Source organism: Accipiter gentilis, chromosome 6 (genome assembly GCF_929443795.1).
Source record: "Accipiter gentilis chromosome 6, bAccGen1.1, whole genome shotgun sequence".
Lineage (NCBI taxonomy): Eukaryota > Metazoa > Chordata > Aves > Accipitriformes > Accipitridae > Astur > Astur gentilis.
Genome location: NC_064885.1, coordinates 588,278 through 659,383, shown reverse-complemented (window position 1 = coordinate 659,383; position 71,106 = coordinate 588,278). Strand labels below are relative to the sequence as shown.

Here is a 71,106-nt window from a genome sequence, read left to right as displayed (position 1 = left end):
TTTTACAGAAACTAGGATTAAAACCAATACTTTTGGGGTTGTTTTGTTGGTTTTTTTTTTTAGCTGCATTGCCATTTAAAGAGGGATCTCAGGCCTATTAGATAGAGATCAATGATTGGCCTGATCAGCACCTGGCTGTTATAAAAACCAGCAGGAGCCAACCTCTGCTGATTTCCGGAGCTGTGAAAAGCTTGGGAGCTGGAGTGGGGTCTGGTCTGGCAGCTTCCCTTTCAAGGCTAGAATCGGCTTGGTAGGTCACCTCTGTTTTCATGCTTTCAGTGATTACAGTTACGTACTCTTGAAGGTCTTCTGGCTCAGATATCATCCTGCTTTTTATTTACCGTGGATTTGTAGTGTCTGAAACAGGAGGCAAAGCTGCTAGCAAGGGTGTGCTCTGTGTGAGTGGGTGCTGACCCAGTAGGTCCAGATAAACAGTAATAAGTGCTGTTTGTATTACGCTGTGGCTTCTCACCAGCCTGTAGGTGGTTTCCCAGTCTCTTACCGGTTGCACAGAGTTGTAGAAGCTTTTGGGACCTCTGCTGTTTGCTCAGCTGGAAGGTGTACTGGGAGGAATGTGTGAGTCCTGAGGAATCCTGTTATTTTTATATGGGCTGGACTGTTGTCATGAAAGCAAATTAATGGGATGGCGAAGGTAGACCTGTGCAATAACTGTGCTGTGAAGGGCATAGACCATGTGTATGTCTTCCCATATATTAATTCAGAGTGTTTGAAACTCAGTATGGCTCTAGGCTCAGGATGGGTGACCGAACAAAAACCAGCCTATTTTATTGCACTTAAGTGCCTCTGTCTAACACATCACGCTTCAGTTGTGGTGTGATCCTTGTGTACTTTTATTCCTCCTCAGCTGATCCGAGCCCTACATCTGTGGCCTCATTAGGCAGCAGAGCAGCTTCATTAAGCCCTGCATGTGGCAGTAGCCCCCAGGAGGGCTGCAGGGTGCTGTGTTTACTGTGGCAGTGGGAGTTGGGAAAAGCCTCACTGAAGTGCAAGGCAATGCTGCAGATAGGTACTGGTTTCCAATAGCATTTAAACAGGTGGTCTTGGGCTTAATGAATATGGGCTGAAGGCCTGCCCAAGCTGACAAAGCCCCTTGAACTGCTGAGCTTCATGTGCAGAAGTTGCATTAGCCCAGGGAAGGCAGTGGTTGAATGACTCCCATGTGGTTTTGGCTCCATGGCTGGGATGGGTAAGTACCCATGGGTTATTGTGCTGACCACGAGCCCTGTGGTAGCAGCCTGGGGTCCTCCTAAATGTAACATACCACAGGGCTGTTGTGCCACCGCACCCTGGCACTCTCACAAGATTGGGATGAGATTTCAAGAGTGAAGAACGGGGTTATGGCAGGGCTCAACTTGGTTTTATTTTCTAGACACCTAAGAAGGGCCTGGTATTCCCTGTTAGCAGAGATGTTCAGGAACATGTGTATGCCCTAGTCCTTCGTTCAAATCTAGCCTGAAACCCTTGAGAGACTCCTGCTCTTTTGTCTTGATGCTTTTTGCCCTCCTTAGGGCTGTCTGAACCTGAAATACAATGCTAATGATGAATCCTGTTCACAGCACTGTCTCTATCATGCTGTCTTCACTTCTGTAGTGCTGTTAAAGTGAGCAGGTAGCTTGGGAATGAGCATGAGAGTCTCTCTTGGTATTTGTGTACCCTTATATTGGCACACAGTGCTGCTGGGGGCATCCCTTGTGATATGCTTGTGACCACGGTCCTCTGCTGATGGCACTATGACTGTCCTGGGGCGCTCATGTGGTCAGTGCCTCCTCTCCTAGCCCATAACGTGGCTAGGACGTATGCTTTGGGCTCATCCCAGTTTTGTCCAGCTGGGGTATCTGGCTCTGCCTGGCCTTGAACTGCCACTTGCCTGCTGGCAGCCGCTCCTACAGCCATGCTGTGTGTTGGCGACGCAAGAGCCCTCCAGGAGAGCTGGGGGCTTGCCTGACCTGCTGCTCTGGTGTGCTGAGGTGCAGGAGCTATGTACCACTCCATTCTCCCCAGAGAGAGAGATTTACCATCAGTGCAGAGCGTGGCTCTCCTTTTGTTGTTAATCATCCTTCCCCTTACGGAAGTGGGAGGATGTTTGAATGTGTTCTGGACATTGCCAAATTATAGGCAAAATACGCTGTTCAAACCCTGCCTTTCACAAATAAGGCCAGATCCTCAGCTGCTATAGGCACCCTTTTAAATTATACGTGTGGAAACAGTCCCACAAACTTCATCTGGTTTCTTTCACTTCTGTCTAGAAACCTAGAATTACAATCAGTACTAAATTGTAGCTGGGATTGTATTACACGATTGCTTAGATCCTTGTTGCTGCTTTTGAATTTTCATTTTCTACTTTCTTTTCACAGGATGTGATATGTAGTGCTCAAATATATTCCTATAGCTGCAGGGTGAATATCACCTTCTTTAATATAGTTTAATGGGACTTTCTTTCCTTTTCTAATCCCATGAAAATAGGAGTTGTACTGGATAAGATCACACATGAATGTTACCATAATTTTACTCTGTGTCAAAGATATGATCTCATCAGAGCTTGACAGTATCGCTAATTTGAGAAAAGGGCACAAGCATTGAAGCAGAGATATGCAACCTTTAGCAATCCTTCAGTTTCTATGGAAGGTATCTGGAATGCAAATTGTCGGGCATTATGCTCTGAAACGTTCCAATAACTCTTGAACTGCAAAATTATGTGACTGTCAGAATTGAGGTCACTTCTACCCCTCCTCCTCACCCTGTTCTTCTGTACCAGACTACAAATCTGAAACACTGCTTATAAGGGAAAGAGAATGCTATTAGTATTCAAATGGATTTCCTTTTCCATATGAAAAATGGAAGACTTCATTTCTAAAAGTAATTTTAGTGTTAAGCTACCTATTTATGGTGGGTCCCGCACTCAGCTTGTATGAAGTAGATGTATAAATATTCTTTCTAACCAGGGGCTAAATCTTGGCCCTGGCTCTAAGATGGTGCACAGGGAGTAAGTCCATGTGACTGGATGTAATTCCAGCCAGAGGAATTACTTCTGGTTTCTTGGGTCACAGGGGGCACCTAACTTCTGATGACATTGGGAACTGAGAGGTGGATCAGTACCAAGCAATCCCTGGTACACAGTCTCCCGCTGGGCACCCAAAAGCCAAGGGATCTGAAATTGCACCTCATTTTAGACAACAAAGACCACAAAATAGTTTATTTAGAAGCTTGACCCTAGTGGATAAATCCCTCTTTGGTTGTGGCAGTTGCTGTCAACACTTGGAGCTCTGTACCTCTGGCCTGTGCACTGGTCCAAGTTGTTTGTTGCACAGTGTGGTCATCCCGGTGACCTCTTAAGGCATCTCTCCTAGTTTCCATTCTGGCCAAAGGAGGCTTCAGTCTCCCTGAAAAGTTTCAACACCACCCTTAACTTCATTGGAAATGCAGGAATGCCAGGGAGAAATGCTTTTGCAAACCTTAACCCATGTTTTTATCACTCATCAGAACCTGTCATTTATTCCACCCTCCTGACATATAAATCTGGCCAGGCACAACATAAAAGCTCATACTTGCCAGCTGTTCACCACTGCACAAGCATGTTCTGTGCTGCTGCTTCCAATAGCTTGGGAAATGCTAATATTACAATTATTTTATGGTGGATTTTGATGGGATGGGCTTTGAATGCTGACAGGTTTACCAAGCATGACGGCTCCCTTCAAATCCTCGGTGGTCAAATTAAGCTTGCAAACTGGCAAACAGGGCACAGTCTGTATGTTTTCTTTAAAGAAAAAAAACAAAACAAAACCAAACACTGCAGTTGGTGTTTGCCCTTGGTTTTCAGGTCTCTGTAGTTGTCCTTGGCACCACAGAGGAGGGTGGCATAGCAGCAGGCTGTTCCCCTCCCAAATGCCAAGAGCTTTGGGGTGCTGTTCGTCATGGCCTCCAGCAAGGCTCTCCCCACTCCCACCACAGCCACCCCATCTGCATGGGTGCACGACTGGGAGGCATTTGCCCTCGAGCTCTGCAGGGTCCCACTTGTTCCCCACCTGGGCAAGTATGGTTGGTGCATCCCTCCTGGGCAATAAACCAGGACTTGCAGAAGGGCCTAAAGGACTTAGGGTCCCAAATCCTACTGAGTTATATAGGAGATTTCCAGTGCTGATGAAACTGTTGGCAGTTTTCCTGGGCTCCCGACAGCCCCTGGTCTTTGCTCCGTGGGAGGCAGGTACCCCATCATGGCCCTGGACTCTCTGCCTCCCAGTCCTGCCCAAAAGGGCGGGAAGGCTTTTTCTGTTTCTCTCTATACACAGGGAAAACAGTGCAAAAAGGCTGTATGGAAATTATTAATAGAGTTTATGGATGTGGCTAAACATGATTGAAACTATGCTTGTAAATGTGGGTAGAACTTGTCAGTGGCTCTTTAAAAGTGAGTAATACCATTTTAATTGTTATCCTTACTGCTATAGATCACAATAAGGTTATGTTGATGGAACCATCAAGCATAGTAAATGCTATAAGTACAATATGTTAGTACTAATTATAGAGTAATTTAACAACAATGTGTATGAAGTGGGCAATTTTGCATGCCAATTCACCATAGTAAATTTAATTGTATGGAAGAAGGGGAAGGCAAAATATTTTCAATAAGGAGTAAAATGATAGATACTGGGTTGTTTTTCCAGTGCTGCTAGCATTCCTGACTCCTTTTAAAAGGGTTGCTGCTACTTTACCTTATTGAGCATCCCTGTGGTATGTATATCTTTACAGGGCACACGAGATTTCAGACTGACTGCTGGACAACAGCTCTGAGTCTTCTCTGCCAAAGCAAAAATATGTTATTTTTTCATTGAGGGAGGTAAGCTGAGAGTTGTAGTGATGTGAAATGCTAATGGAGAACATGCACAGGAATTACACCTATGGAGGGCAATGTAAGAATAGGCCCTTGTTCTTTTTTTCTTCTTTTTATCAGGCTGCAAGAAGTCAGAAGTTGTTACTCATTGAAATAAATTATCTAATAGCTTTGACCTTTTTCCCACTTCCAATTATTGTAATTTACAGACCTAAGAGAGGATAGAACTTAAAAGGAGTTTCATTGTTTTGGGTAAAATAACTCCTCTTGCTCTTTACCTCAAAGATTTTGTTCTTATTTATACGGCAGTTGCCTTTGGCTGTTCTGGAAACACAATGGGATGTTTGGGAGTTTGCAAATGTCACTTCTGTCCTCTTTAAGGCCCCTTCTTGCAGTCAAGGTGATCCAGGTTGCCTCTGTAAATGAGCCATCAGGATGTGGCTCTTGGGGTGTGATGTGGAGGGCTGAGCTTGTGACCCCTGGGGACGGTGACTGGCTGAGCCCCTGCTCCTCCCCAGGCATCACTTCTGTGGGTGCTCCAGATTACAAGCAAACATGCCAAAACCCTTTGAGGGATTTTCTTGGCTATTCTGCAGACTAATGCAGAAAACCACTTATGTTCAACTCTCCACTGGCTGACTGACACATCCTGGCGAAATGGCTACCGCTCTCCATTAACTGATGGTACCTCAGAAGGTCCTGCGATGCACCGGGCAGAGCAACCTTTTCTGGCTCAGGGGGTTTTGGGGCAGACTCCACCCTTTCGTCCCACAACTCTACTGCCAGCAAAATACAAAGGTGAATTAAAGGACGAGCAACTGTGGCCCGATGAACAAATGAGGGATCCAGAAAATCCTTGCTAGTTCTGCTTCCCCAAGAGTAATTTCCTCTTCCTTGCTTCCCTCGGATTTCTTCAGTCACAGACAAGAAACCAAATTCACCAGGTGAAAATTACTCTTGCCATGTCTACAAGAAGGCTAAAGTGATTACAAGAGATCAGTGTGGCCCAATAAATGTATTCTTCTTTATTCATTGCTGTTTCTGACCTATGTATTTTTCTTCTAGTGTGCTCTTTGTGTCTATGTAAAAATTCAATTTGCATTTTACTATATATCAGTATCAAGCCATTTTTTCCTGTGAAGTGAATTTTCTCATCCTCTTGCAAAAATGAAAAGCGAAATAGACTTTTAAATAGTAAAAAATTATTTACATTGTTTGCCTTTCATCAGTTGCATCAATTATATATAGCATAAGGGTTTTGAAGAATACATTTATAATTTGTAAAAAAACTAACAATTAAATTCTTGTTAAATATGGCACGTGGAACATTTATTCATTTGTTTCTCTTTCAGGATCGGATTGAACACTGCCTACAACAACAGCATCTGTATTGTAACAGCTGGAGTGTGGGAGGCACATTGCAGAAAAAGATGTGACTCTTGGATCATGCCTCCTCCAAGACAGAGGAAGGGCTCAAAGCCCCGTGCTGGGACCTGGAGGACTTTTAGTCTGGCTCTGCAATTCTTCAGACCCTAACAGCTAAACCTGGTTTTTATTTACATATGCTTCCTAGCAATAATTTTAACTTCCGGGTCTTGTGAAAAGGAGAGGAAATAACTGCACACCACACAGGACTACTGGAGAGAAACACCAGCAGACATGTCTCCTTCTGGAGAGCCACCCTTGAGGACCACCCAGGGAAACCTTTTCCCTGCTTTCTTCTCACCTTAGGAAATGTGAGAATAGAAACCAGTCCATAAAGAAGCTAGCTTGGTGTTCCCAAAGCCCCTCCTTAAAATCATTTCACCCAAGATAGTCTTGGTTATTTGCCCCTTATCTCACCAGTCTTGTTTCCTACTAGGAGCTATTTGGAAAGAGGTTTCCCCAGGGGCTATTAACTCTGATGTGATTCCCTATTATGTTTGCTAATTCTTCTCTTGCCTTAAATTGATCCGATACAGATATTACAGACATAATGAATATAGGGTAAGCCTACTTAGCTGCATTTCCAGTGACTGCAAGTACTTGATGACCCTAATGGGGCACGTGCTCTACTGGTACATCAGCTGTTGTATGTATACTGTTTTTTCCCCTGTTAAGGGTAATCTTGTATGCTACCTATTCATTGTAAAGAATGATTACAGAATTGATTGCCTCTGAATAATGCAAGAACTCTGGAGTCTTAGAAAATGCAAAACTGTTGATAAATCTGTTGTAGCTGAAACAAAATTGAAACAAAAATATTACTCTGTTTTTTTACCCAAGGCAAGTAAATAATTTTTAGTGGAGGCCAGCTCACGTCGTAACTGTATTTCCACTGAATGTCTGAGTTGATTTATACAATGGCTACTGTACGTGACTAATGGGTCAAGGTGCTGTGGCCTGACTTTGTGCTGGAGTGGGAGAAGAGGGGGTGCAGGCTCCAATTCTGGGCTGGGAGGGGGATGCTGGTTGCTGGCAGGTGTGGGAAGATGGCTGGCTGGAGGGCAACACGGTGGCTGCTGCTGCAGCAGATGCTTGGCAGCACTGCCCAACCATCATTGTGGTTAGCTTGGTGCCAGCAGTAACTGAGGCTTCAGTTAGGATTCTCCGGCTCCTGCCCTGTGCAGCTGTGATTGCTAGTGCTTTTGTTGGATGCTATACATAATCCGTTTCAGTAAGAGATTAAGACATAACTAAATCTCATGGTTTAAGTTAGATGATGCACACTGAAAATCTGGTAACCAGAGTGTTCCTGGAAAAACTTTGAAAACAGTGTTCAAAGGAAGAGTTTTAGTTTTTTGCAATGTTGCTGAAATTTTGCAGGTTTCTAGATTCATCTGGGAATGCAGAAATAGAATAATGAAGCAATAAGCTAACAAATGAAGAAAATTTAGTCATTTGTCATGAGTTTCTTTCTCCCTTTTACATATACACACATGCACAAAACCACATGCTTGTTGATGGAGGTTGAAATGCAAGGATTGTTGCCAACTGGAAAATTATAATTTTAATTTAGTAACAATGAAAAACGTGCTCAACCCCACTTTTCAATCAGTGCAGGGTGTCTAATTAGTATGTAAGGGAGTAGGGGCTTAGACATGAGTTGGGTGTTGACTGGTGAGGAAGGTGAGTTCAGCTGTTTTCTTTCTCCAGCAATATAGCATTATGTCACTAGTAATAATTACTAGCATTCTTCAGAGTGGCAGTGCTTATGCAGAGAGATTAATATTCATTGTGTTGTTTATTACTGCAGTTAAAATGAACCAGTGATGACAACCCTGGGAATGCTGCATGGCTTGCATTTCATGGCAGAGTGGTGAGTACTCCTGTGCTGTTTACATACTTCAGGAGCATGCTGAGACTTGGGCAAACCTCCTGAAGGCACTTGTAAGGTAAAAATAAAAATTACTTTTTGTGGGACCTTGGTATTGACCTGGAAGTGTGTAACTGCTTAGAAGTTCAGAAAGTCTTAGGGGTGCCTTGGGTCATGATTATTATGTGCCTTGAAGGTGGAGACCAATGTCATGTGTTTAGTGTATGCCAAGACCTAAAATTTAAATCAGCTTTGGGTTTTAAGGGTGTGGCAAAGTGACCCTCATATCCTCCTGTGGCTCACTGGCCACAGTCCCCCTTTGACCTGGGATCAAGGATGTTTCCAGACCACACAGTCCTGAGTGGTGGCTTCATCCCTTGGGCTGCAGGCAGGATGCGCAGACATGAAAGCTGTGGCTTCCCCTCCAGCACCCAAGGCTTCATGGCCCCGTGTCAGTCTCCAGCACTTGTGTCCATCCCTCTACAAGATGCAAGGTCCACGTTCCCCACTTGCCCCCCTCCTGCTGCAGTCCATCCAAAGCAATGGCTTTGCTGCAGGAGTTGGCTGGCCGCAACCTTGTGCAGCTGCTGGCGCCAGTTCAAGCGTGTGAAAAATGCTGATGTTGAAATTGGTGTTTTAACCCGCACGTTGCACTTTGGCAAGGTATTAGGGAATCATACTTCTATATGCATGGCGCTTTTAGTTTAAGATGTGATTTTATTTTTTTTTTTTATTGGTGTATATAAAGATTGGTTCTTTAGCTACTAATGTCTCGGCAAAATCCATCTGCAGTCATTTGTGGCCTGAAGGGACCGTTTCCTGGGCAGAAATGCTGTCTTGGAGGAATGGGGAGCTGATTGCTGAGTCTCTGGCAGAAAGTCAGCTGTGCAGGAGAGGCAGAGTAGTCAAAAGCAAGCCTTAGTCTTAAGGGCAAATGTGGCTTCTCTAGCCTTCAACATTCTAATTACATGCTTGTAATAACTGTACAGGATTATATATGTGTATGTTAAAGAAAAACTGAACTGTTAAATATGAGGCAGCAGCTTGGAGCTGGCATTGATCACCTGCTGTGGGAGTTTGTGTAGCATCCAGGTGAATTCTGGAGATGTTAGTCCTCTTACCAGTGAATCACAGAAGTCACTCCTGCTATGACAGCACATGGTATTAAGTGTTTTTTACAGGATCTCAGTGTTTTAGATTTTAATTTTTTATTTTTCTCTGGGAAAACAGGATGCTCTTTTTACTTGTAACTCTAGTAGAGTTTTATAAGTCTAATAGAGTTTTAACAATATATTTGTATCTGTCTTATTGATGACAAATGCACAGGCAAAACAGCTAATACCAACATTGAAATTGTCATAATTGCATTTTGAAGTAAACATGCTCTTCTGATGAACAGAAGTGGTTTGTTTCTCTGGGAGTTATTATTTTAGGCTTTGTCAGTCTGCAGTACTGGATATAGCTGGGTTTCATTTGGAAGGTTTCTGAGAGCAGTTTAAGAAAAAAAAAGTTTGTTTTCATTTTAAAAGATGGATCTTATTTCTGGGAAGACCTCGTGGCTGGAAGAATGGGCCACAAAGTAAAATGCAAAGCTTGGATTTAAGTAACTGCACAACAATTTTCTGTACCTTTCAATTTATAGAGCTTATTTAATGCTAGCTTTTTGCTTCATAAAAATCTCTCTTCAGTGCCACCAAAGAACAAATCTGCCTTCACTTGGGGTTGTCATTCATTGCCACGATCTTCGTATTATTTCAGCGTATGTATGTATCTATATACACATCAGAGCATATTTTGAGTTGGAAAGGACCCCTAAGGATTGAGTCCCCCTTCATCCTTACCCAGAGGCTCTCAACTGTGTTAACACCGATGGCAAGTGCTGTACCATCCGACCCCCCCCCCAGCCTCGCCTGCCCTGCCTATTCTTCCTGAAAAGCCTATAACGGTCCATCACAATGTGCCAGCCGCAGGACTCGTCCCACCAGATTTTGCTTATGCCAATGATGTCATAGGTCTGGGACTGGGCCAAAGCTTCTTATTCTTCTTGTTTATGCCTCATAGAATCAGCATGGTTTGGGTTGGAAGGGACCTTTAAAGGTCATCTATTCCACCCTCCCCTGCAAAGAGCAGGGACATCTTCAACTCCATCAGGTTGCTGACCTAGTCCAACCTGATTGTGAATGTTTCTGGGGATGGGGTACCTACCATCTCTCTGGGCAGCCTGTGCCAGTGTTTCACCACGCTGCACCCATTAGTATAAAGATATTTCAAACGTGCTCCAGTGTACTTGGCGCATCATGGAGTAGACTGAAGGACCTCACTAGCACACTGTCCCTCCAACATTGGCATGCCACCCCCAGCCTTATCTCTAGCAAGCCTGATTTTACCCCTCTCCTCCTGCAAATCTGTTTTAAAGCTTTTTCAATGAGCCCTGCTAACTCCTGTGCAAAGATCCTTCTCCCCCTTTGAGAAAGCTGTGCCCCATCTGGTGCCAGCAGGCCTGTGATCAAAAACCCCAAAGTTCTGCTGGTGACACCAGTCCCAGAGCCAGGTATTGATCTGCTGGCTTTTCCCATTCCTCCCTTCCTCATTCCCTGCAGCTGGAAGGCTAGAGGAGAAAGCTGCGTGTGCTCCTGATCCCTTTATTGGTCATCCCAAAGCCCCAAAGTCTCTCTTGATCGCCCTTGGACTTCTTACTGCAGCCTCACGGCTGCCTCCATGGAAAAGCAGAGCTGGGCAGTGAGGCGAGGGCTGCCGGGGTTTTTTTTTTACAGGCGGGGGGGGGCTTGGCTGTGGGAGCTCCCGGCCCTGCCCAGGTCTCCTTGCTGCTGCCATCGACTGCCCACTCATTTCTGATTTAGTAAGTACAGGGAAGGTGTTTTTCTTTTTTTTTTTTTTTTTTTTTTCTTAAGTGGGAGTCGCTTGCACTGGAGTTTATTTAGGTCACCCATTATCTTCCAGGTTTTTGCCTGAAATAGCGACCCTCGTTGCCAGCAGGATGGCCCTGAGGCAGCTGCTGAGGAGGAAACCTGTGGCCAGTGCCTCAGCCTGGCCGTTGGAGCTGGGGGCTCGATCTGAGAGGGGGTCTGCGGGTGGTGGGAGGGGGTCTGCTGGGCCCCACAGGGGGGTGACAGGGATGCGGATGACACCCGCCAGCTCGACAATGTCAAATGCAAGGTGCGGGATTAGCAGTAAGGCTCAGGAGAGCTGCTGTGATGGGGAATAACATGGTGCGCTTGGACTGAACATAGGAGCGACAGGACAGGAAGGGAGCGCTGCCTCGAGAGCACGTGGGACACCCGTCTGTGCTGCTTAAACTGGCTTTGTCTGGCCAAAACGGGTCTGTGGCTTAGTGACAATGTTCTTGGCCTCTCTGGCACCGTCTGTAGAGGGAGGTTCCCAGAAATCCATGTGCTTCTGCCAAATCCGTGGCTGATCTAGATTGACTGGCAATTTGGCCTTGAACATTGCGTTTGGCCGAGTCCAGCAGAGCATATTGTTTGCCTCAGGACTGTAAGATCTCTTGACAGCCTTTGAATTTGCATGTCCTAGGATCACCTTGGCCAGCCTGAGCTGCCCTGGGGGGTGCTGACACCCCCAGCTCTATGGAGCTTTTTAACAGATGCTACTTCTCCTGCCTCCGTCACTCAGAGATCCTCTGGGGTCACATTCAGCCCAAAGCATTGCAATATTTGATTACTTCCTTCGGTGGGATTTGGTGGGGTTTTTGTTGCTTGTGAAAGCCCAACTTGTCTCTGTTAAGCCGATGATGCTGAGCTGTTTCATGGTTTCAGGTGCCAAGACCTTCTCACTCCCGTCACTGCGACTGGCCAAAATACAAATAAGAGGGTGACCTTATCTGTGCTGAATATTAAAACAGCAGAATTATTGATACATGCTTCTTCAAGGTGGTTACAAATTGTTCTTCCTGAAGTCTGGGAGTTGTTTTGGCAGTTGTTATACTATTACTCCCAACAGAGATAGAAGCCTGTGGATATTCAAAGACCTTGGTTTTATCATGTGAGGCTTTTCCGTGTAAAACTGTAACCCTGTTTTTGCCAACCTTTTGACAACCCTGCTCCAATACAAGGCTAACGGTAGAGCGTCTACTGATGAGGCTGGTGCCAATCAAGCTGGTGTCTGTAACGCAGAGCTGCATTACGTGGTGTGGATACGCACTGCGCCTTGGGGAGAGCTGGCATTTACGAGACCAAACGCTAAGCACTTGTGAGGACCTTACTGTGTGACAACGGATTCATAAAAGAACAAAGCCAGATGTTTTCAGCGATGTTCTCCTATCACTGCCGCCAGTTTCTGACTTGGTGACTTCTGACTGCAGGCCAAAAGGGGCAAGTAGTTCAGGCAGTTTGTTGGTACAAACTTAGAAACTGAATGGGAACAGCAAGTATTTACTCTGAAGAACAGTCACTTCAAAACACGAAGTTTGGAGAAGCGTAAGTGCTATATTTACAGTAGATGTGTAACGTGCACCAAAGGAATTGTGCAGCGATGGTGCCCACTGCTCTCGACAGACCGTAAAGGGTGGACAGCTGCTGAGGCTGAAAGGGGGGTGCCTGGGCTACCGATGTCTTGGTCCAGACAGCCAAACCCGGCCCAGGTCTGCGTTCACCCAGCGCAGAGGAACGCGGCGGGCCGGCCCCGCGCAACGCCTTGACAAACCCCTGGAGAACCTTAACCGGAAGCGCGGGGGGCTTTTGAATTAAGGCAGAACTCGGCTCACAGGACGCGGACTGTTTGCAGTAGCTGGGTGTGAGAGACGGAAAGCGTTAACGCCTCAAACGTTGCGGTGCGGCAGGCTGTGCAGGGCAGGAACCCCCGCCGGGCCGCCGCGGGTCCGCCGGGGCCGGCGCATGCGCAGCTCCCTCGTCTGAGCGTGCTGGGTGGCGTCTGCAGGGAGCGAGCGCACCGCCCCCTTTCCCGAAGGTTCTGAAAGCGCAGGCTGCGCGTGGCGCCTCATTAGCCTAATGAGCCCGAGTGCCCGCCCGAAGGCGGGGCGAGTAGGTGATAAAAGGGCGGCGAGGGAAGCCCCCGGCGTGCCCCCGGCGGAGCTGGACCCCTCGGCTGGCGGGAGCGGCGCTGGAGCCGGGGCTGGTGACATCTTTCTCTCTCTTCTCTTCTGTAGTCCCCGCGCCTCGTCCCTTCAGACGCGAGCCGCTGACCGGGGCTGGGACGAGGAGCGGATCCAGGCGCCCTCGGGCTCCTCTCTGAGGAGGAGCCTGGAAAGCGAGGGGGTCCGCTCGGAGCCCCCTGACCCCGTGGGAGGGATCTCGCCTTCCCTGAGGTGATGTCCGTGGGGTCCGTCGGTTACGGCCTGGCTGAGGCAGTTCATGGCAGTTCCTGCTGTGAGAGACCCCGCCGCCTCCTGGTACAGGTCCCGGGTTCGGGCTGCTCCTGCCGTGAAGAAAACGTTCCGCTGACCGTTTGGTGTCACTTCACCTTAATTTAGTGTGAGGGAGTTCCGAACTCGCCACAGCCCCTCCCTGGTCTGTCTGGTACGGGTCGTGACGCTTGGGTATCGCGTGGTGCAAAGCCACAAGGAGAAAAAATTGTCTAGCGTGTTACTGATTCTGCATATTTTCCTGAAGCTCAAGGAAAACAGCGTCTTTGAACCTTGGCGTTGCCAGTACGCTAATCCTTGCAAAATGAAAATTACCACCTGCCCTTCTGAGCAGTGACTGGCATTTGGGTCTAACTGCTCTGGTGGGTTTGGATGGGGTGTTGGACAAAGTACATGAACACGTGTCATTTCCATGAATATTTGGTTTATGTTCCTCCGTAATGTTATGTATGATATCTGGCATATATAATAATTTAACACCCTTTTTAATCCTCATTTATGTTCTGCATAGGGCCAGCATGTAGGTCCTCCACTTCCTTCTGCTTGACCCTCTTGGAAGAGGTAGTGACTATAATGACTACGATACTGCGTTTCTCTTGCTATTCTCATTATCAGGAAAATCTTCTGAAATCTACGCTGCTTCAGTGCAGCACTTCCCCTCTATTTGCCCTTTTGTGTATCCAAAACCAAGTCACTTCATGACTCCCTTGTCTGTTTTATTGCACAAATAGCAATATAAAAATATCATTGAGGCATCTTTTCAGACTTACAACTTGCACTTAGAAATCTTTTTTAATGTTTCCTTGCATGGACTGTTTATCAGTCGTAATGGGTTTTTTAAACAACCTTTTTATTACCCTGAAATGGCTGAAGGAGATGATCCTCAGCAGTTGATAAACCAAAAGAAATCTGTTTGAAGTCGACAGAATGATGCTAACTTTTTTACCAGCTCAAGAAATGGTCCTTGACAGCACTAGAACAGCAGGATGACTGACTCCTGAGCCATATAACTTTATGGCAAAACTCAGGTGTATTCAGTGGGGGTGAGAGCAGAGAATGAGATGCTTTTTATCTGGTCTTGAAAGCAACGAAAGCTCTCTAAACTTAGCGGTATGCTTTTTCTTTAAAATCTGGTTTCTTGGAGCACCATTTGCTGATGATTTAAATACCCTTTTTTTTTTAAGTCTTCTTCCAAATTGAAAGGTTGCTCTGCTGTCCCTTTTGAAATTTGGATTCAGTAGCCTGGATGACAGGAAGAGTTTCTGGGGAAAGTGGTCTTTGAGGGCTCTGTGGTGCCGACTTACTGATCTTCCCAACAGAAGGGGAGCACAAGTTTTATCTTTTAACATGCCTGATCTTTGCCATAACAAATGTAGTTTTGTCTTTAACAGCACCTTTAGTGGTGGGTATGAAGGTGTGTGGGTAACAGGCCTCCCTGCACTACAAGGGAGACTACTGCTTTCTAAGGAGATGTTCTCAGCAGCAGCATTGCTGCTTCCTTCCCCCCTTTCCTTTCACTTCCTTTTGCTACAAAGCCCATAAAGTAAAAATACAATAAAAGGATGGAAACCCAAAACAAGCAGTCCCATTTCAAAGGTTAAGAAAGTTGCTGTGTAAGTTGCTTCCCTAGTAGGTGATACTGTACCATGGTTTGTGAGATTCACTCTGAGAGACAGATTTTTTAAAAAAAAAAAAAAAAAAAAAATCTTTTTGGCCTGCGGAGACTTTTGATTAAGACCTAATGCTGTCTGCTCCTTCAGGGATCCCCTGTGTCTCACAGAGACGACAGCTCTCCTTGCAGTGAAACCAAAGTGCTGCCAAAGCAATGATATGTTGCACGGGATGGGATTCCCCTCCACCGCTCTCTTCTGTCTTACTGCCTGACTGGGGCTGGGAGTAAAATGCTTGCTAAGCACTTCTGCCTCAAAGCTTGCTTGTCTCTGACAATTATGGTGACTGCCACCGGTAATTCGGCACAAGTTTCCCGAAGGAGAGCTGCAGGCAGAACCGCAGCAGATGAGGGTGGTTGTGGACAGTGCGGGGTGCACCCCACCAGCTGCCGCGGTGGCCCCATGCCCTCACCCCCCGATTTGGGAGCTGCAGTCAGTCCTCTGCTCTGTGCAGGGACTGGAGCTCCTGGGGGCTGGCGTCCTTGAAGGCAATGCAGGGGAGCAACCCTTCTCTGTTACCCCCGGTCATCTGTCCTGTGTGGTGCCCTTCGTGGGTGCTCGCCTGGTAGGAACTGAGCTCCCAGGGGCACTGCTGGGAAGAGGGCAGAAGTGGGCAGGAAGGGAGCAGTGATGGCCCCCACAGTCCCAGGGGCTGTGTGGGGAGCATCCAGTGTCCACAGAGCAGTCGGGGCTGTTTGTAAAACCTTACTTTCTATGTGAAAAGACTGCCCTTATTTCATTGATTGCAAAGTTAAGGGGCTGGCTTTCTAAACTGCTGCCAGCTTGGCGAGTCTCAGCTGTGCTGTGCCAAGCTGTCTGGCAAATTTCTCCTGCTTTGCAGAATCCCAGCAGCTCTGGTTGCTCCTGGTCTTGTCCTGCAGCATCTTGCTGCCAGGCAGGTGTTCACAAGCCGGGGGGGGGGGGGGGGGGGGGGAGTTGGGTTGGAGCCAGTGACCCCAGCCTCTGTGGTATCCTTTAAGAGCGTAGCATCCTGAGGAAGGTTTTGTCCTTCTTTCCCATAGACTTGCGGGGTGAGACTCCAGGCTAGTTTCTGTGGTCTTTCAGCTTCTGTATCAAACTGTTCCTTTGCAGAAGTTGCTGTTAGGATTCATTGTGAAAACTGCACTAGGATGTAAGGTGAAAGCCAAGTGAAGTTTAAAATTGCCAGATGCAGCATCTGGAGAAGAAGAAGCCTATAGAAGCTGAAGGGGAGCTAACAATGGGCTTTTAGTTTAAAATCAAATTCAGAGGAAACCAGAGAGACCGTTTTCGGTCCCAGGAAGGTCAGGCTGTGTTGTTGCTTCTTTGGTGTTGCCTCTTAATGGCTGTTAGGTTAGTTTAGTTCCGTTATTATCTTGGTGCAGCTCTCAAGCTGGAGACTTTTTTCTCAAGAGTATTCTTCAAATGTATTTCCAAATGTCCCATTTACCCTTTAACGGTTGTTGGCTGCACCCTTTCACATACCTTGGTGAATATGGAGTATACAGCACCTTTGTGTCACCTTTGGACTAATGGAGTCATCCTTTTGTAAGCTTTCTGGCTTCTTCCCAAAGCCTATTTGCAGACCACAGGATGCTTAAAGTGCCTGTACCTGACTCGTAGTGAATCCAGCCTGTTCATCTCCTGTGTTTGGAGTCTTTCCATGGTTACAAGAAGCTTGTTTTATCGATTGCTGGAGCCATGTTCATGACTTTTAAAAAACATTTATGGCTTTTGTTAAAAGTTATTTAATTCAGGTGTTGACAGGATGGCTTCTGACAGTCTAAGCACTGTACAGAGAGGCAATAATGGGCACTTTGGTAATGAAAAGCATCCTGCAAAGGTTTACATGTGTGTGTAGCTTGCACACTGTGAACAGTGCATGGGCTTCTGTGTTGAAACTTGGTGGGAAAGTGAAGGAGGTAAAAATCTCCTGATTTTTAACATGAGAGACCCCCCCCTCCCAGGTACAGCACGTGCTGGCAGCCACCTGCGGCAGCAGCTTGCAGTGGTGACAGCCCTTCCTGCAGCGAGCGCCTGCACAGGCTTTGGTCCCAATTCTTACCAAAAGAAAATAACAAATTGTCCTAAAACTGCTAACAGATGTGGAGAATAATTTGTACCTCTTTTCACATTGACATAAAAGTTAAGAGGTATAAGAATAAAGATTTCACAAAGGAAAAATACAATTTCTTTAAAGCAGCTTTCTCAACTATGCGGTGAATTATGGTTTCAAGATAAAAAGAAACATGATTATTTTTGAAGCTGAAGAGGACAAGCATGGCCTTTTTTCTACAGTCTTGTTTTCTTTATTTTAGTCAATAAACAGACACTTGGAAGATACAAAGCACTACTTTGTGGAAAACAGGAGGGAAGAAATCTGAATGGAGCGCAGATATAGGGGATTAATGAATTAGTAGCACAAAGGAGAAATGCAAAGCATGTACCAATGCCGGAAAGAGGCTGAACAGTCCCTTATCTTTAAGCTTGTCAGATAGCAGTGCAGTTCTTTCTAGACTGACTTCTTGGAAAGAAAACATTGTTCAGTGACAAAAAAATTCAGAAGGCTGTTTTTAATTTGGAAGAGAATGAAGCACTACGAGAAAGCTCTGCTTGGCCTAATTAACTAGATCGGTATGTTTTCTTTCCTGAGGCTGGGCTCTATTTTGTTTACATTACTGTTAAAAACAGGCTGAAATGGAAAGTTGTATTTTGGGTTCAGTCCTTAGGTCAGCATGGTCATGGTGATTTTCACTGTGTGTGAGCTCCTACACTGGCACAGAGCCATTCCTCCCTCTCTTCCCCCCCAGTGGCTCCAGCTCACCCCATGGCTCCCTTCCCCACCGGCACCCCGTATGTGCCCTGTCCCTTGGGTGTCAGCGCATGTCCCAGAGCATCTCTCTTTGGCCCTTGGCAGGACACGTCACAGCTACGGGGGTAGATTGAGAAAACACAATAGAGCAATAAAAGTGCTTGAGCTACAACCACCATGAGAGACTGGGGTTTGGTTTTCTGCTGAAATGCTAACGGATGGGGTTGCTGTGCTTTGTTTGGGGGAGCTTGCTGTAGCCATGGGTTTACCTTCAGTCCTGGGGCTCTCAGGACCAAGCTTGGTGTTAGATCCTTCCAAAAAGGGCTACACAGCCTTAACAAAGCACAGTACCAACAAGAGTTATTGTTAGTAATACCGTGCCAAAAAGTTTCTACTCCTGCCTTTAATCAGTCATTATAGGGAGGGAGTATTTCCCTTTCTCTTCCCTGCCAGAACTAACCAACTTACTCACTTTAGAAATGTTTCACCTGTCTGCTGGTACACCAGCTGTTTTTCAGAGGTGAGAATAAGACCAGTGGTCTTCACAGCTAGGGTAGGTCATCTTCTCCTAAACAAGGTGCTAACTCTGTCCTGCTGCCAAGGGGCTGGTCTGGCCCTCAGGTCCTGTGAGGGTGGCAGCGTTGGTGGGGTGGAGGATAATGGTGGGACTGGGCGAGGAGTAGGCACCCCACGTGCAGCTCAGCGAGTCGTTTCACTGCTGTGGTGTGGGAATGCTGCTGTAGCACCTGCTGGTTTCTGCCCCTCTGTAAGCAGGGGCTTGCATCAGTGTTTTTGCTGTGCCCTGAGGCTCTGCTGGCCTGGGCTGAGACAGAGAGTGGGCACTCTGGTGAAGGAAACTCCTGAGAAAGTGGGAAATGCAGAAGAACGCTGCAGAAGGACTGGTGGCTCTTGCAGGTTTGTCAGGTCTCTGCTTGGCTCCGTGAGTAAAACTTTCTCATTTCCTTGGTGCTCAGCTCTGGGAAAGCTTTCAGCCAGAGCAAAGGCTCAGATTCACTAGGGCAGCATAACAAACCTTTCTATGACTTTGTTAAAAAATAATTAGCACTTAGAAATTCAGCCGTCTTGGTGGACAGCCGTTACTGCACGTGCCATGTCAGATGATTTCTTGGCTGTTGATGCTAGCCGCTGGGTTGGTAGGATACTGGTTCTTGCTAACAGTGTTGCTGAGCTTAGCGTTGCTGGTACTGGGGAAGCAGAGGGGTCCCTCGGAGCTGGGTCCCTGGCAGCCCCTCCTGCGCACCCCTTCCCTGGGACCGGCTCTGACGTTATTGGCGTGTCCTGTCTTTACATAAGAACGCATGTAATAGCTCTGCTTAAACATGCCACAGATGTTGCTTCCACAGAAAAATCCCTGCTTTTCATGTGTGTTTTGGTGTTAGTCCTGCTAATAGTGTGTTGAAAGAACATGAAATGTATTTGTTTGGTTAATATTGTATGTTCTCCTTTAAAATTATGAACCAAACAAGAATTAAGGCACCATGCAGCTGGGGCATTATTTAAATCTGTTTGGAAACCTCATGCTAATATTTAAATTGCTTCTCATTTTAATTGAAATATTTACTTCTGGGAAGGTGAAAGATAGAGGCATTGCTTGCAAACCTTCATGGCATTGACGCAGCCGTGGTGGGTGATAAATACCAACTTGCAGAAAAAATAAATATGTAGAAGCATTTTCTCTAGAGGCTCAGCAATGAGAAAATAGTGAGTGAAATGTTTTAGTTATGTGTTGGAAAAATTAGCAAGAGCCTGCATTAATTGAAGTTTACTTCTTTATGTATATCAGTTCCTTATCCTTCTGGGATTCTTAGCAGCAAGAAAGAGACAGAGGAACAGATTAAGCTAACTGTTGGTAACAGCAGAGATAAATTGAGGGTTTAAAGCCTGCGTTGAGACAAATTACTACTAAAAACCTGCTTGCTCTTTTTTCTTGAGTTCTTATAAGGCCAAATACTCGGTAATACAACAGACCTGCTGTTTGTAAACCTGGCTACCGCAGCTACAAAAGGGAATTTAAGCTTTGTGGATGTGATTGTGTTTGTTTTCTTCCATGGCTTGAAAGCGGATGCTGTGGCATCCTTCCACTGTCTCTTCTCCACTCCTTTCCTCAAATTTCCTCTTTGCCATGTTATCGTCTACAAACCAAGACCTGATAGCGTGGAGGGAGCCAGCAGGCAGAGACCGCTGCTGGTGCTGACCTGCTGCCCCTCTGCCCGTCCTGGCCAGCCCTTCCAGCCTCGGTGGCAGTAGCTGGTGTGGAGACTGTCCTCTTGCTGCCCGTGCCGTTCAGCGGGGCTCTAGTGCTGCTGTGGTGTCCAGGTTTAACAGCTAGGTTGAAATCGGGAGAAAGTTTTTTGTTCGCTTTGGGTTGAAAAGAAGCCAGTCTTAAGGTCTTTGTGGTGTGTTTGAAACAAAATGTGTGTTTTATGTGTCACTCGTGTAGAATAAGCTAATTTGGTATTTTGTGGTGGTGTTCTATTAATTTCCATCCCCTTCTACCTTGCAGGTATTTGTTTTAAATTAAAAGTCTGCAATCTGGCTTGGTAATATTAGTAAATTTTAAATCAGCATAAATAATACAGAAATTAAAACCTAAGAAAGCAGGAATGATTTGAACATGGGCACTATCAGAGGCTTTAGCTGCCTCCTGAGCTTTCTGCGTGTTGCTGACACATTGAAAATTATTTATAGAGCAAGTGTGTGCTATTGTTTCTAATTTAAATATGTACACTGACTGTTTTAAGACCTGGAGGCAGCCCCCCACTAGAAGCAGGAAGGCTATTCTGTGCTGTTAGTAATACTGATCAAAGTGGACATGTAGACCAAATCGTGCTGTTGTGGCAAAGGACAGTTCTCCAGGGTCAGGACTGAAATGTGTCATGTTGCATGCCAAGAAGTGGAATTTTTTCTTTTGCTGTGAGTGATGTTTTTTTATTTTTTTTTTTTTTTTTTTCAGCAAGCTGGTTGAAAAGTGTTTTGTTGAATTCGGGTAATCAAAAGCCTATAGCCCTGAGACCTCAGCACCAATTAAGGTGTAGCTGTGGAATCCAGAAATTTAAGTCCAAGGTGCAGTAGATTCAAAAGCCTCAAATGGAGGGTAACTAATCTCTCTGGATATTGTCATTATTTCTGTTTGTTTCTTTGATACTAGCTTGGCATCATCACAGTTCTTAGGGGATCAGCATTTGTGCGTAGCAAGATGTTTGTGAGCCGCTCATTAAGTACGTGACACTAGAAGTAGTGTTGCAAGCAAACAGCAAGGTCTTGGTCTGCTTTGGTCTCTGTGCTCGGCTGCCTGGGCACTGCAGGACGGAAGGAGCCCCGGGGTGAGCCCCCCGAAGGGGATCCCGGCAAGGAGCGTGGCAAGGGCCAGGTACCCTGGGGAGGTGATGCTGTGCCCTGGATGCCAGCACTGCTTTTCAGCATACTTGGCTCTGCGGGGCTAGAGTAATCGACTAAAACACCACTCTAGAACATGGGTTCAGGTGGCGTGTTTTGGGCCGGGCCGGATCAAGTCACACCTTTGCACAGTGGAAAAGTGCCCGGGATTAACTAATTACAGGTCTAACCACTTAGACCTGTGGTTGCGCTGGGCCCTCTTTGCCATCATCTAGATCTTGCCTATAGACTCATTTCAAATTAATAAGTGTCTGCGTTTGTAAGTAAACAGTCATTAAATTTACTCAAATATTCAATTTGTTCCATCCCAAGGATTTCCAATCAATATTGCATTCTAGCAGAAAAATAACGTAATAAGCCATTATTAGAATAATGTTGTGTTCGTTTGTTGATGCTCACAGCTGACAGCAAATCTTTATTTTAATTAATTCTTAGATTAGTTAAATAAAAGCCATTCTCATTTTTCATTCTGCCTTTTTTTTTTAAGTTTTATTGTGCTCCTAGTACAGATAAAATTGGCAGGATTGACCAGAATTTTATGTTCTGATACTATATAACTTTTATTTCTCAACACTGTTGATGCAGGCCTGTTTTTATTTTTGGAAGTTAGTTGAGTACAAATAGCAATATCAGTTTTCAGAAAATGCTGTGGAAACAAGTTGTTTTGGAAGTTCTACTCTGCATGGTTCTGATTAAAGGTATTTTGCATATATGCTAATGCTTTAGCAATTTCCATCTTGGCTATATTTCCACTTAGCATATATCTTGCAGGGTGTGATAAAATGAAGCATTTTAGCTTTTCTAACTTGAAAGAATTGAGCTGATACCAGGTTATGGTTATCCTATAAACCAAGACTCTTTCTCGTGCAACTCCAGAGAACATCAGTGTGTGGTTCGCATCTTCTGTTCTAATTATGAATGGCTCTATATTTACAGCAACAGCAAGTAAAACATCTTTAACAATCCTTGGTCAAATAATGCAGGAAGTACATTGAAAATAATTTTGTTATGCCTTTTGTACATGGATAGTAGATAGAGGTTGTATAAACGTTTGTAATAAACCTCTATGTTTAAAAAAAGCTCAGAACTCAATTTTAACGCTGCTGTAGATATGAGCAGAAGATTTTGTTTCTTGTCCCAGAAGAAATTTGAGATTTCAGTTTATTTACCCTCTTTACTCTCTCATACTGCTGCCTCTTTAAATGCAAGATGAAAGGCCAATTTGTGTGTGAATGAATATAATTAGTGTGAGGAAGAAAATAGGCCTGGAAAAGATGTTGCTTCACCTTCAATTGCTTAAAAAACAACCATCCATAAACTGAAATTGTAAAGCTGATGTACTTTGAACTAAAACAGATCTTTTACAATGAATGCTGCTTTGGCAGTTGAAAATTTTAATTTTTTTCCAAGTCTGTTTTCTTAATTTGGGACACTTTGAACATGGCCTTTTTCCATAAGCAGTTTTCGACAGAGCAGGAAGAGGATGCAGGATGTTCTTGTCAGCACCTAATATTTGGTACCTTACCAGTCCCCAGTGAGCTTAAGTGACCTGAATTGGAGAACTGAAGAGTCCATGAAATTTATTGAACTTTCTTAGCAATGTAATTAACTTGAGAGGTGCTCAGGTACTAGTTATGGGCATCAACACAAAGCTCAGAGACAGATAAACAAAGCACTGGATAATAACGTAGAAGCCCAGGGGAATATCCTGTGCTATCAAGCTGCTGGACTGGATAGTCTAACAGGATTTCTGTCCCTGGCAATTAGGATTAATACTGTTAACAGCTGGTAAAGAGTTGTCAAAGGCAGAAGTTCTTGCCTCTCCTTTCTGAATGAACGTTAGAAGAAAGGAATGCATGCTGAAAGCTCAGTCCTGTTTCATGCTTCAATAAGGAAATTTAATCGTAACAGTGGTGGGTGAAATGATATCTTTGACATTCCCCAAAGAACATGGAATTTTTAGTTAGTATCTCAAGGTATGAAGACGACTGATTTACCCTGATGAGTTTTTCTTTTTTTGGTTTGTTTGTTACAGTCACGTTTGAGAATGCAATTTATTTTAGTTTCCATGAAATTTTGATGACTTTTTCCCCACTGTATAGCTATTTAGCATTGGGAATTGCTCCATCCACATCCATGCCAGGGTCTTCAGGGACTCAGCGAGTTGTGCAACCTGTCACTATTTGTTCTTCTCTCTTTCTTCTGGCTTCCTTGTGTGTAGCAGAAAACATGGACTCTCACATTCAGCACTTTTATACGTATTCTCTCTTGCAGACCATGAAGGCTTTAATAGCAAACTGCTGTTGTCTCTTTTGCATGCTTTTCTTGTACGTGTGTTGGAGACAGCCAGGTGAGAACCAAATTGCTATAGACAAAATGGGTTAGAAAATCCCCATTAAATTTCATACTGGAACTTGAAAATTAGTCATTCTTAACATTAATGTGATCTCACAGTAAACTCTTCTAGCTTAGGTGATTACAAGTGAGTACCTTCACAGAAACCTCCTCTTCCTCCTGTGCATGTAACACTGCTAATGCTCCAAGGTTTTTTTCTGCTGCATGAGTTACTACAGGGACCTCTGGCTTGACCATGAGGGGCTGAAGGGAGAGGAGCTGACACTGCATCAAGTAAATTCACATAGGTTACGGTGGCCTGTCCTGGTCATCATATGAGTGTGTGCAGCAAACCTGCCTGATACCGTATGCGTTGGAGCTGATCTGCTGTGATGGGCTCGGTGATACTAGGAGGGTGCTGTGAGGCTCAAATCCTGCAGTGCAGGAAAAACATGCTCTTGGAGCCTCAAGGTAAAAGCAATAGACAGGCTACTCTGGAAGAGTAAGGTAGCAAGGCAACTCCTGTATGTCTCGCTCAAATATCAAGGCTGGGAAAGGAAAGTAGATGTGCAATTACCTCATACATCTTCTGCCCCTTCCTTTCAGGAGATGTTTTACTTGCAAATTTGAAGTGTTGTGCAGACTAAACTCCACTTGTGATAGTGCTTCTCCTTCTCTTCCCTAAAGCAATAGACATGGATAATTTGAGCTGTTGTTGAAATATCTCTTGCAGCTGAGGTGCTGTGGGAGAGGATCTCTTGGACTGAGGATCCTGATGCTATGGGAGAAACTCAGTCTTGCAAATGGATCTTTATTGGCCTTCTGAACTAATACAGCTCAATTTAAACATTTAAAATTGACCTTAGCGGACTGGAAAATGAAAGGGCTGGTGCTGCCATTTGGTTAGAAAGTGAATTTTGTCTTTTAGCTTTCCCAGTACTTTGAATAGGAAAGATGTTTTTTTCTAATTTACCAGGTTGACCTTCTCATAGTAAATGCGCTATAAAACAAGTAATGTAATGGTCTGTCTACAATCCATATTTTTTTTTCAGGAACAATATACATAATGCCCTGAGTGGATTCAAAATATGATGGGAGTAGCACTGTAAAAGTTCTCATTCCCTGATTTAAAACTTGCTAGACTTTGTACAGTCTCCAGGAAGCAGAGTGGGTCTCCCGTGGTTTGCCTGAGCTTGTTGGTGTTCTGCAGAGAGTGCTGGCTCACTCTTGTCTAGTCTCAGAGGAGCACAGTGGCCTCAAAAGTATCATTAAATGACATGCTCATTTGAGAGGGCCTGTGAAAAGGTGAGGCCTCTTCTGCTGTCTTTATTCGGGTTAGTCAGCTGACTTCTCCTGCAGTTATTCTGGTTTATGCAAGCATGAGCAGACAGAGAATAAGATCCTAGCTTTTAAGACTTCTCACAATCCAGAGAAGTCAGTGTGATCCAACAGCCATTAAATCAAGTGAATAATTAAGACTGTCCCTTTCTTGGAGAAGGTCCTTTATATGCAGGAAATGTTTGTGCTTGCCATGTCTCTCTCTGCTTGTAGCATAATCTGTCTCAAATAAATAATGTACGTTGCTGCTCTATCAGTTACTATGCTTGCTGCAAAGGGTGGGGATGCTAACCTGGTTCCTGTGCCTCCAGCTGCCACTGCTGGAGCACAATTTCCAACACCATATCCAGTGAGACGTGGCGTTTCAAGTAATAAGGACTGTGCCCTTGGCTGCGTTGCTTGCCGTGCAGAAGCCGTCCATCAGCATGCTGTCAGGATACCCGCCAGCGGTGTGACTTACAGCAGTTGTGCAGCATCGCTGCGCTCTGCGTGACTGCTCCCAACGGCCCTGGAAAGCAGATTGGTGTGTGGGGGCAACAGGCCGTGGCTTTGGGCTTCTGTGCTGGTGGTCTGTGGAGCCGTGAGCCCCCTGTGGGTGTGTGGACAGGCTGACGTCCCACCAGCCCTGTCAGTCCCTGCTGTTCTCTCCCTCCGGTCTGGCACCAAGCAGGTGCATGGCCAGGGAGCATCCCCTTGGTCGTCCTGCCCCTCCTTGCACTGTCCTGGGGCCATGGGGTGAGCTGGACTGGGATTACTTGCACCAGAAGAGTTTTCTAGGGGGGAAGGGAAAAAAAGACCCAAAATGTGTGGGTCTTTTATGACAAGACCCAGTAATAATTAAAAAATACTACTCCATCAGCTGATCTGCTCCTTGAGACAAGTAAACTTCACAGCATCTCCAGGTTTTCCTGGGGTATACAGAGGCTTAAATTATTCCAGGCTGGTGTATACTAGATAACGCTCCAGGTGCATCCTATTTATTGTTGTAGCAACTGAATACAAACCCTTAATTTACCTTGTGATTGGGACTAAATTGTCATTATTATTCCTGAAAACTGAAATAATATTACTACTTGATCCCCTAAGACTATTACTATGCCAGGACAATCCTTGCAAATAGACATTTTGACAGGCTACATACTTAGTCAATGGCAAACTGGCAGCTACACGGTTTTATGCAAAATTAAAATGCTTAATCCTTCCCTCCTTTTTGGAAAACCTTATGCACATTTGTAGTCTGCCAGTTTTCTGAGCAATGTGTAGATGTTCCATACTGAGGAGAAAAGTACATGCTCATCTTGGGTCACTTTTTTTCCCCAATCTGCTGTTTAATATTAATGATGTAAGTTGGTGTGTCAAAATATTAAATAATTGTAACCTATATAGGAAAGGAGTTTTATTTTAACCTTTGAAAACTATATTTACATGTTTTAGTATATATGAATAATGCATAAAGTTAGGCGCTAAGGTTATTTTCAAAGTCAGTCATTTCAGGATCAGGCTGTAGAAAACAATAAAAGAAGAGTGGTTTCTTTTCTCTTGCTCTCCCCCTTTATTTAATTCCCCAGGATTCAGGAAATAGCATTGAAGTCTTATGCCATTGGGATTTCTCACTAAACTTCAAAGCTTAATTTAGTCTCTGCTGGAATGAAGAGAGGCGTAAAACAGGCACAGTGGAATCCATTTAAATGAGTGACTGGAAAAGAAATACGGTTTCTAAGAAAACAAATGTTCTGCACAGTCTTTTAACAAAAAGTACTCCATCAGAACATGGTGGCTAGAACACAGCTGTCCCCCCGTCCTCTGCAGCGGTGGGTGCTCCATGCAGCGCAGCCTGATCTGTGCCCTCCCTGGTGCGGGCTGGGGGTCCCAGCCCTGTGCACCCCAAGGCAGCGTGGTGGCTCCAGGGAACTTGAGGCCGGGACGAGCCTCCTGGTCCCTCCACAAAGGACATGGCACAGGCTGCCCATTTGGTCACACGTGCACGTACTTGCCTGCATTTGACAATTTTCCAGAACATCATTTTAATAGGGTAAGTCAGCATGGAAGATTTGGTTTATTTTCCAGCATATTTGATGCTTCATGAAGGATGCAGTTTTACTTCAGACTGCTCCTTTATAACCCTACTCGTCAAAGAAATGTTCTTGTCATTAGCAAGGTGTTTCCTTTAAATCATTTCCCTATCTGTATTTTTTTATCCATTGTGACATGAATTTTCTTCTACGAAATGGGCTGTATAATTTTGCTAAGGCAGTGCTAAGTGCTTTATTTTAGAAGCATTATAGGTTAATGCAGACTTTAGACATACCTTAAAAAAACCCAAAGGCTCTGATCATTTGTTCTACCTCTGCAGTGGTTTTATGATAATTGCTTGTAATCCAGTCAGTGCATATCTACAGGAAATGCTCCAGCTACGCAGTATTTCTTCTGACCCACCCCACTGATGCAGAACTGACCTTGAAAGATCTCTCCACTATGGTCCACATGAGAAAATTATTCTCCTTTTCAACAGTTGTAAGAGCTTGCAATTACCGAGCATCTCCTGTCTGCAAACCTCAGTGCTTTATGTTTGGCACTGCTGAAAGGCAGCAGCAATAACCAGGTGGGCAGCCAGATGTTAGTCACTGCACTGGGGCAGGACCTGAAGGAGCTCTAGCCAAGGCTTTGGTGAGCCTTGAACCTCAGAAAAATCTCACCTGGTGTCCCCGGGGTAGGCAGGAGGCAGGAGGTAAATTGGTGGCTGTGGACCACCCTCCTCTGGGCAGGGAGGAGGATGAGCAGGCTCCAAAAATAGGGGAGATGCACAGCTCTGCAGTAAAGGGGTGGGGGGAGAGACCGGCTTGATGAAATGAGATAGCATTAATTAGAATTGATTTAATTTAAAAACGTTTGGGCCTATTGCACCATCTTAACTCTTGCATAAAACATTTCATTTTAATAATGCACTTTAATTCTATCTGTTTCATTTATGGGAGTGCTTGACACCGTTTCATGTGACCAAGAGCAGCCATTCTTCTCTTTGCTGCTCTTACAGATGGCTTGGTCAAAATATGTATCCATTAATGATGGCCATGCCCCATGTGTAGAAATTATATACTTTCTGATATGTTTCTTGCATTTTCTTGGACGCATGTGAGTTGCTGTATTTGTAAGAAAAATAGTGTTATGGTGCCACTTCAGAGGCCTGCAGATTGGAGCTGGACCACGGTGTTCGGGTGGTAGGCTGAATACTGCAATAGGAAAAACTTATGACCTGAGAACCATTAATTGAAGATAAATAGCTGCTGTAAGGAGCAAGAACAAACGCTGAGAGATAGATATGTTTGTGGGTCTGAGTATGAGGAATGCTAAAAAATGCCTTCCTGTGAGATGTTGAGGTTCAAAGGGGAAGAGCTGATTTACAGTCCATTATAATTTGTACATCTGGAAATTTGTTAGAGTAATTAAATGCTAATATAAAAAGGAGATTCAAAGGGATAGCTTCCTTAAAGATTGCTCTCAACTACTCAGGGTCAAAAGTAAATTATAAGTAATGCAGTTGAGAAGTTGGATCTTTCTGGCTGAATAAATGTCACAACTGAGAAAAGCAGTAACTCAACTTTCTATATTTGAACATCTCATTATATTCTAGGCCATTGAAAGACACATTAGGTTCCAGAGAGGTGACACATAAGGTCTCATGCTGATAATCCATCCTTTAATTATTTTATGGAGGTTAATGTCGCTGTAGTAGAGGAGTAGCTTGGTCTTAGCAGTGAATAATAGGTTTTAGTAGAAATGAGTTTAATGGAAAATTAATAAAGTAGTGCAGAATGGCTGAATTGCATATGAAGGCTGGTGATGACGTTCATGCTTTTTTAGTATTGCTTTAAGGCTTTGTTTTGCCGTTCGTTTCCAGGACGCAAAACCATTTTCTCTCCTATTATGTCCTCTGTTCCTAGTAAGGTTTGCCTTTTTACTTTCTGCCCCCCCCCCCCCCCCCCCCCCAAGAGTGCAAGTGCACTTGAGGAGTAAGTAGATCTCTAATTGAGATACCAACCCGGTCTTTCTCTATGGAGAGTGTCTCCTACCTGCATGTCAAAGTTTTCCAGGACCTCAGCTTTGACAGGGGGAGAGGGGCTCACTGTTCCTGTCTTCAAGCCAAGTCTGGCGAAACTTGTTTTCCATTTTGTGCCATTAAAATGTGTGTCTGTAGTAAGCTTACGTGCATACAGCAGTTTTGCGTCTGGCCTGGTTTGTAGGGAATGTGTCCACCTGCATCATTACTGCCTGTCATCTTTGGGGATGTTAGCTTGAGCAACCAGGCTTTTTGGTATTGGAACACCTGGGGAACGTTGCTCACTGACACGATGAACCTTGCATGGGTTGCAGAGTGGTGGGGAGGGTGTCTGCAAATGTTTTTTCCTGTAGGTTCTAGCAGTGGCTATTCTGGAAGGTCAGGAGAAATGCAAAGCATGAGCAACTTCTTTATTTAAGAGAAAAGCCTGTAGAACTTCGTGGTGTGGCTGGAGGTTGGCTCTGAGGTCTTGAGTCAACAGGAGAGTGGTTGGGATCAAACAGGAAAGCAGTTAGGATAACCTGAATCCAGATGTGCAGCAGGTCAAAATGTAGCTGCAGTTTAATGGAGAATCTTGATTCCAACTTGTTTATTGTGACAGTTGTTCACTTTGAAAAAATCAAGTGTTAAACTCTTCTCCTTTTTCAAATGTAACATCTCTCTTGTTTTGTTCTAGTTGCCTGCTTATGACTCATCATAGCCTTAACTTCCTGAAGAAAACTGAAAGCTTGAGGGAATTGCATGCATGTTTCTATTTCTAATATGCTACTATTGAATACAAAATAAGAAGGAAAATGTACGTGGAGTGAACATCAACATGGCTTTTAATGGCATGATAGCTTTTTGGTTTTTGACTAAAACATCCTGGTTAATTAAGCTCAGTGTGATAAACATACAGCTTGTTGAGTGTAGGAAAACCTGCCTTGCAGGGAAGTTGCTTGGGTTTTTTTTAGTAGTTTTTTTCATCTGCCCCTATGTTTTGTTAAAATGGATGCAGGGGGAGAAATAATTCAATAAAACCTAACGTTCACCAATAGGCTTCTACTGCGTGACAGTCCCAAATGCAACTTAATTTGGCTGACTTTAGTAGATTTATTGCTAGTGTCACTCCCTGACCTGACATGAAGCAGAGGAGATCCAGTAAAATTTGGCCCAAAATCTGTATTGGCTATAACAATCTACTTCTTCAGAGCCTTTTGTCCTCTCAATCCTGGTGTCAGGTTTTGGAATCTGACCATTGCTTCACCTGCCCAGATACATAGAGAGATTTACCTGGACAGCTTGCAATGTATGAGGGTCCAAAATGTTATGTTACTTTGAGATATTCTCTATTTAGAGATAACCCCATAGAGAGTGGGAAGGATGAGCAATCTCTAAACCAAGTTCTGGGGGGAAATGGGACAAATGTAGCTACTTGAGTCAAGTTCTGTGTGTCATAATCTACCAGAAGTCCTTTGTGGTCAGAGGAAGGTGGCCTTCCAGGAGAGGAGAGCAGACAAAAGCTTTCCTCTCTGACCTGGACAGCACTAGCTGCACATGGTGGTTCACTGTTCCTTCTTTTGTGCGTTTGATCAGAGCATGTGCACCCAGTGGTGACATAAGTGAAACTTGCATGCTGTTTTTGTAAAAGAAGCATATTTTCATATTCCATGAATGGGTATAATATTTGTGCAAAATTCTTACGGTGCAGTGCAGCATGCCGGCATTAGTGTCTGCTGTGCAAACCTACTGCAGTGCTTAGGTCAGCTGTGGCAGAGCTTTGTCTTCCCAAATGCCATTGAATTGCTGACTTAGGATATAAGGCTAAAGCAACACAGATTATTTGCCTTTGCAGGATGGAGCTTGAGAGAGGTTATGATCAATGTCTGTGAGCACATCTGGAGGCAAATAAGAAGGGCTACTTAAGCTAAAAGACAATGCTGGGGAAAAAAAAAAAAAGGGAAGGGCATCATGAGCTGTGTCTGTTTAGGCAGTTGGTTTGGAGATGGTTCCTAACCGTTAGAAGAAGATGATTCTGCAACCTTCTTCCTAGGAGAGTAAGGGGTAAAAATACTGTAACTGTTTTTAAGGGAGGTCAATGTATTTGTGTGAATAACTTGCATGCGGTAATACAGGCAGTAGCAGGGATTGTGTGCAATGGTCCAAGAAGTCCTTGTCTATTCCTATGGACTTAAACGAACCTTTGCAAAACATATAACAAGCTGATACATATATATGTGTAATGTACATAAAGTGTGTATATATTTTATATAAAATATATATAAAGATGCAGTCCCTGTACCTCGTCTATTAAGAATTGCTTAGCTACAATTTCATTTTTAAATGAGCTGATTTTTGGCATGCACAGAGCTAATGAATATTCATAATTTTTGCCAGTTCTAATTTTAGCTACCTAGAGCCTTCATTACAGGACATGCACATAATTAAATAGCCTTCTTGAGAGTTCGCAAACTGTCCTTACTGTCACCATTTACAGGTTTGAAATGATCAAAATATTTTTTAAATGGTCCTATAAAGCTTTACCAGGCTAGAAAAGCAATATAGTAAAATGTCATTCTCATAATCTTAATGTTTTTTGGTGGACCCAAACTCCTGTCTGTGGCCTCATGCGTGTGATTCGGTGAGGTCGAGAGCAGCTTCTTTCTGTGAAGTACATGTGCACCTTGCATAGGCTGGGCTCAGATTCTGCAGGACGTCACCCACATCCATCAACAGCAACTGGTGCCCACATGGACATTTGAAGTGTTTTAATGCCTAATTTGAAAAGGAATCTGCTCTTACTAAGTCACAGTAAAGATGATGATGTTTTGTAGCATCCTAATTTATCCACTTTATGCATATGTTTCTGTACCTGTGTGTTTATATACTATCTGTGGTGTTTGCTACATCTGTCTAGCTCAATATTATTTGTTTTTTGAGGCTAGTAGGGCACCTGTAGAAAGAATATTAAAAACAGACTGAGACACACAGCAGTGTAGCAGTCCCAGGCAGAACAAGCCTGGGCGTTCGACTTCTCCCCAGCAGGCACTCCAGTGGCTGTATTTGCACCCCTGATTCCCTGATCCCCAGCCCAGGCTGCCGGGAAGCCGTGCTCCTGCGTGGGGGCCACGTGGCGTCCCAGGGAGGGCTGTGCCCCACGCAGGCACCGCAGGTCTGTGGCACGCAGCTTCGTGCACGCTGCACCCTGATGCCCATCCACGATCCCACAAGCACGTGCAAACAGCAGCCGAGTGCGAGGACAGGGGAGGCTCCGGGTCACTGAAATCAGTACTTGCCAATTTGAAGGCAATGTACAGTGCAGCGTGTGTATTGTTTTAGAAATATGACCATTTTTGCTATTTAAAGCAAGCACCTTTTTTAAATTCTTCCCACTTGCCTTTGTCTGGACTTGCAGCATCCTAACTCGGTTGCTTTTCTTCAAGCTGTGCCACTTGCGTAAACAAAAGATTTCAGCTTTCCTTGTGAACCAGTTCAGTCAACCGCAATCCCACACTGCTTCCCTGCGGCCCCTGGGGTCTTCGCTACCAGGGGAGGAACTGGGGATTGGAGATGGGGGCATGAGAGCCCCCACAGTGAGGCCCGTGCCAGCCAGGTGGTCCTGAGCACACAGATGAGCTGGGTGTGGAGCGCAAATGGGGAGAGACTGGGGCCAAGTGTGCTCCATGTCCTGTATTTTTTTAAAGCACCAATGGTACACACGCAGAGGAAGTCCGGCTCCCTTTATATAAATTTCTTGTTTTATTAAAATTAGTATTTTCACTCAAGGTTTTAGGGAATCCTTTATTTCACATGAACAAAAGCATCTTGCAGCAGGGCAACCCCTTCGGCTGTGCGGTTTAACCATCTCTGAGCTGCTCTGCCGGTGGCTCCTGCCCGCGGGCAGGACCACAAGGCTGGCTGCCCCCGCACCATGCTCCCTCGGCACCGCACTCCCTCGGCACCGCACACGCGGCCCAGCACAGGATGAGACAAACCGCAGGGAACTGCAGTGAGTTAGAAATAAAACGTGCATCGCTGCTGGGGGTGGCCCCAGAGAGCAGCAATAAGTAGCTTTAACGTTTTTCAGGTTGGACTGCCTCTGTTTTCCTCCAGGGATGGAAGAGGAGATGGGATCCTGCCCGTGCTGGGGCCGGCAGGGCTGGGGCTCATCCTTTTTGCCCCTACTCCCTGGGTGCTGCGGGCTTAGGTCAGTGCTGCCCGGCCATGGCCACTCCTAGCACCAAGAGCATGGAGCGTGCTGACATTTGGCCCCGCTGTCTTCCCCAGACACACCGTGACTCTCCGGGTGTGGGAATGGAGGCACAGAAACCTGTGCTGAGCCCCCAGTGTGGGCCACAGCCCCTATTCTCCCACCCCTCTGGGGCCTCCTCCATGCCCCTGGGGCCAGGTCTTGGGTCTGTTTGGGACTGGTGACACCCAGGGACTTCCACCTCTGGCCATGCTGATTTTCTGTTTTCTCCTACTGGTCCCCAGCTGTGCATATTGCTGCAGGGGGGTTGCTGGGGCCACCCACCTCCCTGCAGAGCTCATGTGGCCGCAGGCCATGCCGTTCCTGCAGGGAAGCCTGGGGTTCGTCCTGAAGCACCTCTCTGCCTAGCATCCAGGGCACCTTTGCCCACTGGTGCTTTTCTCCCCCTGCACTTCTGACTCTGCTGTGGCAGGTGACCTGACCAGCAAACCTGGGAGAAGGAAGCTAGTGGGCTATACTAGGAAGAAAGCAACTGATTTTTTTCAATGCTCAGATGAAAACTGCTGATCAGTGTTAGAATCTTTTTTTTTTTTCTTTTTTTTTCCTCCCCCTTTGCGTACATCCATTTCCAACACAGTTGCTGTGAAAACCCAAGCAGCCCCTGGCAGGTCTGTGATGGCAACGGCGGTGAGAAGGCAGGATGCCTGCTGCAGAAGCAGGAGTGCTCCACTGTGAAGTTCTGAGCTGCTTGTGCAGGAAGGGGCACGCACAGGTAGACACTAATAGCTTTTTGCCTTGGTTTATAACCCAATTTCCATCCTTCATTGCTTGCCTTCTGGAGCACTTAGTGCCCTGAAGAACACCCAAGAGTGGAGAGAATTTGCACTGCTCAGCAGACTCCACAAGTATCTTTGCTTTAACTGCTATAAAGCTCTGGTTTTGGTGGGGTTGATTTTTTTTGGTTGCTTATTGTTTTTTTTTAAAAGAAAAAAATACTTTTATTTTTAAACACAGCAGAGTGCTACCAGGCTATCATCTTGGCACATATTCTCTGGGCAGCCCTGTGAAGTTTCTCCCCCTCAGGGCTTCATCCACCGTCAAGATGTATCTGTTGATAAGATCTTTCATTTCCTGTGTGAATGGCTCAAAATCCTTTTGCTTAGCACCAGACCGCTTGAAATTCCCATCCCTGTTGTTCTCGACGCAGAGCAGTCGGTCCTCTGTCACGGTCATATTCAGAAACTCCACCATTTCCTTCAGCTTGGGGATGAGGCTCTGCTTCAGGTCCTCATAGTGGACAACGAGCAGGCGCTTCCCGTACTTCAGCCAGTCCAGGACATGGGAGGCCCACCAGGAGGCATAGCTGTTCACGAAGTCTGGCCACTCTAGATGACCAGAAAACCAGGAAAATAAGACAATGTTAGTCATGCTGCATTTCAACAGTTTTCTAAATGTTATTTTGTGCCACCAGGCTGGTGTTGCTGGGCACGGTCTGATGTTGCTGGATGGGCGTGCGCTGGAGAAGTGCAGCGCGGCCAGCTGCTGGCACGGAGACAGATGATGCTTAACCCTGTTCCCCCCCAGTCCCTTGGACTGCGCAGAGGGCTGGGATGGCCACGGAGCTGCCCAGGAAGCCCCAGGGGCCGGAGAGGGCATGGCAGTGGCCAGGTGGGCAGAGCTGCAACTTTGCCTCCTTACTGTGCCTTGTTCATAGGAGCTGAGCCCCCCGTGTGTGCTAGTGGTGTGTGCGCTGGGCAGGCGGTTCTGCACAGGGGCTGGGGGAGGACAAAATGCCCTGGGGAAGAGTTTGACTGAAAAATGGTGAAGGGGTATGAGAAGGAAAGGCAGTGGGTCCTGCTTGGAGGGTGGATTAAGCAATGCTTTGCCATGCAACTTCAAGCAGATTCTTTTACTTCTGTGGTTTTACTACAGACTGAGAAAGAGACAGGCTTATTTTTCAACATCTATGTAAACAAATAATATATAATAATTATATAATGATATATTAACTTTTTATTATGTAAATGCAGCATCAAGGCACTGATCTTGGCTGGGGCCCAAGGTGTTCTTGATTTCCAAATCTGCCGAATAACATATTTTCCTGCATGCTTACCAGCCTGCTTATGGGGAGACTGGATAAGGAAATAGGATTGAAGGGGAAGATTCTTCTGTTCTTGGCACATGGGAGGGATTTAGGGTCACCTACCAGGATCACTGGGACAAAATTTACTGAATTATTTTTCCATCTTTGCCTTTGGCATTAATGACACCTCAATCTCTATTTGCTGTCTGTGATAATTTAATTTTCCCAGGGTCAAGATAGTCCTAGCTAAAGCTTTTGGGCTGGACAAAGAACATTTGTGGCTGAAATGTAACAATTTGTAGTTTGCATTACAGGAAAGCCATTCCCTCTAGACGACTTCTCTTTTCTAAGGACATTTTGTCTGTTTTTTTGATGAATGGGTCTTGAGTTGTGATTGATGAAAGGTGATACATGAACTTGGGAAAGAAATATGCTGTGACAGAGGACACTTCCCCCCAGCCTCCCCCAGCCCCGTGCTCTGTGGTTTGCCAAGCCACAGCTGTAATGCTTAAAATATGCACGAGGAGAAATGCAAGCTGAATCTCTTCTTTGCTGCAGAGTCTGGATGCAGCAGTGTATTCAGTGGGGAAATTGTAGTCACACCATCCAGCTTGCCTGCCACGCTTCATGCATTTGACTGGCATATTCTGAAGTCTTTTCATGTGTTCAAGGAACACTGAATCTCAAGTCCCCTTATTGCTATTATCCTTATTTATCTGCAGTGCAGTAGCACCTGTGCAGTGCTGTAAAATTTCCTTCAGGAAATTTCATGCTCCATTGAATCCTCCAAATCTTAAATTAGATTTCTCACAGTTATTACATGCTGCAGGGGCAAATTTTCTTCACATCACATAGCTTGGCAAATGGGCTGTACACAGGGGTGTTGTACCTGGACATGTTTCCTCTGCCAAACAGTACGATGGCAGTAGTGTTGCTGTATGCCTGTGGCCACAGCATTGGTGCAGTGCTACCCTCCTCTCCATGGTGGTAGGTACATGGCAAGACCACAACCACTCCCAGAGTGCAGGTCTGAGTGCTTTTGGGACTGATCTTGGCTGTGGTGGGACTCAAGTCCCACTGCATTTGTTTGCTCAGGTCCCAGTGCATTCCCCCTTCCCAGCATGCTGAGAAGATGGGTTTCAAACTCTGTCCAAAGTGGCAGCGGGCACCCCCAGCCCATGCCAGGGCCATGCGTTACCTTTGCTCTTCCAGTTGCGGTCGGTGGCGTACCCCAGGTGCCCGGCATATTTCCTGTTGAACTCCGCCATCAGTGATTTGTATGGGTTCCTTATCAACAGGATTGCCGAGTCGAACATTTCAATCTCCGTCTTGCCACTTTCATGTGTTTTCACACAGATGGTCCTTCTACTTCTCCAGTGGTCTTTTTCTCCTTTAAAACCTGTTTTACAAAACAGGACTGTTGGCTTTTTCACTTGATTATGTGTCTGTGCCCTTTCATGCACTCTAAATCATTCCCTACAGTGCTGTAAAACTTGTGAAAGTACCAGTCAATTAAACGCATTGCCCAGGACCTGGGACCAGGACTGAAATTTATTCTTGGCCTGCCACTGACCTGCAAGGCTTAATGACTTTATTTGTCTGGGAACCATCTTCCTGTGTGCTTCTCTACGCCTGCTGTAAGGAGGACCCTGTCCGTGGCTGGAGCCCCAGCTGCTGAGCAGGACGTGTGCTGGGGGCCAGGCTTTCCTCCACTGGGGAGGACTTCGTTGGTACCTCGCTGCAAAAGGGCTGTTTTTCACAGGGCCAATGCTTGGTGCTTCTAAATAACATGCCCCTCAGGATGTTGTCCTCCCAGAGTAATCAGTAATGCTTAAAAATTCAACCCTTGCATTTCATGTGCTACTGAAGAGTCTTACCCTCAGGGTTTAGTAAACTTTTTTCCAGTCAGCTGGTCTTCTGGACCAGTCTTTTAGATGGGAGCGGTGCACATGCATGTGCACAGCAGCACCAGTGCAGGTGATATGCAAATTTTGCAAATCGAGAGCCTGGCTGTTGTCTATGAAAGTAGCTGCCTGTCAGGCTCAGTGTGTTGCTGGAGCAGTCCCTGCTGCTGTCTGCACCACGTGAGACTGCTCATTCCAGGCACGTGTTTAAATTTTACCAAACGTGCCAACAGTGACAGCCTTTGCTGGCTCCAAGCAGAAGGATGCTGGAGCAAGTTAAGTAGAACTTCGTGCCTCTGAAGGGCTTTGTGCATCCCATCCCTCAGGATACAGTACCTTTGTTGTAGAGGGCTCCATCAAAGTAATAGCTTCCTGTGTAGTATCCTGTGGCATGCTCTATCAAATGGCGAGCCCACGTATTCCCAGCCCCAGGAAAGCTCGACAGAGCAACGAACACTTTGGATTTGGTGGTTAAGAATTTCCTGTCCGTACAGCGGGTGTCTGCGAGTACAGAAGATATTTCATTGTTAGCATTGTGGCTTTTTAATAATTCCGCTGACAGCTCTTGATTACAGGGTTTATTGCTTCTTTCTTCTCTCCCTTATGAATATGGGATATCAATTTGAGTCCGGTTGTGAGTCAGCTGCTTCCCAAAATTAATTCAGCCATAAGAGGCCAAAGAGATTATCCTCGGAAGAGGTTTTTGGTGGTTTTGTGTGGCAATGCTTTTTTGATAGAGCCGCGGCAAACCATTGTACTTGCCAGCAAGTTGTGATAAAAGCCCCCTGACGCCTGTTTGTTAATGGCTATTTGCCTGGCAGGTTGGCTCTTCAATGAAACCCTGAATGTGCCATTACACCTGGAAATTGAGAGTTTTATAATGCAGGAGAAAGCCCTCTTACTGAAAGGAGCTGGTGTTCAGTTAAACCTCTATGCTGTCATTCTTCTCTGAAGGGCCCAAGGCAATGATGAACCTGCATCGCGTTGATCTCCCATGGGGGCTAGACACCTGGTTTCCATACATGCTTTTGTAAATCCTAACCTTACTTTCTTAGTGTGCCAATAAAAGCAAGGATAAGATGAGAACCAATCTTGACCCTCTGATGATTCAACAAGAAGCCAGGAAATAAATTAGAAATTATTCTCTTCATTCTTCAAAGCAGCCTCTAGATGAAGCCATGGCTAGAAAGTGCCAGCATAATCCACAGGAGGCTGTCTTCTGCTACTACTGGTCTACACAGATGTGGGAAGTACTACCAATTTCATGAAAGCAAGTGTTCCTCTTGCATGATCATTTCATGTGCTGGTGTCTGCAGCCTACCTCTGAACTGGGAGATGGAGGGGAAAAAAAGGGTGTTGGGTTAAAAAAAGCCCAGCACCAATCCAGAAAAGCACTTAATTTAATTTTAAGCTTGTGAGAAGTTTCACTGAACTCGGTGCAAATCATTGCACAGATAAAGTTGCCAGTGCCACCTAAATGACTTACTGGATTGGAGCTTTACTCTCTGCTTTATTTTCCGGCTTTGAAACATGTATGCAGATGAATATTTTAGAGGAAGATGGGTAGAGCAAAATTAGTCTGCAGAGCTGTCTCAGTAGCTACGTGGCATGGGGGCTGGGTGTGCATTTAATGAGCAGGAGTGGAACCAGAGTATGGGGTCCTTGTCCCCAGCTGCCCGGGGTGCCACATGGCTCGGAGTATGCCTTCCCAGGCTCTGCCTTGTTCTCTCCATCTGCAAAATAATTATAGTCTTCCAGGGTGGGGGGAGGCTGTGTTGCTTAATGAGAGAATAGAAAGATGCATATTTATGAGTGCAATTGCAAGGAAGGATTTAGATAAGGGGTGTTTCCTAAATTCCTGCCTGTATTGTGATAAGACTGCTGTAAACTAGATCACTTTTGCCCACTGCAGAAGGAACGCAGGGGCTATTCCCAGCAGTGGTGGGTCTGGCCCTGACACAGCGAGTCTGGAGCTCATACCTTGCACCGGTGTCTGATAGACCAGGCAATATTTTCCCTCGGCAGCACTGCTGGTGTTGTGCATCCCGCTGCAGAGCAGCCTATCTGCGCCGTCGCGCAGCGAGAAGCGCCCAGTGGGGTAGCCGCAGTAGCACTCCCGCCCTCGGATGACTGCCAAGGGAAACTCCTACGAATGAGAGAAAATAGATCAGTGCGTAAATGCCATGACATCAACAGCCTGCGGGGAATGCTGCTGCTATACAAAGAAAAATAAATCTTCGCAAGGCCACTGTCAAGATCAAAGCAGTGTTTGTGATATATCATTGTAAAGCTCATGCTTCTTAGCCTACTACTTTCGTATAGCAATTTCTTAAAAAGCGGTTTTCAGACACAAGCCTTGTAAAGCTTGAAAATTCACAATATTCTGGTGTTTTTTAATTATTCATAAAAATAATTTTATAATATTCCTGCAGCATCTAGTGCGTAACTCCGCCTGCAAAACATCAGTGTGGGAAAGGTTGTTCTTATTTAGCCCCCAGATGAGCATTTTGAATTGGATCATCTTCTAAACTTCCACTTAGATTCCCCTGAACTGAGGAGTCGGCTGTTAAAAGGTTTGCCTTACTGAGTTGATCTAACCAGAGTTTTTGTGGCGGAAACTTGCCCTCAAACTTACAGAATTTAAGCAAAGGAGGAAATTTAAACCCACTAATTGCTGCAATCATGTTTAAAAATAGAAAGAATAAAGTCAAGCCATAAAAAAAGTATGCATCTTAGTCTGACTTCTTCACAGTTTGCAAAAAATGAATGTGCATAGAGGGGCTGATACAGGGTTTGAGAGCTACTGTGTGTATTTTTGGAAAAACTATATAGAAATACGATACCAAGTAATTTTTGGCACATCTATTCAGAGGGACTGTGCTGATGGTGAACATGAGGCTGCACCAGAAGAGGCAGAGCTGAGTGCAGCTGTACCTGGTGCCGGAGTGAGCTAAGGGCACACACAGCTCTGCCTGCTGGTGCATGCAGGGTTAGCTCACCTGGTGCCTGGGCTCTGTCTTCAGGCATGGACATTTGTTTTATGTTACCTTGCTTCTAGATAGAGAAACCTCATACGAAATCCAGACTGACTGCTGCAAATGACAGGTATCTCAGCAGAGCGTGAAACGTGCAACCACAAGAAAGTTATAGGTAGTGTTCATTGCAAGGAGATAAGTCCCAAGGAAAATTTTTGGCTCTGAGAAATTTCTTTTCAGTGGATTTGATGAAAAGTAATTCAGGTTTTGGTGTACCAGTCTTACCCTAAACAGGCAACAGGCTGCAAAGCAGCATTTCTGTGTGGTGTCAGAGCAGCTGGGCTAGTAATGATGAGAATTAAGAGAAGTTTGAGGGAAAGGTGTGCTACCTATTTGTTGAAGAAACTAGCAGTTGCTTGTGTGCTCAACAGGAAAAGCACACTTAGTACTTTGCTGAAACTGGCCCTAAAATTCAGTTTTTCTTCTTGGATTTCCAAAGTCTCCCGATGGCTTGCTCAGCAGCGTGGGAGTGCATGGGTGTGCAGGGACAGGCTGAGCACAGCTGAAGAATGGCTAAAGGAAGTTCAGGGGTTATTTGAGTGCAGAGTGTTCGATTCCACCTATTCCATATCAACACTTTTTGCCTTTTAAAAGTCTTTTGGAGTCTGGGAATGCATGACAGGACTGCTGAGCAGCTTATCTCTCGCTCTTCCCCACGTGTTCATCCTCTGATAAGGAGTCAAATACAACACATGTGCCATCTGTGCCCAAACAGCCAACATTTGCTTAGCAAATGAGATATGACACTGTCAAAAACTATTTGCAGATTTGATCCAAGGGCAAAATAGTTCTGTTTCTGCCTGCAAACAGAAGTTTTCCCCTTACAAGGAAGCAATGTTTCTCTGTTTGAGAAATTAATAAGTATTCCGGACCTCAGACACAGCCTAGAATAAATATGTACCTTGTACCTCATGCCAAGTGGCACCTGCAAGCAATTGACTTTTCTGGAAGGCTGGAGGTTTTTGGAAGAGACCTAAGCCAATGCTTCTCCAAACTTCTGTGTTTGCAGAAGCCCTGGTCAATACGGTGCTGTTCTGCAGGCACTCTGCATGCGGTTCAGGGTAACGGTGGTGCGGGGTGCCCGGCCATTCTGGAGGCAGGGCAGTGGGGCTGTGCCTTGCCTGTGCAAGCCTTCCTGCCGCTGGGGCAGTAAATGGGCTTCGCAAGTGAAAGTTTCAAAGCTTCAGCGATGGCAGCACAGATGTTGAAAGAAGCATGACTAGTTCTGGGAATCACACCAGGATCTGCAGCGTCAGTACAAAGCACTGTAATCAGCTGGCTGATTATTTGGTCGGTCTGTCTACCTGATGCAGGGCACAAAGCGATTGCAAAGTAACGTATTCAATCTTAACTTCCCATCAGTATTTAATCAAAACTACAAGCCATCCACTTTGCTCATCTGTGGATTTACGTATGCCTCAAGCTGCGTGGTTATGGCTTTAAGCAACCGTGTAACTTTTAAGCGCGGGACTAGTCCTCAAGCTCAGTGCACACAAATCTGTGATGCTTCACTTCAGTTAAACACAAGTCTATTGCCAGAGAAGTCTGCAGGTCTGTGAATAAGCATTTTTCTGGATTGAGCTTTAGAGCATGCATTGACAGGCCTCAGGTGTCCATCCTGCAAGCTGTAACTCAGTGAAAGGGGATGTCAATGGGACTGTTTACCTAAGAATTTGTGAGGTGAAGCCTCAACAGGTAGCTTGCGTGCTGTAAGGAAAGCAATCGTTCTCCAATAGCAACACAGATGATGTGATGATTCAATTGCTGATTGTTTTTTATTAGATTGTATCCAAATTAAGAATTACGAATAGATTAAAAATACACTTATCTGGTTCTACTCTAAATTCCTTTCTTTTCCAGCTTTCTATACTAACTCTCCTATCTGACACAGTTAAAATTTTTCTCTCAATCTACCAAAAAGAATAAGAGATGGGGGGGGGCTAATCACAGAAGGAAATTTCTCTCCCAAGTAAAAATGGTGGGTTTGGTTTATTTAAAAATGGGCATGTTCATTTTGCAACAAACCCAGAAGTCAGTCTTCAAGTTTTCTTTGAACTGGATATGTTAAGAGCAAAGAATAAATACCATAAAGCCAGTACACCCTTGCATAAAAATTCTGGCTTGTTTTACACTGTGATCTGTGGAGGCCAGGGGCCAGTCCCTCAGTGCACTGTTATACCCGATGTGACCCTGATTTGAAATACTCCTCTCACTGCTGCAATAAAGTCAGCAAGGCTGTGATTATCTGTGCCAGTTGAGATTCTAGCCTACTTATCTTTGTTTTAATTGTGTTTAAAAAAAACAAACCTAAATGAAGCTATAGAAACACTCTGTATGAATTCTACAATGGGATTTGGGTCAAAATCCCAGGAGTCTTTTGTTTATGGGTAAATAATGGCATGTAGCTACATCTGGAATCCAAAATAGTAGGTCCATTGCTGAAATTAGAACATTGCTGTATTCTGTATATTGCTTTATAAAGAAAAGAAAAAGCACCTTAGAGCTGGTAATGTTCAAGTGTGCAAACTTGCTGACATGGCTTTTGGATGCGTTGAAATACTGGGGTTCTCTCCTCAAAACTTAGTGTTTTTCCAGATTTTATTTGTATCATCATATATAACTGTATACAGCAGCTGAGTCATAAAAGGACTGTTTATTTAAAAATATAAATTCAAATGGAGATGGCTCATTTAATATGCAGGTTGGCTTAGGAAAGAGCATATATGAAAATTATGGCTTCTGGCCAAGGGACCTAGCACAGAAACACATTCATGGATCTGTGTATGGGGTGATAATGGGTTGCTATTAAGCAATGTTATCACTCTGTTAATTAAGAAGGAAATTGATAATTAAGGCTATTTAGCAGGTTTCATCTGAAGTTGTAACCTCAAATTCATATCTCAAATGCTTCCAAGGGCTGAAGCTACCATTCCAGCTGCAGAAAGCAATTTGCAAGGCTAACAAATAAATATGGTATGCCTCAATTTGCTTTTCTTCTAAGTCCCAAAGAGCAAAAGACTTACTAATGTGTTTAAGCATCCAACTAGTTCCATTTAAAAGCCCACTAGCTTTTTCAGGATACATAGAAATTGGTGGGATAATTCCTTTCTGCATAACAGACTGGACTAAAATGAAGGTGCCTTCCTGATTTCAGGAGGGCTAAGTATGTTGCTGTCAGCTAGGAAGTTGTCCATCTTATTTTGAAAGGAAAGGAACTGAAGTCAGGACAAATGTTTGTAGTGTCATGATAGGACTTGTTTTGGTATCTAGAGTTAAAGCACAAATTGATGTGTAACAGTTGGACTTCTGGATACGTAATTGCTGCTGCTTAAGTGGAGGGAGTCATTGCTAGTCTTTTTGCAGGCAAATACTCTCCAATAGTCACTTTACAAAGGGTAGCATGGCGCCTAGCAAAGCCAAAGGAGGCAGGGAGAGATAAGGAGGTTGTTACCTGCCCTGTTTTAGGGAGGGAATAAATGAGAGGTACCAAACCTTTTCTTCACCTTCCTTCAGTCCCTTTTCCTCTTAATGTTATAATTTCTGCAGCCCTCTCTGTGCCCTCTGTGCAGAAGGAGTCTGTTTAGATAATCCTTTAGAATATGTGGTTTGGTGATGGCTTTTTCACACAAGCTTCATCAAGTCAATATGCATTGACTCTAACTCTGGAAAGCCACTAGCTGTTCTGCAGAGATGGACAGTTTTCTCCATCCTGCTGCTCTCCTCTATTCAACCCTGTTTGAATGTCATGGTAATGTGGCACATTTTGGTTGTGGTCTTTTTCCTGTCTTTCTCAGTCACCAGTAATTTCAGATACTTCCACTTTTTGGCTGTGTAGCCAGAAAAACTTGAAGGAACTGCACTTCTGAAAACCTACTTATTTAGAAAAGTAACCTCCCAAAACCAGAATGGCATGACTGTGCTTAAAAACATTGACCTTATGTTTGAGCACATCTGAAAACAACTTCTCCAGATATTTCATACTGTTCTCCCACATAGAGAAGCAATAATTAATTGCACTTCATCAGTAAATATTAATAAAATGATGTTACGTGGGGGTAAATTGACACAGAAGGAGCAAGATTTTTTTCTTACCATTAAATAATAGATTAATGGCAGAGCTTGGAAAGAATGGCTCATGAAGTCCTACTTTACTGAACATTTATATGCATGGAGGATGCAAGAGTGTGTTTGTATGCATGCTTGTAAGGTACGATATAGAGGGTATATGGGTGATTCACTGCAATTCGCTGCACAGAGTTAATTCCATGATGCATTCTTAAAACACTGATGAGCTGGTATAGAGGGTACGTTGACTGGGAAAAGCTTTCCCACTCTACCTAGTAATTAAGAAGATTTGTTGTTCATGCCTTAATAGTTTTAATCAATTTCGTGATGCTAGAAGGCAAAGTAATTGAATGTTCAGTTTCGTGCATGAGGCTGAATGTGGCTGCAGGCTAAATCTGACCACACAGTGAACCCTGCTCTGTAAAAAAAAAATAGCCCCCATTGGAGTGGGAAGGAAGGGAAGGGAACCAACCACAGCAACAGCTGCTAAAGCAGGGGGTGCCCTGGGCCCAATGTTCCCTCCTGTAAGGACACCCAAGTCTGTCAAAGTCAAACTCCTTCAGTTCTTTCAGCCATGGTCTTACTCTACTGTGGTAGTGTGGAGGATGAGCAAAGGTGATGCTTCAGGCCAAGAGTGCACACAAGGACAGCAGAAGTTAGCATGTTCCTCCTTCTCACCTTCTGTCCAAAAGCCAATAAGCATATAACTGACCTTATTTGTTGCTTTCTTGTCGTCTTGTGTATTGGCATAAGGTTCTACAATGATTCAATTTTAAATTAAAATAAATTTGATTTAAATTACATAGGTTATAGTGAAAGTGGTATAAATTCTTCTGGTGTGGAAAGAGACACATTTATGTAAAAGTATCAGGAATATCCACCTGCTTTCACTGTGCTTATCTGCTATTTTTTTTAATTTTTTTTATATTTAAGATTCTATCAAGTTCCTAGCCAACACAGTTACACACTGGTGCAAAAATTGTGTGTAGACACCTCAGCATTAAATCTTCTTCGCTATGGCAGTGCCTGCTGCTGCACTGTTAAGGAGCCTGAGACCAAAAGGATGACCTTGCAGGGGAGAACACAGGGCACAAAGTGGAGGGCGCTGGGGATTGCTTCTCCCTGCCCTGCCCATGCACCGTGTGTGGCTCCTGAGAGCTGAGCCAGGGACCAGCTCCCCAGAGGGCACTGGAGCCACATTTCAGGTGCTGCCAGCCCACATCCACCCTCCAGCAGCATGTCTCCCCATGAGCAGCAGCCACCAAGACCTCTCCTGGGGTCAGATCTGGCTCTGGGCTTGGTTTGAATGTGACATGGAAATGGTATTGATTTCCTCATGGTTGATATTTGTCACTTAGAACAGCCTTTCTGTGCATCATATTTAGTGGCATCACTCTGATGGCTTCCCTCCCACCATCCCCACTCAAAAGAGCACTTGGACCAGATGCATCACTGGGTATTTACTCTGAGTTTTGTCCTTTAGAAACTCATTTACAAATTCAAAGCTCTAAGGCACTAATGTCTGCTATTCCCTTAGTAGAATAAAATTTAAAATAACAAAAAAGAAAGGATGTGAAATGAGAACTGTTCTTACTTTCTTGGAGCAAAATTCAGAGCACATCTCCACCGTCAAATTGGGCTGTATCAAAGAGGCTGGAAAGGTGTCTGTTAAATTTTCTGGAGCTCTAAAACATCCTCGATAGATAACATTCCTCCCTGCAGGGATATGAAATAGGTTTCTCTTGAGAAAACAATGTCCGTAGTATCCTGCCTCTTTCACAAAGAACAATATTAGGTTCAGAAGCTAAAAATAAAAAAAATAAATTTTATATTCCAAATGCTGTAGAAATAAGAGAAACCATGATATACACTAGAAAAATGTGTTGCAAATCCTGTGGAATTGAAAGGAGCACACGCCTTTAGCTTTGTACAAACCACTGAAAGTAGGGCTGCAGCAGAGTTTAGATTAAATTCCACCAGTGGAGGGCATTGCTATTGTTTGCAAGTCCCAGTTTTCTTTTGAAGACATGCTTTCCCCTGAAAGACTTAAAAGCCCCAATAAAAATCTACGAAGCTTCCCATGATCTGCACCAGAAAAGGAAAGGAATTTAAATGAGTCCTGAAAGCCCCCACAGGGACCCACCTTCCTGCACATCTTGCTCAGTTGCTGAGCTATCTCTCTCCTCTTCCCACTCGCTTTCTTTTCAGGCCTAGGGACTTTGCTGCAGCCTTCGAAATCTAAACTAGGCTTTTGTAAGCTGTTCAGGGAGAACAGCTTTCTTCAAGTCTTTAGCATCAGAGTCTGATCTCACCTGCTCCTATATAAATGCCACAGAGCTTGGCAGAATTGCTCCATTTTTTGCATCACTGTGATTGAAGTCAGGATTTGGCTCAAATACTTGTTACAAGCAGCAATACAATTTTCCCTCATGCTTGAGAGAGAAATGTCCCCTGACGGAACCAAATGAAAACCCAAAGCTGCCATGGAAACTCACTACCCTGGGTAAGGCCCTGCATTTGCACAGATGAACTAATGGTAATGAAGAAAATAACATTGTGTGGCTGGTTAGAAAAGAAAAAATTCTGCATGTTGTATGACACTTCTGTAATTCTTGTGATTTTGTGGACTTTACAATGGTGGAAAACTTCACCATTCTGTACTAACTCTTTATTGACAGAATTTGCCTGGCATGACTCAGTAGGGAGAAAGGTAGTTTTGGGAATAAATTTGGGTCTGCACTCACTGGCTACCTTAAGCAATACTCACCAGAACTGATGTGGGAAATGTGTTGGATGACAGGAGAGGTGCAGTGCAGTTTTGAAGGAAAAATTTGGTTCTGCATGAATTTCCTGGCACAAGGGCCCAGATTCCCCAGCATGAGCCAAGAGCAATCTAAGGAGAAGCTGCTTAAATATTGTTCTAATAACAGTTCAAACGAGTTACTAGAAGCAATGCTATATCTTGGGAGATGTGAAAATAAAGTAACTTGATGCAAGTTGAGGGGAAACAGGAGTCTCCCTGGGACCAGATCACTGCAAGCACAGCACCAAAGAATGAAGGAACAGAAGTTTTGTGGCTTCTCGGGATGCTCTTGAAAGACTTCCTACTAAATCTCACACCAAGATTTAATTCCCAAAACAAAATGTTTATGGACATGTTTAGAGTTGCCTGAGCAGGTCAGGAAGAAAGCTTGAACTGCCCACACTGGCACTTGGGAGGGAGCATGGTTTGCAGAGGACCCACAGATCACGCTGGAAGTGTGCTGTATTTACGTCATCTGCCTGCTTTCTGGGGAAGGATGGCTGAATTGCCACAGCGATCCCCAGGCTGCAGTAGCTGCAGACTTTGGGCTTCATTGCGTTGAATGTGATGTGGGGGGGCACGAGTCCTGTGGTGCACGAGCTGTGCAGCTCGTGTTGCCCAGGGAACCAGGGTGGGAAGGGGACGGCCGTGCCGGCAAACCCCATGTCTGGGGGTGTTTAAATGGAGATGCCGCTGGATCTGCTCTGCATAAGTAGAAGCCTTATGCGAGGTCTGTTCTCTACATTGCGTAGTGTAAATCATGGATGCTGTTACAGTTTCAGAGTTACTTTCCAATATACTTATTCATTGTGATTAATACTTCTGTTGGCCCCTCAGCTAGCTTGTGTCAGTGGGATTCTTCAAACAGTCTAATATCAGGTATTACTAAGGGCAAACAAAATACAAATCTAGCTCCAGGCTAGACTAATTTGATGACTAATTCATTAATACTTAAGAAAAAAATAAGTGCCGCCTTTTTCTGTGAAATATGTATATATATTTTATGCTGAAGATTTAAACAGTGATGCATGTCCTGGGAAACCTGCCAACGTGCCTGTCAGCCTGACACTAGCAATTTAAGTCTATGTACCTTTGATATATAATTTATATGTAGCTGGGTGGATTATTGTACAAACCTTGACTTGTCTTTAAGAATAAATGAAGTACCATCAATACTGGCACAACCTAAGGTCTTGGTGCTTCTTCTCAGCAAATAACATCCGTAAGGTCTTGTGAGCTTGCCAAAAGTAAAGACTGCTCAGCTGTTTAGGTATTTTATGTGCTTTGTGTTGGCCCAAAGGTTTTATCTGTTGTATCTCCCATGGTAGCTGATTGAATGACAAGTAGAATAAGTGTTGTCATCTGACGATGAAACAAAAATCCCAACTGCCACTAGAACAGAAGTCCTTGGAAGAGCAAAACTGTGGTCTCACTTCTGTCACTTAGGAAAGAGAGTAGTGTGCCCCTCTCTCTCTGGCCTCTACTTATTATTCTCCTGCAGTCACGTAGCACTTACTTCATTTAGGATAATTTCTGAGCTTAGGGTGGCATTGATATGAGTGCTTTTCTACCCTTCCATTAAAAGGCACCCATTTCCAGGGTTGTTTTTTTAAACACGTGTGGGTTTGTCCCTCTGTAATGGATGCAATATGGAGTAGTTTTTCAGCTGAAATTCTGCTGCTGTTGCAGTCGCTCTGCACTGTTTTTGTTTTTTCCCTGGTGACACTAACTTCCTACGTGGCAGCCCTGAGGCAGCCGCGCCAGGCATGTCTCGCCGCTCCGAGGCGGTGAGCAGCGCTGCTATTTCGGGGAGGGAGCCAGGGACCAGACCAGCAGCAAATGGACACCGTGCCCCATGAGCACCTTTGTCCTTTGCTGTTTCAAACTCTGCTGACAAACGGAGCGAGACGAGCCACAGGGACAGCCCACACGCTCAACCCGGCTGTGGCGTCTCCCCCTGTGGGCTAAGCATTGTTGCTGGGGAGATCAGCCTCCTCTCTCCGGTAGCACACCCACTTACGTCTTCTCACTCCTGCCCGCAGCTCCTCCACCCTGTAGACAGAGAGCCGGTTCACCCCTCCGCAGACGGAGCCCTTCTCCCCCTTGCACTCGCTGTTGCATTCCTCGGGCTTCGAGGCGGTGGCTGGCAGCTTGTTCCCGCAGTAGCACTCTGCTCCGTACGCCAGGCCCGCATAGGTGTAAGCCCTGCGGGGAGCAAAACCAAGCACTGTTGCTACAGGCACCCTGTCTACTCCCGAGTTTATACCTAATGAAGGCAGGAGCCTGTCCCCGTGCGCGGCATAAGCTTCTGCTGCCCTGCTCCAGAGGTGCAGCCGGGCCTGGGGACCAGCACGGGCAGCCACCTCGTACCGCAGGTGACGGTGGGGAGCGGTGGTGGTCAGATTCCGCCCGGCGTGGGCTGCCCGGGCCCGGGGCAGTCCTCGGGAGAGCGAGGTGGGCTTTGCCTCCCGATGCGGGTGTCTGAGTGACAGCCCGGTCTCTGGCTGTACGGTGTGCTTGTGCCGTTCCCACGGGAGCACAGCCGGGCCTTCACCCACCTGGTGCCACAGACGTGACAGCGTCGCTGCTGGGGGTGACGCTGCCCCTGCCCGGAGCTGCCCCTTCAGGTTTTGATCAGAAATGTTTAAGGATGGTTTAGAGTGACAGAGAAGAAAAGCCCCTTTCAGAGGTTCTGTTAACTGGCATTTAAAGTCAAGCAGTTTGGATCCAGTTAGGCAATTTTCAAATGCTCAAACCCAGGTGAGGCCACCGCTCGAACAGCAGGCCCAGGGCTCGCTGCCTCTCCCGAGCTGCCCGAGCTGTGGCTTGCTTCCCGCCACCGCGCCGGCTCCAGGAGCGGCCGCTACAGGCTGCCAGTGCCTCCTACGCCGCGTGAAACCACTGTCCGGTCTGGGTGGGCTCGTGGCACAGTAGTCGGTGCTTGGATGGAGGTGGCAGCCTGCGGTTGCGGCGCGTGGTCCCTCGGGTCCCCTTTGCAGGGTGAAGCGCTCCCTTGAGCCTCTCATGCCAAAGGCAAGCAGGCGCCATGCCCACGCAGGCTGCGTGAGGGTCCCTTTGGCCAGGCCCACCACTGACCCCTCTGCTGGCTGCACCGAGCCAGGGTCTGGCTCCGTGTCCTCCAGAAACTGTCTGACAAGGCCTGACAGTCTGTCCATCTGAGAGGAGAGTACCGTTCCCTTCACCCAAGGGACAGCTCCATCTGGAGCGTCTTTGTGTGGCTGCAGGGGACTGGGCTGCAACAGGGGGGTCTGAGAGCCAGCAAGATGGGGTTAAGCTGCAGTTCGGGCACCCCTGAAGCTGTGGGCTCCACGTACACCGCGTTGCCCTATGGACCAAGGGAAGCAAAATGCACAGGAATAGCTCTAAATCGCATTGTTTCTTCTGCTTTCTCTTGTGCTTGGGAGCAATGGGAAATCTTTTTCATAAATATTTTCATATAGTCCTGCCCCAGGTACTAATGATCATCCCCAGCCCGCACCCTGCCTCGGCTGACAGGGCAGGCAGAGCAGTGGCAGGAGCTGCGCCTGCCTGTTCCCTGATGACCAGCAGCTCTGCGGGCTGCACTGGGAACAGCCCTGCTCCTTACCACACACCTGGTCGTCTTGTCCTCTCCTGTTTTCTGGGAGCGATAGTTTCTTCATAGTTTTTTAAAATATTTTAGATCAAAGATTTGGGCTAGAGGGCAATATCTAACTAATACCTAACAAAGACTATCTAACAAAACAGTAATTTTTGACCAGGACAGCAGAAAATATATTGTAAGTAGCCATGCTATAATAAAGAGAATAGGCAGCAGTGAAACAGTCTACTTTAAGCAAGGTAGCAGAGCTATGCCATGCCTGAAGGTATGAGATAATCACAGTTTTCACAGATGCTATATATTTAACGTATGCATGCTTTTCCCATTTCAAATTCAGTTCCACTTATTGTTAGAAAAGAGAAAACTAGCAGTGAAAAAATAGCACTCACCTCTCAGCACAAGCTTCCTGACAGTGAGATACTGTCATTTTTCTTAAGTCATAAAACACAGCTCCCTTCAGTGTCCTTTCCCTTGAATCATCACTGAAGCATCCCATGTAGGTGCCTGTGTGCATGCAAGACCAGAGTTAGGCAACATGCACGGGATGGAGACAGGGGGAGGGAAAAAAAAAATCCAGCTGTGATCGAGTGCCATGTGTTGCAAGCAGGGTTGCATTTGATCAAGTCACAACCTGTCTGGGGTCCAGCTTGCTCTACAGACCTGTCCGCTGGTACTGAACCTTTGTAGGTGCTATTTAAGGAGTAAACTCAAATGTCAAATGGAAATGAACAGAAGGGAAATGAGACTTTTCCCTTACCCGCATTACTTTAAGCAGGCCTACCTTTGCAGACCCAGAGTCTGCGACCACCCCGGAGCCATGGTTCCCGCAGGCGACTGCTGCCTGCTCGACTCCCTCCGGTGACAAAGCATGGCGAGTTTCTGAAGTAAAGGAGAAGGTAGTCTTCAAAATGATATAAACTTTGAGAAATCTTGTTGGATTTCTCCCAGGTTTTCTTGCAAATCTCTAGTTGATAATGAGATGGTGCAAGAGAAATATTAAGAAAATCAATTCTCTTTGGGTACATAGAGTTATATTAAAGCTATAATGGAAAGATAACTTCAGTCTTAACTAGACAGCACTGTCTAGCTATCGCATTGAACTCTCTCTCTCTGGTGCAAATGAATCTCTTAAAATATGTCTTGCTTAGCATATGAAAGATAAATATTTCTCTTAGACTGCATCCTATGTTGAGCCTCTTTTTTGTTGTCATGAACAAAAGACTATAAAAGTCCAGCCCATTTTTTAATATATGATTGGAAGGATGGTGTGGAGTCCCACTATTATACAGCAGTTGTGTGTATTTAAGTACATTTTGTCATTAAAATATGAAGGGAAAAAAGGAAATTTGATTTTAGAAGTAGCAGTATTGAGGTGATAACACAGGGAAAGAATATATGAGGAAAAATGAAACTAAAAAGCATTGTATTAACAATAAAATAATCCACAAGAAAAAGAAAGTTTGAGCCACTCGTAACAGAGATTTTGGAGCTAAGAATAATAAATCAAACATTTAAATATTACAAACACAACAGTAGATTCAAAGACCTGCACATTGGTAATTTGCAAACATGCAATTAGAAAATTCACAAGCTGTGAATATACACCCACAGCACTCTGTTAATGAGATGGGAGTCACACACCTGCAATAAGGATGTTCTGCATTTTAGTGGAGATTTGATTTGGGTACTTTGATTGAAACCAGTAGCAGCAGAAAACTCAGCGTGTGGGGCCAAAGAGCCTGAGTCGGGAGGCACGGGCAGGCCAGCGAACACAGGCGGCATCCACACTCCTCCCTGCATCCTTCCCGCGCTGCTGCCAGCCCGGCAGCAATATCTCATTCACATCCTCCTGTGAACGAGTCACAGAGAGACTCTGCGCTCTTGGAGCGGAACGTCATGTCAGCAATCCAGTCCTTGTCACCTCTGCATCCTGTGCAACAGTGTAACCAGGCCAGGGGAAATGGTATGAAACACCCCATCCGCTGGAAGCATTCGTAACAGAAAATTTTCATTTTTTACCTGACAAATTCCTGTTTTCATTTGTTGCACTAGTAGTACTTGCCAGTCTCCCTGGAAGGGTAAGATGTGGCCCCTACCCTGAGCCACCTGCGACGTAAGCAGGCAAGATAGCTTTATGTGGAGAAAAAATCATAAGGACTTGAATTTTCTCACCCAAGGCCATGTGATCCTGGGTGGACACAGAGCAAGGCAACGTGAGCCAGGAGGTGTTCACAATATGCTGGAGCAGATGCCATCGTTTTTGTCTCGGGTTAAGGGTCTGCCCTGGGAAGCACACTGAGGGTTGGCTTGCAATCCCCGTGCGTGAGCTGGGGCAGAGCGGCTGTGCCACGCCAGGAAGCATGGGCGTTATTAGGATGGCACTGATGAGGAATGCACAAACACAGCCTCCGTGGTAAGGCAATGTGCCGCTTTACTGAGCGGGAACCACAGGCCAATGCTGAAACTTTAATAAGCATTATAACCACGGAGGAGTTAATTATATCTTGGAAGGGATCCATAATGAAATAACAAGCCTCTAAGTTTACTAGGAGAAGTGTGGGGGGGGGAAGATAACATGCTCTACGTAGGTAGTTAAATTTTTAATTGATAATTTCCAAAGGCATTCCAATGCTTGTTAACAATACTGTTATTAATAATGTCACTTCATGTTCAGTCAGATATTCAAATGATGCATATTTGAATCAACATAATTCAGTAGGATGTAGCAATAAATAGTCCTTCTGGCTCCTCTCAGTCAGCAGATAGAACCTGAGCAAGGCACTAGCTTAATGGCTGATACGGGTGCTAGCCTTAACTAACTTTATGGATAATTTTCAAAATTAATTTTTTCTGTTTTAATTGAAGTTTTTAAAGAACAGGTTCATGCTCTGCCTAGTATTAGAGTAGCTCATAAGGACTTACCATGTTTCTCTACTTTTTATCTGTTCTTTTGTTCACCAGGGGTGGGTGGGTGGGTGGGAATTCACCAAATGCAAGGGGGACTAGAGCTGCCCAAGCAGCTACAGTCCATGAGGGGAGAACCAGGCATGCTGTCTTCACACAGTCGGGACTGCGGAAGAGGCAAAGCCAAACGGCTCGTGGGCACTCACCAAGTTCAGCAAGCCAGGTTTACTTCCTTGAACCCACCGAAACTATCCATGCTGCCAGAGCACGTGCACCATGGAAGTACTGCTCACAGGACATCTGGAGCAACAGAATGTAATGTGCCCTAATGTATTGTATTGCTTTCTCTCTTCCACGGCCCCCTCAAATCTCCCGGTGTGAAACAGCAAGCCTGCCCAGGCAGCACCCTGCCTGAGCACCTCCTTGTTAAATCGTCAGCCTCTACTGAGCAGCTTAGACTAGGGTGTCTGCTGCTTGCAAAAAAGTGAAAAAGCAGTACTTTGTGAATATTAAATACTGGTTTTATGAGGTACAGGTACAAAAATGGTAGCCTGGAGGGTTCACGTGATTCTTTTCTGCAACTGTCCACAGAGAGCTTATTAAACTGGGTGGTGACCAAAGTCAGGAAAAGACATATTTGCTGAAGGTGAAGGTGCATCCTCCTCCCACAAAGAGCTGACGGTCCCTGCGTCCAGCGCTGCCCAGCAGGGACAGGGATAGGGACAGGGCCACCCCCCAAAACTTTCTGCTCCCCTGCACCAGGCTTGGTCACTGGTGTGCAGGATGGAGTAGCTGCACTCTCATGTTTCATGCTAGTCCAGGGGCTGTCATTAAGTTCTGAGCACCCAGGCTATGTGCTCGGGGCATGTCATGAAATGCAGTGGGGTTCTCTGGGAGACATCTGCGCTTTGCAGCCTCTCTTCTCTGCCACCAAAACTTGCTACCAATGGGATGTTACGAAGTGCCTGCGGAGCACTCTTGGAAGCTCCAGCTTGGTGCTTCAGGTGGCTCCAGCGGTTAGTTTGCCTGACTCATAGAGTGAGAGTCATCTCCCATACACCATCACTATCACCTTCTTGTTCCCATTTCTGACACTTCAGTCAGTAGGAGTCACAAGGGGGCACCCATTTTGTGGGGTTTTTGCAGAAGGTGCCCCTTTGGGTAAATTTATTCAACAAACTAAAGAGCAGTTTAGTAATGTGGTGTCTAGTCATCCAGATCCCATTCTTTTTTAATTATCAGTGAAACATCTCCAACAATAACTAGTTCTTCTAAAAGGCAATGGGTCAAAGATTGCAAACTCATAATTTGATGCTGCAGCCTTGAGAGTACGGTCAGTCACCTAGCTTGAATCCTGTTGCTTTCTATGTTGGGCTTCTCAAGGGGGCTTGTTTGCTCTCTGGGGATGCTCAGCCTTTGGACGTGACTGCAGAGTTGGGGCTTCAGCTCCCCGCTGCACAGCGAGCAGCTCAGCTGTGTAACAGCCCAACACTATGGGCATCTGGCTTTGTACACCTCCTTGGAGTGTGTCGTGGGCCCAGCGAGGGGATGCCATCCGAAATTTGCCCGGGATGATGCAGCTTTCTTTGGGGGGGTCATAAGGGTATGAATTTCCATGCAGGAAATGTGAACATCTACAGACTCCTGTTTTGCTTCTTTGCTTGCTCTGGAAATAGTTTCTTAAAAGCTTTCCTGCTGAACAAACCAAAGCAGTCCATGCATGTATTTATCAGCAGCACTTCAGGCAGCAGAATCAGGCTCACAGTGAAGTGAACTCACACTTCTGTTAAACCTGAATGGCTTTCCATTTGGACTGGAAGGCGTACAGTTTTCTACCCTGTGCTCTAGCCACTGATGCATTGCACCCGTGCAGTGGCGTGATTTCCCCTTGCGTTCCCCTTGGCCTGTTGCAAATTTTCAGCAAACTTGCCAAACACATGGAGTTTGTCTCTGATTCAGGTGTGTGGCCCACATCTTGTCCCCCTAAGGACAGTGTGTTTGCAGAGATGGTCACAGGGAGCAGGTCAGGAGCAGTGAATGTGTTTGCAATAGCAGAATTTAGTATATGCTAGAAAGTGTTAGCAGCAAGGAGGCACTTCTAGACTTAAGGTATTGTGTGGTTTTGGATAGTTAATTTAATAAAACCCACTTTTGAAGTGTTCCCTGTTCGGAGAAAGAAAATCAATTAAACAGTGTTTATCTCTGCCTACTTGAAGAGAAAATAATTTAAATTAGGGAAGCATATTTCACTGTCTGGCCTTCCATTCAGTCAATGAAAGTACTTTTTTGGAGGAAGTTACAGCTCAGCATGACCAGGGACATCAGGATCGTACTTTGGCCTGCACATACAGTTAAGAACTGGTTTGAAAGTGGTGATGAGCCAGGAGGAAGGTGTTTCTGCAGGGACACTTTGTGGTGCTCACCAGTCTCTGCTTGGGACAGTCCTAGGAGGAGGTGTAGTCTGTGTGCGTGCCAGAAAACAGGGCAGGGGTACATCCCTTACCTTTGTGCTCAGCAGTGTGCTTCATCCCTTTAAATCCTGCTGTTTGCATGGGCTCCTGATCACTGATGAACCTGTGAAACCATCTTCTTCTCAACTGCCTGAGCTCCGAGTTGCGGGACACGAGCCACCGTGGGCTGTGCCGCTGGTCCAGGACCGGCTCCTGCAGCGCGTCCATGCCCACCAGCAGCCTGGGACTGGGGTGGGAGTTTTGCAGTGTCCTGGGGTCTACGATTCCAACGCCAGCCATCCCGTCTGGCATTGGCAGGGCCTGATTAGTGGAGGTCCCACGTGAACCTTGCTGGATAACCAAGCGGGTCCGCTGTAGCAGCAGGAGGCTGCCAGCCATCAGGTAAGCTGCTGTGAGGAAGAGGAGCAGAAACTGGGTCCGACGGAGAATCTTCTGTAGCCTGAAGAAAGCTTTGGCCATGCCCTTACTGAAACCGGGCCCTTCACGCCTCCTGACGGGCCCCTGAATCTCCGTCTGGCCGGGCGCTGGTTCCTCCCATAAGTTCAGCCCATCACTTCGGTGCCTTCTCCCGACGAAAAGCCTTCTTCCCGGAGGGCTGCGGCACAGAGAGCAGCCTGGTGCAGCACTGCCACCAGCCTCAGGCACCGGGCTGGCTGAGGGGCTCTGCGCGCACCCGGCGTGGTGCCATTGTCGTGCTCTGCTGAGCTGCCCAACGGCCGGTGCTGAAACCTGAAATACCAAGGGGAAGGTTGGTTCACATCCAGATAGAAAATACCTGTCATCAGGGTGACTTTCCCCCACCCACCCCTCACCCCTTTTTTTTAGCTGAGTGTTTCTTTCATCTGTTGTTCATAATTACACACTTTAAAAACTGTAATCCAGTGAGAATGATTGGTTAAGCAGAAGCTAGTTTCAGATCTTCAGCCTTACTTGTTGTTTTTTTTTTTTCTTTCTTTCTTTCTTTTAACTTGGAATGCACAAGAAATATCTTTATGATAAGGCTAAGAAAGGTTATTTCTCTTGGGATGTTTGGAAAAAAAGTTCTTTATTTTCTTTTGTCAATAGCCGACATCTCCATTCTTTGTCACTGGCTGGAACAGGCAGCCACAGTCCAGGCATCTTTTAGGAAGGTATTATCAAATTCCTTCCTTTCAGCTAAACAGTAGCTAAGCTACAAATACAGATCAGAAGGAAACAGCAGTGTGGGTATGTGGAGGAAAAAAAAAGAAATTGCAACTCACAATAGATAAGATAATAATTATTAATCTCTTTGAAGCATAATAAAGTCAGGCTTTATGCTGGAAGGGTATTTGCAGATTCTGTACTGACACGCAGAGCTGCGCGAGTTGCTGTGCATGTCGCTTTAAAAGAAACCAGAGATCCTGCTATTTTTTTAGTAGATTTCTATTGCCAAATATTGACATGTGGATGCCCATGGATAAAAACTAGTGAATGAAAAAAATTCATTTCAAGTTTCACCAGATATCTCTTGACTGCTTCTGAGCTTTGCAGGCTTTAGTTGTGCTGATGTATACCATGATGGGATTGTCTGGGCAAGAAAAGCTCCTTTGTGCTCTAGGGAACCTTTAACCTCCCGTAGCAAATAAAAGCTGGCATCTCCCCATAAGTTCCTGTTTTCCCAGTCAATCACTTCTCTGTAGAGCCAGGCAAGTGTTGAGAAAAGATGCAGTGTTTTCCAGAAAAGAAAATATTAGGCTTTTGCTTAACTTGCAGTTGGGGCACACTCTTGAAATCCACAGTCCTGGCAAAGAAACATCCGTTCACTGAACTTCTTGTTTCAGTATCTGATTTAAAGTTTTGTGGAAATTCACTTATGCTTCTTTCTTAAATAGATGCTACCAATTAAGCCTCCACACATTCCCTTGTTCATTTAGTTGTGCAACTTCTTTCTATTTTAAGCAGCAATCAAAAACAAAGCTCCAAAACTTCTAGGCCAAAAATATATTAAAGCTCAGCTGAATCTTTTGTCAATTGAGCCTGAATTCCATTTGTGTGACCGTTCAGCCTCGATTGCTAAATGGTGTTGGCACAAGGCTGGAGTCTGTGTCTTCTAATCCTACAAGTTGGGTGGTCTTGAGGACCTGATTTAGGTGCTTTTTAAAAATTTTGTTGTTCAAGTTCATGTATACTGGTCTCAATTGTACAGGGCTGAATAATATCCAAAAATATTCTATGTGTTCACACTTTCTCCAAGAACTCGGGAGAGCGAGCAGGTGCAAAGGGCTACAAGTCTGCAGCATGATGTAGTAAATTACAACCACTTTCTCCACTGTAAAAGTTAACCCACCTCCCTTCTGATCAGCTCCAAAGCCAAAGAAAATGCATTGATTTACACCAGCTAAAGAGCTGACCCTTAAAGTTAAATTATTAAAAATCTGTGATCAACGTTGTGAGTGCTCAAGAATTACAGTAAAAGGGTCAGAAGTACCTAGACAGATGAACAGGAAATTAGCCATAATTAGATAACTGCAGATTGTTACTGCGCTAATTTATTTGAAGAAATACTGTCTATCAGCATAGGTATGATTTGATTCACTAGTTATTCCTAACATAGGGCTACTGGAAACTTGAGCTATTCCCAAAAGAGTCTGTCTAATCTAAAAGAAAGATGCGTGTGTCTATTAGCCATTTGAGATTCTGACTGGGAAATTACCGTGCTCCTTACAGCATACAGTATTTTGAGGTAAGGCTTGGCCAATGGAGGAGGCAGCCATATGCCTTGGTGGCTGGTGTCTGAGCAGACAGTACAGTGTTCAAGTTGTCATCTATAATGCAAAGGAACAGCCCTTCTTAATAAAATGCTGCTGCAAAGCCTCATCTGCGAGATGATAATGGCTGCAATCACATAGGTATTCAAAAGGTTCAAGATTTGCGCCTCCTCCCCCTCCCGCCCCCCCCCAGCAGCAAGATGGAGGCTAGATAAATTTATCAGACTTGCAATCATCTTTGCCCAAGTGTAATTCAGGGTTTCATAGCTCTTCTGGTTTACTCACAAAGTGATCAAGTTACAATATCAAGAAGTGCTTCCAGCCAAAGTTCTCAAGTGTGTCCAAGTCATTTGCATTGGAAAGGCAGTGCTGCGGCAGCCGGGAACCTTTAGGCGTTGCTAATCAGTGATGAGTGGCAGCTCCACTGGAGAAGGACCATTGAAGCCGTGTAGCAGAGGTCGGGCATGTTATGCTTCAAACTGCATCGCTGGCCCATTTTAGTCCTTTTTAATGCTACTGTAGGCTTGAGCCTTTCAGCAGATTTCAGCTGAGTTTCTCCATGTTTGCAATGATGTAAAGTGGAGCAGCTGGAAGCTGCATCGTCCCCGTGACAGGAGGATCTGCCTACGTGGCGATGCCTCCTGGTGCCAGGGGAGACAGGTCTGGCCACCGCCTGCCCAAACAATGCCTGCGTAGGGCGTGATCGCTGCTTCCCACGTTAGCAGGATGAAAAACCTACTATGCATCAGCAGAACTAGGGTAACTGCCCAAGATACCAGACTAATTTAAGTATGCAGCAAGCTCTGCGTCCAAACACCAAGAAAAGTTTGGCATTGCTCCTGTTGTTCTGCCTAGTTTAGTTATTTATTTATTTACTAAGGAGAAGCTCCTTCTGGGTCTCAAAAGGCTAATGTTGCCCTTGCCCAGTGGTTCAAAAAGTTTAAATGGTACAGGCCAATTTTACTGCAGTCAATATGACATATATAAATTACCTCCAGATGCATTTGCCCTCAGTACAGTTGCCATGACAGTACATTGTAGTAAAAACCAACCAAATAAATAAGCAGACTCTCCGCCCACAGCAACTGCTGCAAATGTGCAACTCAAAAATTAAATGTTGCTTTTTAGTGGGGAAATAGCAGAGAGTGCTGCTGACATAAAAAAATGTCATTTGATTTTTCCATAAACTGCATATTGCAATATCATCAAAGTATGCCTAAAAGAATTGAAGTGCATCACTTTTGATGATGATATTAAAAAGGAAAGAGTAAGGAGGATATGAACTAGTATCTGGTAATAGAAAGTGTATCATTTGTCTTTTTCATACATATTTCACTTAAAATGAATGAAGTGAAATGGAAGAAAAGTACAGTCTTCTGTTCCTATTTATGAGTGCTCACAGCCAAAGGGGTTTTAGGACCATATTAATTGAGAGTTGAGTTAGTCAGTAAAATCATAAAATGATAATTGAAAGGACTTTGAGATGGGCAATGAGAACTGTTAAACAGCAGAGAAGAGCTCCAGGTGAAGAGAACAATGAAAGGGTTAACACTGCAACAAAAAAAAAGGAAAATCATTAGCACTGGCAAGAATCAGCTTTGGAGAAGGAGCGTGGTAGTACAGAAGATCTGCTGGGTGCTGTGCCTTCAGCAAGGAAAGGATCCCTTGCACCGCTAAAAAGGTGGTGGATCTGGTGGCTGTGTGTTTATAAAATGGATAATTATCTGGTTACTGAGGGCAAGAATTTGATGGGGTTCAGAAAAGCATTGAGTGATCTTATTGTATAAAGTATGAATTTATGCACATTACTAGTGACAGATAAATTTTTAACTGTTCAGAAGTCAGATAACCATTCAGTTGTTTGAACAGCATTTTTAGCTGTTTGTGCCTGAAATTTTTTGTCAGGAAATGTCATTAGAAAAAATAGTTGGGAGGTTTTTTTTTTATGTAAGACCTCTATATATACCAGCAGGACTGAATGCAGGGCTGAAAAATGCATTTTACCTGAAATCCCAGAATCCCCAAATATGAATGTGTTCTGATCTGTTTCCTAAAATAGGCAATGCTGTGATTCTTCTCACTGTCTCTGGGAAAGCCAACATCTTAAAAGAAAGATCCCTCTAAATCTGGCATGACTTGATCACCAGTGGATTTGCTGGCTGGTAGCCAGACTACTGTCCCAGTGCTGGGGAATCCTCCTGAGCACTGTTGCACATGAGTTATTTGTTTATTCAGGTGCTGTCAGGCCTCAGAGTGTGTGGTGCTGGGTGCCAGCTGTAAGAGATGCTCTTCCAAAGGTTTTGCATGGATCTGCAATGCTTGGATAAGGCATGGTCCTACCAGCACCCAGAGAAAAGCTGCTTTTCTTTTCTGCAGGCCACATTGCTCAGAGCCTGCTCCTGTGGGGTCTTGCCATTGCCCAGAAGAGCAGGGTGGCAGAGGCAGCAATCCTTGAGGGAACTTTAATGGTATCCTCTGAAATGAGCTCTGGCAGCCACGTAGCACCCAGCTCCTCTGAACGTGTCTGTGAGCGTGCAGCTGGCCATTTCGAGGGGATGTGAGTCCCCTGGTTGAACTCGCTGCAGACGCTAGGAACAGCCGCTGTGCCTGGTAAAGGATAATGTATCTTTGTAGAGCTCTATCAATATTTCATAAAAACGATGTGGTTAACAGGTAGGGGAACACCTGCACCACTGACGTGACCGTAGGGAGCTCTTTTTGGAAGGAGGCAGAGAAGGGAGTTGTCCATATGTGCTACTCATTTCAGACCACTCTGGAAATGTACCCCTCCCTTGGTGTTTTTGCAACGCTGAGAGGTTACGCACAGCATTGAGAAATGCCAGAGCACAGATTGTGAACTCAGCACATTGCATCTCAGAGTGCACTGACGGGACTAAGCACCAGACCGGAGGCATTTCCAATTTTAAGTGCTGGTTTTCCTTTAATCCTTATTTTTCTTTCATTACATATATAATACCAGATTTATAACTGCCATTAAAAAGTTGCTATAGAAAAAGCAGGTCAGTACCTTGCTTCCAAAATGATATCACAAAGTGTGACAAAGATGTCACAGTAGGCAGCTGCATTAACTTATTTGTGAAGAGAAATAGAAGAAAAATTGTAAAGTTCTTGGCAATTCTAGTCTCCTAGCCAAAGGAGTAGTTACAGAATTTTTAAGGGAAGACTGAGTATTTTCAGTGATGCTATGAAAGCCAGCAAAGGCTGAAGACACTAAAGAACAGCCCCAGACTTGCAGGTGAAGAGTTGTTCAGTTGAGGGCTGTCCCTTAGTAGGTTGCTCAGTGCAGAAACTTAGGTCAATACTGCATTGATGGCCGCAGCTCATCAATAGTTGATCTTGTCTGAAGACCAGCAGGATTTTGCAAATTCAGAGTTCTTGGCACGGAAGCAAGGCTATGTTTTCTATTGTAAACTGAAGGGAATTGGACTCATGAACGCTATTTTTAGAAAAATCCATCCCTCTTCCACATTTCTCCTTTCTTTTGTCAGCTTTCTTTGAGGACAAATGTAGTCAGTTAGGACCTAGCTGAAGGATTCTGGCTCACAGCCTTTCTTTTGGATACACACTGCCATTTTCTTGAGGCTGTTTGGAAAGTCAAGGCCAACATCCCACTGTGTGAATGCACATAGGAAGAAAAACTCCTGAGAAGCTGCAAATTTGATGTTGGGATCCTGTCAAATATTTGCAGTTCCTTTTATCCTTGTAGCTAAAAGCAGCCTGAGTAATCCTGAGTATCTGCCAGTGTTGGTCCCGAGATGGCCGACAGCAAGTTCTCACAGCTGTACTTTCATACATGGCCAGAGCTGTCTCTTGAGAAAGGGGCTAAAAAAGACGACAAAGGTGAGCTGTCTGAGCTCTCCCCTCATACCTTGAGTGGAATCAACAGAGAAATTCCACATTTTCCCAGTTTCCACATCATAGGAAAAGAGAGGAAAATGAAACCATGGGTCACAGTTGTGTGGAAAGCAGCACATGCTAAAAGTAAAGCTTAGAAGAAACATCCTGGTACTCTACTGTCTTAAGCCAAAATCCACTCAGATCAAGATATAGGTTGATGCTGATGGATTTTGGCTCAGGTCCATCGTTACTTTTTCTGTCTCCTTTAGAAAGTGTCATGTGGAATCGTCTCACTAACTTAACAATGTAATTTAGGAATTCATGCAAAGGAAAGAAAAAGAGGTGATTTCGTAATCCCATTACCTTTCCTAGGATACTCTTTCACCAAAAAGAGAGGAAATTTTCAATGAAGAGTTAACTATAATATTCATTTTCTTCACCAACTTAAACATGCACTTTTCTGTGAGCTAAGGTCTACGGTATATAACCTGATCATTGACCTTTCTGGCAGTTACAATGCAATACTCAAATGAGACCCATCCAGAATCCAACAACCTGGCCTTCCCAGAGCATTTGGCTTCAGGTGGAGAGGCAGAAACACCCTCCAACTCTGGCCCTGGGCAGGCATTCCCCCCATGCTCTTCCGATAACCCTGCAGGTGAGGCTTTTATCGCAGGCTGTGGAGCAGCCGCAGCCACCGTCCCAGCAGCGCGTGAGCTGTCCTGCATGGGCAGGGTCAGGAGGCGGCCCTGGTGCGGCTCAAGCCTCGCACAGTGACGTGCTACACAGCTCCACCAGCCGCTGCAGCTCACGCCCGTTCCGTTGTTCTCCAGTTTTCTCACCCCTGCCCTTCCTGCAGGGCCAGTGGAAAACTCAAGCTGCTTTCCTACTTTGTTCCAAGGCGGGATGTCTAGCTCAGGCACACGAGGCTGAGGATGAGTTAGTGCCCGTGCTTTGCTTGTGTACATCCTGCATCACCCTCCACGTGAAACACGCCACGTCATTCAGTTCTGCCGCTGCAGAACTTGCTGAGGGTTTGTATTTAAACAGAATAAAAGGATTTCTTCCCCATCTCTTCCCAACTTACCTCCAATTGTTTGATCTAGAGAATAATTTGGCTTTTAAATATTTCTAGAAACTAACTCTTCCATCCCTTTCCCATCAAAATGAAGCTTATCATCTAGGAATTTTCAGTAATGAGGTGAACAATGAGACGTAAGTGAAGGGACCTTCAGCCTGCCTTGACCCCTGAAGCTCCAATGTGTCATGTCAGCTGCCCTACCAAAGGGTCTGGCCTTACTATCTGGGCTTTCAGAAGCAATAAGCACTTCTTCCAACTTAAAAAGTTTTACTTGCTAGAGGATGGACCTCTGCTGACTCTACGCACATGCCCCCTCATGAGCAAAAAGTCTTTCCTGACACAACGCTGCTTTGAGTGTTTCTTCAGGAACAACATAAGGTCTGCCAACAAACTAGAGATGAGGTAGAAGTGCCACAATTTCTCCACATGCTGTAGTGGCAAATGTTGCAGCCTGAGAGGGCTTTCTTGCAAGTTCACCATTGCTTGCTACAAGTGCTTTTGGTACAATATGTAATCAGATTGCAAAGTTATTTTTGATGCTGATACTGTGTTAAAACTGTTAAATAATGATAAACTGTGATAAATAAAGCAGAAAAAAATCTTTATGCAGAGATAGCAGAAAGATGGAGAAAAACTCTATAGTCCATAAACTAGTCAAATCAAGTTGAAAATATACAAGTTAAAAATATGCATGATATCCACTGTATGCAATATGGGAGGTGTTTTACAGCTGACAGATAATTCAGCTTTGAAAGTGAAAGGCAATGTCACAGAACAGAGCTGCAGCCTGAGGCTGGAGGGTCGGCACTAACTTGTGCAAATTTGGTCACAGCAGCTCTTTCACTAGATACTCTGCTTTTTTGAGACCAATTTTCTAGCATAGGTAGGTATAAATCTAGGCTATAATTTTGTTGGTGAACGCAGTAGCCTATGGTGAGGGATGCAGAAGAGCCTGCAGGAGGCAGCTGGTCCAGGAAGGCGTGTTGTGAGACAGAGAGCTGACTTGGAAAGTGTTCCAGTGACAGCTTGTAACAGAAAGCACACCATGGCGATATGGTATTTCTTCCATTAATCCAATACTTTTTACCTAGGTTGGTGATAAAGTAGTAATCAGGAGGACTGATTCCATGCCAATATGGGAAAGATGCGGACATATACATACATACATTTTATATGTATACATGCACAGACATACATATGTTTGTGTGTATGTATTCTGTTCATAGAGGGATGTGTACTCAAAAGATAACATACAATCTGCTACCATTCACTGGTAAACCGAGACCTACCAGCAAGCAGTATTCTTGAACCTAGAAAGTATTTTGATCAATAATAAAGCATTCATGCATAATGTACATGCCTTTGATATTAAGAACTCAAGCACCCAGCAAATGATGCTTTATCTGCAATTTCCAAAAAACCCAATATGATTCTGTGGCTATAGGCTGAAGTTTTGCAAGAGACTGTCATAAAAAATGTACCATATATTGTTTTTTGCCTCAGCCCACAGTAGCTAGAGATGAGATCTTTTCCTGTGTGCAAGGAAATCTACTGGAATTGAAATAACATGCAGATCTGTAACTAAATCATAGGTATTTAAAAAGTGTCTTTCACAAACCCCTCAACATCCAAATTTCCGCAATGTCCGCCTACTAAAAATTGTTAGAGTCTATTTATTTAGCACAATGATGCTTCAGAAACTGTTTAGAGAAGCCGAGCGTTCTAGTCTGCCTCGCCAGGCTATGTGACACAAACACACACTCGCATTATCCATGCCTACTTTTCAAGTATGTTTCGCGGATGCTCAGAGAAGGGCATCTCGAGAGCAAACTGCAATCTTTATAAATAATGCAGCTAAGCCTCGTGTACTTAGATGCCACGGATAAATTTAATAAATCAAACAGCCATTCAGACTGCAATGAATTTTAATACCTCAGCCTCTGCGAAAAGTTGTCTGGTTATTACTTGTGTCAAGGCCAGCTGACAAACAGCTTGCAGGCGCGGATAACGCAACTGTACGCGAAAAAGAGGAGAAAACTCACCTTTCTTCTGTGGTTGAGGAAGTCGTGTTGCAGCCAGGCAAAGTCCTAGACAATCCAGTGAAATATTATAAAAAGCTGTAATGCATATCTGAAAAGCTGGTAAATCCTGCTCCCGCTGCCCTTCCCCACTAATCCTTCTCCTTCCTCCCGCCTCCAGCACGCAGGGCTGTAATCCCGCCGGGCCCCCTCCGCGCTCCGCCCGTGTCTGCGCCGCGCTCCGCTCCCTCCAGCTGTTCCCATCAGTAAGTGATCCAGCCGCCGCGCAGCCCCGCACACGCTCCCTGCTCACCGCTGCCCGCCGGGGTCCCTCTCGCTGGGGTCTGTCGCCGGGGTCCCTTCCCGGGGTCCCTGCGGCTCACCGGGCCAGGGCCCCGGCGTCCTGCGCCGTGCGGCAGCTGGCGGGGGAGAAACGCTCCATGGCCTCCTGCGCCGGCAGGCAGGGTCGAAGCAGCCTCGGCGCTGCGCTGCCAAAATCCTCAGCCACAGCCGGTGCGCTCGTGTTTCGTAACGCACCCCCTGGTCGGGGGAGACAGACAGAGCCTCTCCTTTACGTCTGCAGCCTTCCGCAGCTACAGACGTTTCCAGACCTACCCGTACGCTCTATCCGTCCGTGTATTTGTCTAAACGCACCGCTGGCTGCATAGGCAGATATCTAAGTGGCGGCAGCAGCAGTGCGAGGACCTAATGCGATCAGCTGAACGGATGCTCCTGTGTTTGTTTCTCGGTGCCTCTTCCCACTAGGGGCAGATCCCTCTGGAGCTGCTCCTCTGGAGACCCGGACCCCTTCCCAACAGGTCTAGAGGGTCCCGGGAAAGCGAGTCCCCGGCAGCCTCCCAGCACCAGCTTGGGGATTTCAGGCAGCAAATTGTTATTCTGGGCACAGGTGGATAGGAGTAAATTATTTATAAATGTGAGAGCTGAAAGGCAGTTTGCTTGGTGTCCTTAGGACTGCCTGCTCTGCTCTGCTGTCTTCACTGCACACACGGACTGCTTTCTGCTGCTGGTTCACATGGAGATTCATCAATTTATAATTACTCTTAAAGCATCTGCATTTAAATGGGAGTAGGCTGCACACTTGTAACTGCATGTGGTTTTGGAGCACCCCATAGTCTTTGCGTATTTAGATGAAACCTGTGGAGATTTATCTCTCGGAGCCAAAATCGGATGCGGTTATGGGGACCCTCATTTACCTCCTGTGCTGAGGGGTGCGGGTCGGTAATGTCAGACCGAACGCCTGCCTGGCTGTGAGAAAGCAGCTCTCGGGGGTTTTCTGGGACCTGAGAGGAAAAGAGAGAACTTGGATGCCACACAGGGACTGATCCTGTTTCCCTTCTCTGTGCTGCACAGTACTTCATGCTCTGACCAGCCCCGTGGGTTTCAGTGATGCTGAGTGCGTGGATCTTTCTCTGTACAGCATGCCCCATGAGTGGGATCTGAACCTGCCAACGCAATGCTAACGCTACTTAAATTGCACTTGACTTTCCCATCTCCGCACAGTTGAGGAGAAGAGGGACCTGGTTGGTTGTTTCAGATCTCTGCAGGCATGCTAGGTAGTTTCAAAATCCTCTAGTTGTGAAGCAGACCTGGATTAGAAATGCACCCAAAGGTGGGAGCTATAGACTGCAAAGACAGGATGTATAGACTACAAAGACGGCCATAGACTAATCTCACTTCTTCACCACCCTGCAAAAAGTAGTGCAGTAACGCTGGAAAGGTTCAATCTTTAGTTGGTGCCAGCGTCAAGGGATGAATTTTACCACCTCCGTGTTTGCGTTGCTTTAGTTACATGTGTGTTTCTTGTCTTAGACCTACCTATGCAAACTTTGCTGTGCCTGGCTACTGGAGTTTGTCTGTTTACTTTTACTTTCCTTTTTTGAAGGACATTTTGTCTTGTTGTGTTTTGCTTTAAAAACAAACTAATGCAGGAACTTATGTTTCTGGCTACAGAACATGGGAAATAATTGGCAGGCATGGCAGACCAAAAAGAAGGATTTTGCATTTCTGCTCGCTGTCTTCCAAGGGCCAGATCCTTGCCCTCCCCGCCCCCTCCCCCCCCAAATCCTCTTTGCAAGCAGCTTGGGCCAGGTGGCGGTCAGGGTGCCTCGGCCTGGTGGGCAGCAGAGCCCCCTCGCCTCGGCAGCGAGCCCGCGTGGGCACTGCGCAGTGGCAGAAGAGCCCAGGCTGCTGCCATCAGCACCCAGCACTCGGCCGTGGCTCTTCAAATGTTGACCATGGCGCTTTGTGCCTGGCCCCTTCGTGTGTGACGTTGCCAGTCCTCTGTGTGTTTCCAAGGGGCGAGGGGAGCGGGTGAGGCAGGCACTGGTGCCAGGGGGGATGGCTGGGACATGGGGGTCTCCTTCCAGCTCTGCCGCCAAGGTCCTGGTGACCATGGGCAAGCTGTGCGCCTCCTAGCACCGTGCGCCTCGTCCTGCTTTTCGTGTCCCTTGCTGCGTCCAGCTACGCGCTGTAGTACTGTGAGGGTGTACTTTGGGGCTCATGATAGAATTTAAAAGTATAAAATGATAATGATAACTGTAAATCCATTTAGCCACAAGATATGCCTGTCTTTATCTATGAGAAAAAAATTGCAGATGCTGACAGAAGATCCTTCTATGAACAATTTTGTAATAGTTGCAAATAGTGTTCATATACAGAAATCCAGGAAGGAAACACAAAGAGTTTCAAGCTGTTACAGCATTCACATAATTCTGATGATCCTTCAGACTTGGTAAGATGTGAAAATGAACAGCTAAAATGCTTTTGCTCTTAACAAATATTTTCGGGGACCTGATGTATTGATAGAGCTGCAATTGTACAGTGATTTTGTGAACTTTGATTAAGGAATAGCCCTGAGACTTAGCAATGTAACGTTCAAATTTTAAAATACTGATGTCTGGAGATGTGTTCTCACCCCGAGAAGTTGTGCATCTGTTAGATTGCAAGCCATCCAACCTTTATGCGTGCGTACAGCTTTAAGGCTGCAAAAGTCTGAAATTAATTTGATTTTACTGAAATTAAATTAATCAAATGTTTAATGTAATGACATTTTTAAATGTTATGCTGGGTTGGGGCCTAAATCAATAGAATTACAGGAATCTGCCCAGGTGAAGCAGTGGCAGGAAATGAAGTTCAGCATTATCGGCAAGAAAAACGATGCTGAAAACGTACCAAACTCCCGATTGGCACTACGGCGTATCAGCAGCGCGACACGTGCGCCCGTGGCGTTGCATTGTTTGGTGCTGTAGCCGTGAAGGCAGCTCCGCTCCCCAGCGCCTGCAGCAGCAGAGGAGCCCTTTCCCTGAGGTACCCGGTGTGGACCGAGGGGGTGGCTGCCCTCTGCCAGCAACGACCCGGTGCCAGCGGGAGCCGAGGCTGCGCCGACTGCTTCGCCGAGCAGGCGCGCTGGCCGTGCGGGCAGGAATGGCCACCTGGGACCTTTGCTGCAAGGGTGAGCGCCGGCTCGGGTCTGCAACCGTCTGGCACGCTTCTGAAGGCGTTGGTGAGACCTGCTTGGTATGATGAGTGTATCTCAGGGACATGCTATTGCTTTGACTTACGATCTGTTTTCAGAGATTTGACATGAAAACAACTACTGTCGTTTGGGGGTCTTGCAGCTGCTCTTCCTTGATTTCTGAATTCGGGCAAAGCCCAGGCAAACTGCTAGGCTTTATAAAACACCAGCCCCGCTGCACTCAGCCCTCTTGAATGCCAGCTTGTTCCCAGGATTTTGTGTACAAAATACCACGTGGGGACTTGCAAGACTCACTGCAGCCATGGGCAAGAACCCTGCTGCCACGAGGTGACCTGACCAAGGAGGTTAAGGGCTGCAAGCAGCAGTGTCATGTCACTGTTCAAGACTCGAACCAGCACCATTTTGGGGGGATCAGCAAGGGAAGTAAAGGAAGGGTAGGGTTGTATCCCAGGGGAGATGGCAACACTCCTCTGCCCTGAAATTATTGCAGCGGAGTATTTCAGGGTGGGGGTGGGAGGTGCTCTGTGTCCCCTGCTGATGCTGCATCACAGCGTACGTAGCAATTGTGGGAGTGTGCTGTCGGGGGGCACGGCTGCCATTGCCCCTCGGAGCGGGCACGGGCAGCAGCAGCACACGCAATGTTCTGCTCCACTCAGGCAGGGTGCCCTGCGTGGCTAGGCATCTAGAGTTCTTCTGTACACAAAGTTTCATTGGTTTAATTTAACTTAGTTAAAGCAAGCAAAAGACAGTTTTAAAGCTTGCTTTATTATTTCAGTTTAGCTTGGCTAGTGAGACTAGTTAAGATGTGAGTAAACCCTTTGGGCTGGGTGATGTTAATAATCACAGGGAGCGGTGAAATCTCAGTTCTGTGAAGATGGGAATTGTAACATAGTTTCAGTAAACAAAACAAGGCATTCATAAATTGAAGTAATGTTGTCCACATAAGGTTTGCAAAGGCTTAATTAAGCCAGCTGAATTAAATCGATGCGTATTTTTAGCAGGCCACCAGATCAGATGCCATAGTAAAGTGCTTTCCTGTCACATACTCAGCACTGGTAAGACCTGCATCACATTGGACAGTCTCTTTTTTTTTAAAAAAAAAGAGTTTTTTGTTCTGTGTTTAGAAAATTAACAAATCTCTAGTAGTACTACCTGGCAACTGACATTAAGTTTGCTCTCTTCTTACCCAAGAGTAACAAATAGGGATTAAATCCACAGTAGCTTTGGGGAGGCCATTTTAGCAAGTACGCTTTGCATCTTGTACAAAATATCTATTGAATCTGCGAGGTCTCCTCTACCCTTTGGTGTGCTGGTACTTCATTTTTCCGGTGCATTGCAATTATCTTTCATTCCACAGTGCTCATGTCAGCTCTGTTTTGTTAGTAATATGCTATTACATGGAAAAAGTAATAATCAATAGAGTGTTCCAGTTGAGAAAATAGGAGGCCAAACTCTGCTTTTTCTGTGCCCTGGTGTAAATCTGAAGTGATTCCCATGAAGGCCATGGGAACCACTCCAGATCTGCGCCTCTGTAAATGAGAGCAGGACCCTTCCTGGTGAACCTGGGAACTTGGAGGTGGATGACAAAAACCATGACTCTGTTAAAAAAAAGACTAATCAGAAGGTTAAATGTAATGAAAGCTTCTGTGAAGTGCTGCATTTTTTGGTAAATGGAAAGGCAGCTGAAATAATCGAGCTCTATATGGAAACTGTGATGTAGAAAGTAGGGGTAATTGTAGGAATCTGAAGGTCTTTTGCAAAT

The 71,106-nt window shown here is 45.4% G+C and overlaps 1 protein-coding gene across 2 annotated transcripts; it reads right to left on the bottom strand.

Moving 5' to 3' along the window:
- Positions 1–34,313: 34,313 nt before the first annotated feature.
- WSCD1 (WSC domain containing 1) lies at positions 34,314–66,566 on the bottom strand. 2 transcript variants are annotated; one of them, XM_049801848.1, is made up of 9 exons: positions 65,873–66,566; positions 56,195–56,891; positions 51,177–51,291; positions 49,207–49,391; positions 45,978–46,099; positions 39,264–39,429; positions 37,620–37,784; positions 36,578–36,778; positions 34,314–34,681 (listed from the first exon to the last, which is right to left on the bottom strand). In XM_049801848.1, exons 2-9 carry the CDS (start codon positions 56,619–56,621, stop codon positions 34,329–34,331), a joined length of 1,734 nt encoding a protein of 577 aa, XP_049657805.1. In that variant the 5' UTR covers positions 56,622–56,891; positions 65,873–66,566; the 3' UTR covers positions 34,314–34,328. The 2 variants fall into 2 exon arrangements, with proteins under 2 accessions (XP_049657805.1, XP_049657806.1); XM_049801849.1 differs by lacking the exon at positions 65,873–66,566 and adding an exon at positions 59,177–59,357.
- Between the last annotated feature and the right edge of the window lie 4,540 nt (positions 66,567–71,106).

What these genes read in the sequence shown, in the direction of transcription:
- WSCD1 (XM_049801848.1), bottom strand. Translation starts at nt 56,621, where the DNA reads ATGGCCAAAGCTTTCTTCAGGCTACAGAAGATTCTCCGTCGGACCCAG. An exon ending in CAGGAAGCTTGTGCTGAGAG is followed by an intron (nt 49,392 to 51,176) that starts GTGAGTGCTATT and finishes TGCTCCCCGCAG; the next exon opens with GGCTTACACCTATGCGGGCC. An exon ending in TGGAGCCCTCTACAACAAAG is followed by an intron (nt 36,779 to 37,619) that starts GTACTGTATCCT and finishes TTTGTAAAACAG; the next exon opens with GTTTTAAAGGAGAAAAAGAC.